At 49.7% G+C, this 59,169-nt stretch overlaps 3 protein-coding genes, 1 long non-coding RNA gene and 1 pseudogene across 8 annotated transcripts; all 5 read left to right on the forward strand.

The window, feature by feature from the left end:
- Nucleotides 1-280: 280 nt before the first annotated feature.
- Nucleotides 281-11,901, forward strand: CD22 (CD22 molecule). Of its 4 annotated transcripts, none has more exons than XM_082708710.1 (14): nt 281-592; nt 2,793-2,848; nt 2,997-3,389; nt 4,515-4,832; nt 5,954-6,220; nt 6,341-6,604; nt 7,611-7,868; nt 8,071-8,334; nt 8,416-8,679; nt 9,859-9,955; nt 10,109-10,184; nt 10,356-10,480; nt 10,614-10,773; nt 11,087-11,901. In XM_082708710.1, the coding sequence occupies exons 2-14, from the start codon at nt 2,815-2,817 to the stop codon at nt 11,216-11,218; spliced, it is 2,652 nt and encodes an 883-aa protein (XP_082564836.1). In that variant the 5' UTR covers nt 281-592; nt 2,793-2,814; the 3' UTR covers nt 11,219-11,901. The 4 variants fall into 4 exon arrangements, with proteins under 4 accessions (XP_082564836.1, XP_082564837.1, XP_082564838.1 ...); XM_082708711.1 differs by having other exon boundaries at nt 10,689-10,773; XM_082708712.1 differs by lacking the exons at nt 5,954-6,220; nt 6,341-6,604 and having other exon boundaries at nt 295-592.
- Nucleotides 11,902-14,899: 2,998 nt separating this feature from the next.
- FFAR1 (free fatty acid receptor 1) lies at nt 14,900-16,555 on the forward strand (the record flags this gene model as incomplete). Its single annotated transcript, XM_082708719.1, has 2 exons — nt 14,900-14,916; nt 15,337-16,555. Exon 2 carries the CDS (start codon nt 15,656-15,658, stop codon nt 16,553-16,555), a length of 900 nt encoding a protein of 299 aa, XP_082564845.1. The 5' UTR covers nt 14,900-14,916; nt 15,337-15,655.
- A 97-nt stretch (nt 16,556-16,652) lies between these two features.
- On the forward strand, nt 16,653-21,999 carry FFAR3 (free fatty acid receptor 3). The gene is given in 3 exon segments (XM_082708718.1): nt 16,653-16,756; nt 20,460-21,412; nt 21,415-21,999. Coding segments are annotated over 3 exon segments (1,125 nt in total). The 5' UTR covers nt 16,653-16,674; the 3' UTR covers nt 21,505-21,999.
- Nucleotides 22,000-25,464: 3,465 nt separating this feature from the next.
- On the forward strand, nt 25,465-31,097 carry LOC309853139. The gene is made up of 2 exons (XR_014305537.1): nt 25,465-25,597; nt 30,058-31,097. It is a non-coding gene; the product is annotated as an uncharacterized lncRNA (long non-coding RNA).
- An 11,806-nt stretch (nt 31,098-42,903) lies between these two features.
- LOC309853273 (free fatty acid receptor 2 pseudogene) lies at nt 42,904-43,893 on the forward strand (annotated as a pseudogene). The gene has a single exon. The product of its transcript is annotated as a free fatty acid receptor 2 pseudogene (transcript).
- Nucleotides 43,894-59,169: the final 15,276 nt, after the last annotated feature.

The following is a 59,169-nucleotide window of genomic DNA, read 5'->3' on the forward strand; positions in this document are numbered from 1 at the left end:
AGAAAGGTTCCAGTCTCATGACTTGCCCGTTCACTAACATTTCATGTAACTTCATGTAAGTTACCTTTCTTCTTCCTGATACCTGTGTGCTCTTCCCTCAACTCTTGGGAGCTGCTGAAGCATCCAGGTAAGTGACCAGATGCCCCACCATTCTTGCCTTTGGAGGAAAAGCATGGGAATGAGAATAACTGGATGGTAGCACTAAACTACAAATATTTTCAGATTGCCCTGTGCCTTTTAGGATCAGGCTGGCAGTTCTGACGGCCTGGCTTGAATTATCAGCGTTTCCTGAGAGCTGGATGGGGAGGAAGTGGTGGAGGAACTAGCCCTAACTTTCCAATGTAGAAACTCCATATACTGAAACTAAAAACTGACCGTGGGTACTCGAGTGTTCCCTCCAATCTGCCTCTGACCCACATGGCCCTTATTCCCTCTTTTCCCACCTCTCCACTTTGCCATGCCTCTTGGTTGCCCTGCGAGTCACAGAAGGGTAGGGGGTGTGGCCGAGGAGGGTGAAAATCCTTCACTCTGCTTCCCCTTTCACTCTCAGATGCGCCCAGGGTCGCCGAAGAAGGAAGACACGAGGAAACAGGTAAAAACCATTTTGCTGTCTTTTGCATTCGGCAAGTCAGTGTGGAGCAGCTTCTGTGTGCCAGGCCTGGGAGCACAGTGGCTAGTTGTCCTTCTTCTTGCCTGTGTTCTAACAGGACACAGACCCCTGTCTTTGAGCATGGCCGCTGATGGGCTTGATGGTCTTCTGAGAGTAAGATGGGTCACCAGATTCCCCGGGAGGGAAGAATGGCCTCGGGGAGGCTGGCTCTGAGATCCGGCAAGGCCCTCAACTGGCCTGTTTTGAGAGACCAGGGGTTTGGTAGTGTGACCTTATGCTGAGCCTTTGTGCCTAATACCTATCTCCGCCCCCCCCCCCCCCCCCCACCCAGCCTCCTGCCTAGTCTCAGCAGCCTTCCAGTTCCAGGTCTGTGGTCCCACTTCTTATGGCCCAGAGACGGCCTGGGGGTGAGCACACAGCCCTGCTCTGAGGCGTGTCCTCTCCCACTCGTCCTGGTATCCTCAAGCCATTCCCCCATGAGGGTGGCTGGTGGCAGATGGGGCGCCAGTGTCCAGCTACTAGAGGCTAGTCTTTGCCACAGAGAAGGGGCTCTAGCCCTTGCCACAGCTCTTGTGGAAACACAAAGGGACTTCCAGCGCATCCCTCAAAACACTGACCCTGCGACCTTGCCAAAATCAGTCCTGTGACTGAAAAGTAAAATCAGTCCCATGACTAAAGAAGTGGGGGGCAATGGACTGTACTCTGGCCCCCACGCTGGGAGACATATGATGTGCACCCAGCTGATGAAAGGGACCAAAAAGACACACGTTTGGGAATCGATTGACCTTTTTAACCCAAGTTTTCTCAAGTGGATGTGGCCTTGAAGACGTTTTTGTGTGTAGCGCCCGCACAGCTGGCATCTGTTCTGCCTGGAGAGTCTGCCCCCATTCACAGTCCTCACTCCTAACCTAGGCCCAGCCCAGGCTGGCACAGCCTCTACTCCTGGGGACAGGCCCCCTTCCTGCTGAGCAAGCGGCCTCGCTTTCCCCATGCTGGGTACTGGGCCCCCAACAGCAGCTGGCATGAGCCACGCAGCCTGAGAAGATGAACAGCCCGAGGGGGTGAGGGGCCCTTGGTGCGTGGGAAATGTTGGCTGCGCAGGTGGGATGGGTGCAGGTCTGTACTGAGACCGGAGACACACTCTGTCACACATCCTGCTAACTCCAGAGGGACCAGCACAGAGGGGCCCAGCCATGCAAATTGGCACTTAAATTTAACTCTCTGTAAATGTAACTCTATGTAAAAGTCTAGTAAGGTGGTGGAGAAGCTCACTAGTGTCTCACAGAGAGACAGACGGGTCGTGACTGCAAACTGGGGGCCCTTGACTGCCTCCGGCCCACAGATAGGTTGGGTTTGGCCAGCACCGTGTTTGTTTCTGAAAGCAGGACATTTCACATGAAAACCTGGCTTCTTACTTCTCTTAAAACTGGAAGGTCAGGCAGTACTGAGCTCCATGTTCCCAACTGGCAGCCACCAGGCTTCTCTGAGTGGGACCCTTGGACCACATTCTCCTAAGTTCTTTCAGTCCCCTCTATATGTTCTCCTGGAATCACACTTAATTATTAGTTTTAGAGAAATTTTGTTCTTGGTCTTTAAAATCAAGTTTTGAGCATGGTTCTGCCCTACATAAAACCCTCCACTACTTGCCTCAAGGTGAGCTTCAAGTTACCCAGGGCCTGGGATTCAAGGCGACCTAGTGGTCTGGTGCCACTCAAAGACTGAGAGCTGGGCAAGAAGTTTGTAAAATTATGAATGGATGGACAGGTGGATGAATGGAAGGAAGGATGGGATGGATGGATGGATGGATGGATGGATGGATGGATGGATGATGGATGGATGGATGGATGGATGGATGGAGGGATGGAGGGATGGAAAGAAGGAAGGAAGGAGGGAAGGAAGGATAGATAAGTAGATGGATGGTTGGTTGGTTGGATGGAAGGAAGGAAGGAAGGAAGCTAAGAAGGAAGACAGGCTCTCTGTACAGAGTTCTTGGGCTGACACAATAGACATGGCATGCCCACAAAGGGCCCCATGAACATCCAGAATTCAGTTCCTGCCATGTAACCAAATGTGGTCCTCCTGGGATCAGGGAAGAGGGGTTGGAGCTTGGTGGGTGAGCAAGAAAGTCATCTGAAAGAAATAAGTGACCAGACAGCTCAAAGACAAATTCTTCCCGGCCCAGGTTCCTGCTTAGACACAGCACCATGCATCTCCTCGGCCCCTCACTCCTGCTCCTTGGTAAGGACTATGGTCTAGGCTTGGGTTCTGGGATGTCTGTGGGAGCTAGAAAAGGAGGAGAGTTGGGGAGGGTGGGGACAGACAGGTAGTGTGTTTGTGTGTGTGTGTGTACACTTCTCTCTTTGTGTACCTTCCTCTCTCCCTCTAGCTAGTATTCTAGAATACTTGGCCTTCTCTGACTCATCTAAATGGAGGGTTGAGCACCCCCACACTCTCTACAGCTGGGAGGGGGCCTGCGTCTGGATTCCCTGTACCTACACAGTTTACTCTGGGAGGAAGGATGAGCTGGAAGAACTGATCGTGTACAGAAACTATAAATATGATGAAGCCACCAAGAGCTTCGAGGGGCTCATTCTGTATAACGACACAAAGCCTTGGAAGGGTCCTGATCCCCTGGAGAGGGTTCAGTTCCTGGGAGACCAAAGATCCAACTGCACCATACACATCAACCCTGTATTGGAAGAAGATGATGGCCGGCTGGGGCTGAGGATGATAACGAAGAATTCCAAATGGATGGAGACAATAGACCTCAATGTCTCTAGTAAGGCCCTGGGGGATGGGGGCCTCTGCCTCGGTTTCGGGCAAGGAGGGAGGTGGGAAACCCCCAATTCCTGGGACAGGGGATGCAAACCAGGCTGCCTGTGGAGGCCAGCCAGGAGCTGCCAGTGAGTGACCCGGGCAAGCCCGAGACAATGGAGCCTGAAGCCTGAGCACCTGTCTCTCCTCAAGCATTGAACCTGGCCCTCAGCTCCCACCCATGCTAGAATCTGGGTTCCAGTTTGCCTGATTTTTCTTTCTTTCTATTTTTAAGACTTTATTTATTTATTAGAGGGAGAGAGACAAGAGGACAAATGGGGCGGGGGTATGGTAGGCAGAGGGAGAAGGAGAAGCAGGCTTCCCACTGAGCAGAAAGCCTGATGCGGGGCTGGATCCCAGGACCTCGGGATCATAACCTGAGCCAAAGGGAGATATTTAAGCCAACTGAGCAACCCAGGTGCTCCTCCTTGCTTGATTTTTCAAGGGAGGATGGAAATCTGGTTTGAGTGAATTCTCCCAGTTCCTTAATATTGGCAATTCATTCTAATCAGGCCTCCATGTCTAGAAGAGACACAGGTCAGGGACGAATAAAACCTAGGCCTGGGACCTCCGCCCCACAGCCTATTTCTTCAAGTGCAGGGGCTGGAGGGTTCTAAACCGAGCAGCCCTACACTGCGATGAGAGATGTAGCTTCACACCGTCAGTCCTAGGAGTGGCCGAGCCGGGGGTTCCCTAAAGGAATGCCATGTTGGGCGCCTCCCAGCACTGAGGCCGTTACAAATGCAGGTCTGTCATCAGAGCCAGGAAAGGCATGGTGACCAAATCTGGTAAAATTGTCCCAGGGCAGGGGAGCGATCTTGAAAATGCTTAGAGAGCAAACATCAGGGAAGGATAACGAGGTTAAGCATATAATATAAAGCAGGATTCCTAAGGAGAAGCAGGGATCACGAGACCTTGAGCAAAAGCGATGCAAAGCAGAGAAAGGCAGGCCTGAAGAGAGAGATGGAAGGGACTGGCAAGGGGGCCTGAGGGCTTATTTGGGGGCAGGGCATCTATAGCCAGGGGTGAGAGGCCGACAGGAAGGCACCTGGTCTCCCAGGCCTCCAGCTTGGCCCCTACTCTCTTGCAGAGACCCCGCTTCCACTTCAAATTCAGCTCCCTCCAGAAATCCAGGAGTTCCGGGAAGCCACTCTGACCTGCTTGCTGAATTTCTCCTGCCCTGGGTACAATATCCAGCTGCAGTGGTCCCTGGAAGGGGATCCTGGAGGGTCCCTGAAGGAGCGTGCCATCACCTTGACCTCCCTGACTACCAAGACTATCTCCACCCAGAGCAAGCTCACCTTTCAGCCGCGGTGGACGCAACACGGCAAGAATCTGACGTGCCAGCTCTGGGACCGCAAAGCAGAGCAGATGCTCTCCAAGGCAACGGTGTTGCTAGATGTGAAGTGTGAGTGCCCCCCCCCCCAGGGCCCCAGGGGAAGGATGAGGGTCTTGTCTCTTCTCCACCTCAGAGTGTGCCAAGGGTAGCAGGTACCGACACGGAAGGACGCGTAATGGGTCTGGGGACATCCATGGCTGGGAAAGGTCCCACCAGGGCTATGTCCCTCCATCACCCCTGTTCTTAGGCCCAGTGTTTTGGGGGAACAGCTTCGTCTTAGCATCTGGTTTGGTCTAAGAGAATAACATAATATCCTTGAGGTATGGTGTGAATTTGAGATCATGTGGTTAGGTTTTTTGCTTCCCTTGGGTGGAGGAGGCGCGGGGTAAGAAATGTCTTCACATCATTGTTTATGCCTCATTCATTCATTCAGTAATATTTACTACGAGCCTCCTAGGTGCCAGGCCTCTTCTTGCCCACTGAGGAGCTAGCGCTGCAGCTGGGGAAGACAGACAATGACTAGATTAACAAAGAAATGCCGATCTTAAGGGTAGGCAGTGATAAGTGTATTAGAGGGAAGCAAAGCTGGGCTCGGACAGAGAGAGGGAGGGACAGAGGCCTCTCTGAGGACAGTGAGCTTGGGTGGAGGGAAAGATTGAGACAGGCAGCTATTTGACAGAAGATCCCAGGAAAAGAAAAGAGGAAGGACAAAGGCCTGGGGGCGGGAGCTTGGTGCACCTGGGTCAGAGTGAGGGGCCGGAGAGCCTCAGACCTGTGTCCAAGGGGCCAAGTGGTAGGAAAGGAGGGCCAACGCCAGACCTCGTGGGTGGCAGTGCAGTTTTGGATTTTATTCTGCATGGGGAATCCACTGAGCAGTTTCAAGCAGGGGAGGGGCCAAGTCTGACGGACAGGATCAGGAAGACAGCTGACTGCTGGTGGAGACCAGAACTCTGGGAACCGGTTATAGGGTGGCGCACAGAGCAGAGACTGGTTAGGAGTGTGGTGACAGTCACCAAGTGCTTGGACCAGCCCACCCTTGTTGACAAGGGGGACAGCAAGTTCCGCCCACCCTCACCCACTGTGTATAGGCCGCTGCTTTATCTGAATCAAAGCCCTGTAACATCCCACCCCACGTGGCCCCCTCTGAGAAGTCTCCGCCCCCCTCTCCCGCTGCCCCTCTGCTCCTCCAGATGTCCCAAAGTTGAAGATTGAGGGCAGTCCCAAAGAAGTCAATGTAACAGAGGGAGAGTCTGTGACCGTGACGTGCCAGGTCATTAGCAGCAACCCAGAGGTCCGGAACATAGCCTGGCTCAAAGACGGCACCCGGCTGAGGGAGCAGAAGACATCCACGCTAACTCTGGTCTCTGTGACCAAGAAGATGAGTGGAAAGTACCAGTGTGAGGCCTTCAATGACGTAGGCTCAGGACGGTCGGATGCAGTGGTCCTCCAAGTGTATTGTGAGCCTCCTGGGAGCTGGGAGCGGGGGGGGGGGGGGCAGGCAAGGAGTTAGCAGGGCGTGGAACTGAGGCCCTGGAGCAACAGGGGCCTCTGTTCACCTCCCTCTTCTGCCTCTGCAGATGCTCCGGAACCTTCCAGGGTTGAGATCTTCTCCTCGACAGCTAAGGAGGGGGATCAAGTAGTGATGACTTGTATGTCACTGGCCAATCCTCCTCCAACCAATTACACCTGGTATCACAACGGGGTGGCAGTGCCGGGAAGGACAAGCAAGATCTTCCAGATCCCAGCGGTTCTCCTCAGCCAAGCTGGGCAATACTCATGCATGGCAGAAAACAGACTTGGTTCTAGTCAAATTGGCCAGGAGACTGAGTTAGACGTCCAGTGTGAGTAGTCACAGAGCCTCTGGGTTCTAGCGGGAGAAGGAGGCAGGCCAATGGGGTGAAGGAGAGTCCTGGACCCCCCTGGCAAGCAGGGGGTCTCCCAACACGTACGCTCCTTGGGCAGGTGCCTCACTACTGTTCTGAGTTGTATACCCAGCGCCAGAACAGGGTCTGGCTCGTAACAGGTGCTCAGTAGATGTTTGCTGAATGAATGAACAGCAAGATGCCAGGGCCCGTGAGGGACGCGGAGAACTTGGTGTCACTTAGACAGTGCTGGAGCTCCAGAAGGGGGCCTGAAGTTTCGAGAACTGGAGCAAAATGTCTCATGCCTCTCATCAGAGGTCAGACCCTGTTTAGCATAGTCTCGTCCGTCAGTCAAGCCCGGGACCAAGAGAATCCCTAAGTTTGAGCCTTGGACCCCGAGATGTCCGAGTCTGAGTCAGATACTCACTCTGATGGGGATGCTCGAACCCTGAACATCTAGACAGTGGGTGTGTGAAGCAGCAGCAACAGCCACGTTTCCAGACTGTTTACTCCTCTCTGAGGGCTTCATCCCAGGTCCCCCTGGCAGGGACTCTACCAGGTCAGGTGTTCTTAGGACTCCATCTGATGGAGAGCACACTGAGTCCCACAGCCCACCATCACTCAGCTCTCAGCCCATCCGGCTCCAGGGCTGTGCTCTGCACCCCCCCCCCCCCTTAATGCCTGCACTACAGCAGACTAGCGCTGTGCCCCAGGTCCCCGAGGAGACCCACAGATGGGGCACTTCTACCTTGCATACCCCATGCATTCTCTGCTTGAGCTCTGCTCTAGTCACCACGCCTCAGACCACAGCCAGGGCTCTGGTCCTCGTACAGACCCAGGAGGGAAGCACAAGCCTTCCTTTGGTTGATTTAGGAATTGTGTGAATGCAGGGGATATGCTGGGACGGGGCGTGGTGGAGAAGGCCCTGGGAAAGGTAGCCTGGACAGCAGACTTTTACTCGCCCATCTGTCTGGTTTTCTCCCAGATGCTCCCAAAGAGGTAACCACGGTGATTGAAAACCCCATGCGGATTCAAGAAGGAGATACTGTGACCCTGTCCTGTAACTACAGCTCCAGCAATCCCGGAGTTACCCAATATGTATGGAACTTCCAAGGCTCTCAGATGAAACAACCACATGAGGTGCTGATAATTCAAAAAGTTGCCTGGAACACCAGGCCAATCACCTGTGCAGCCTGTAACCAGTGGTGTTCGTGGGCTCCCATTGTCAGCCTGGATGTCCAGTGTGAGTGACTGGGCAAGGGGACCCAAGAGGTAGCCCAGCTGTGATATGGGCTCTCAGGGCGAGGGGCCTAGGGCCTGGGCCGGAACCTTCGCAGAGAATTAAGGGCTGAGAATCTGGCCTCAGGGCCAAGGGGAGAGGAAATCATGGGGACGGGAAGAGGGAAAGGGACCCAAGAGGCCAGCCTGAGGCCCTTGCTCTCCAGATGCCCCCAAGGACGTCAGGGTCCAGCAGATCATCCCCTCTTCTGAGATTCGCTCTGGGAACCGAGTCCGCCTTGAATGTAACTTCTCAAGTAGCCGCCCCAGAGACGTCCGCTTCTTCTGGAAGAAAAATGGAATCTTTCTGAAGGAAGGAAAAGAACTGAGCTTTGACTCCGTCTCTCCAGAAGATGCTGGCAATTACAATTGCTTTGTCAACAATTCCATAGGTCAGACCATGTCTGAGGCCAGGACGCTCCAAGTGCTATGTGAGTGCGTGGCTGGGGCTAGAGACAGGCCGAAGAGCCCGTGGCCAGCTACCTGGATCCTGATTTTGCTTCTCCTTATAGATGCACCAAGGATGCTGCATGTGGCTATCAGCCCGAAGGACCAAGTGATGGAGGGGAAGAAGGCCATCCTGATGTGTGAGAGTGATGCCAACCCTCCTGTCCTCCAGTACACCTGGTTTGACTGGAAGAACCAAAACCTCCACCATTACGATCAGATGCTGAGATTGGATCCTGTGAAGATCCAGCACTCAGGCGCCTACCGGTGCGAGGCCACCAATCAGCTGGGCAGGGTCCAGTCGCCCCCCAGCACCCTCACTGTCTACTGTAAGTCTCCTCCTGGCCCCTCCTCCCCTGACCCCTCCCCCGCCATCCTGTGGGGTGGCCCAGTAGGTCACTTCCTGCTCCACACAGGCTCACCTGTCTGCCTCCTTCTCTCGAGACTTCTCCCGATTCTTTCTAGGAGGGTTCCCTCTAGGGCTGCCCCTACCTGCCAGACATCCTGGGCTCTGTCTTTCTCTGTCTCACCCCTGATAGGCTGCTCATCTTTATCTTGAGATTTCAGTATTTTTTTTTAAAGATAAGGTAAAATAAAATAGCATGAAAAAGTAAATAGTAGAAAGACACCTCTCCTTTCTTTCTCCCTGAGGACTCTACCCTCTCTCTGAAGGCCTTCAGCACTGGTGGCTGGTTGCATGCCCTTACAGAACTATTCTGTACACAATACCATATTCTGCACAATACCATATTCTGCACAATACCATAAGTAGGTCTATGTCTGAACACCCTCCATCACGTGCACACGTTGTCTTGGACGTTCTTTTCTTCCCACATAACAATACCACTCGGAGACTGTGCTATATCCATGTGTGGATATACATACATGGTGTATGAAGAGTCTGGAAACAATAGGGAAGATATTTAATTGACTTTTTCAGATTAAACGTGGAGCTATGGCTTTAGATTTAGAGGATCGTGGCCTGCAAAGCTGGATGCCTGAACTTTGGAAATGTGACATATTGTATAAACACCTGTGTCTGGGGTCTCCACTTTGCAGACACCCTGGAGACCTGCCTTTTCCCCTCAGGGCTGCATTGTCATTGTCTTCCTGTGCACAGAAGCGACAAACCCTATCCACCCTGAGCCTTCCCCAGACCCAGCTCTGGTCCCACTGAAAGACAGTTGCAGGAGAAGTTCTGATAAGTATGGCCAAGCAGCCGCTAAAGAAGTTGTAGCTTGTACTGTGTGTCCAGTGTGTACCTGTGTCTGTCACAGAACAGGTGCTTTCCTGAAAGTTAGCCCTTCCCCCACCCAGGCCCCAGTGGGCAGGGGTCAGCTTCTTCCTTTTTCTATATCTTGGCCCCTGCGTATGGAGAAGTTGCCCATGCAATGACAGTGGCCACGCAGAGAAGCTGAGGATGCCTCCTGGGCAAATGCTGCAAAGCATTGCTGGCCATGATCCGAGAAGCAGTATCCCCAATTCATGGTTACTCCTTCTCCCACCAGACAGCCCAGAAACCATCGGCAGGCGAGTGGCTGTGGGAGTGGGGTTCTGCCTGGCCACCCTCCTCCTGGCGTTCTGGGGAGTCAAGCTTCAGCGAAGGTAAGCTCCTCCCAAGGCCCACATCCTGAGCTCTCCCTGATACCTTTCCTGGAGTGACTCTGGTTGGCCATCCTGGAGCCCCCCCAGCATGCCCACTGCAAGGGGTCCTGTCCCCACTCCCCGATCCTCACAGAGTGGGGCTTTATTTATTAGCTGGAAGAGGATACGGAGCCAGCAGGGGCTCCAGGAAAGTTCCAGTGGCCAGAGCTTCTTTGTGAGGAAGCAAAAGGTAAGAAATGGAAAAAGATGACCAGGAGGGCAGACTCAGAAGTCAAGTGGAGACAGAGGGAAGGGGGGATGCAGAGCATAGTCGGAGGGGAGGTCAGGGGTCAGAGGCCAGGGGAGGGGGACTCGGGTGGAGAAAGGAGTGGGGAAAGCTGAGGCCTTGTCTCTCTCCCAGGTTAGAAGGGCCCCACTCTCCGAAGAGCCCAACTCCCTGGGGTGCTACAATCCTGTGATGGAAGATGCCGTCAGTTATGCTGCCTTGCGCTTTCCTGTCGGTGACAATGACACACCAAGAACTGGGTACTGAGTGAGGGTCCCGGGATGGGGACACGTGAACCCAGGGAGGGCTGTGGGAGGAACAGCTCGGCTCGTGTCCTGCCTGCCCTCTTTGCGGCAGGCCCATGAGCCAGGCTCCGCTCTGGGGTGCTCTCAGGGGCTCGGGGAGTTCGAAACAGGAAGAGTTCACGCAAAAGTCTTCATCTGCGGCCATCCACCCACCCTCCTTCAGAGATGCAAGGACCCTGGAGACAGAGGGACCTTCTCCAAACACGGATGACACCGTCACTTACTCTGTCTTGAAGAAGTGTCGAGTGGTAAGGGGACTGGGCTGGGGAAGGAGGGGGTGCAGGGGGACCTGGCCTCAGCTGGGAGCCCCAGATGGGAAGGACTTGGCGACCTCTGCGGTGGCAAGGGCTGGTGGGGGGCAGGGGGCTGCTCAGACACAGGTGTGGTGGGAGCCAGGGTGGATGGCCCAGTCTGAGATGCTGACTGCACCAGCATGGGAGCAAGAGGACTTCCGCTCGGGCTCCTGGACCCTCAGGAGGAGCCAGGGAGGGAGAAGGCCGGGGACGCAGACCGGGAGGCCGGCGGCCGTGAGGCCCACCTCACACTGTGTGGCTTTCTCAGGGCGACTATGAGAACGTGCTTCCAAACAGTCCAGAAGATGAGGGGGTACACTACTCGGAGCTGGTTCATCTTGGGGTGGGGGAGCGGCCTCAGGCCCAGGAAGCCGTGGAATACGTGACCCTCAAGCACTGAGGGGCCACACCCGCTGGAGCAGAGGCACCGAGGAAGAGACCAGAGGGACAGACCAGGGACGGAGGAGCCGGCCCCACCCCTGCTGCTCAGCTGCAAAGCCACACAACCTCCCTTCCACATCCAAGCACACGCACGCGCACACACACACCATCACTCGTGCCCTGGTCAGCGCCCAGAACTTTGTATGTGGCCCAGGGATGGGCTTCCTTCTCCACGCTGGTGACCCTGACTTTCCCAAAGACTTTCCTTGTCCGCTCTCCTTCCCACTGGGAAAGTCCTCTAAACCCCGATCCTGCACTGCACACATCCCCCTGCCCCTTCCTGGCCACCTGCCGCCTACCCCCATCCCCCACCCCCAAACCCCATCCCCAGCGGGCTGGCATCCCTGCTGGGGTCAGCTTGTGACTGTATTTTTTCCTTTCCCTCTCCATCCATTTGGACCTCTCACTCCTGCTCTGAAAGCCGCACTCACTGGTCCTGTGCCTAATTTCTGCCTCTGGGGCAAAGCACAGGGATAGAGCGGCTGTCCTGAGCTGCGTTCTCCACAGGTCAGCAAGGCATTCCATTACGCTGCTGCAGCCCCTCCCCATGGGGGTCTGGTGGGCTGAGACTTACACTGGTGTGGACAGACGTGTAACACACACAGAGCTGCATAATAAAGATGGCTCAGATACCACCTCAAAGAACCCATGAACGATTCCCATCTGTGGGGTCAGAGTGAGAATGGGGAGATGCAGGAGGGCCTCGTGGGACCTGGGGAGAAGGGAAAGTGGTCGAGGCAACCTCAAGGTCAAATCAGCAGCCTGGGGAGTCCGTTGTCGTGTTGCAAAGGGTGCACTGACCCTGCAGGCAGACCAGCACGAGTCTGAGTCCTGACGCTTCTGCTAACAAGCTCAGTGATCTTGGGCAAGCTCACCAGCCCACCTGAGCCTCAGTTTCTTCATCTGCAAAATGGAGATGCCCCCTACGTGGCAGGCAGCTCAAGACAGGAAGTGAGGACATATATTGGAGTCACTTATCAGAAACGTAACACAACAGCCTGACGTCCCTAAAAACCAGATTGCCATCTTGTTTGCCACTCTTGAAGAATGTAAGAAGGGGAACCCGATTCATCACTCGCAGCTCTTCTCAAAAGTCCCACTGCCAAGCTTGGTCACACCCCACAGTTGCCCAAGAACTTCTCGAAAGCCAGCTGCCTTGAGAAATCTCATCACTTGCCTCTTGACCCACCGTCACCTTTACCCGTTCCCTGTCACGTTCGCTAATTCGGACTTTCCAGTTCGGTCCTCCCAGTTTCCCCACCATGTTCAGGTTTGACCTTTCTCCACCTATTCTTAAAAGCAGAAACAAGGGGACGCAAGTTCCTGGCCCGTGGTGGGCGCTGCACAAATTCCACCTTCCTCCCCTGTGCTCCCTTCCCATCTGCTCGAGACCGAAATCTACTCTCTGAGCAGATGACGTTCTGGTCATTCTTGGAATTGTGCCAGAACAAGGCACTCATTTCCCCACCAATCCACTTTGTCCCCAGTGTGAGCCAGCACTTCTGGAGGAAAGGGGGACAGCCAGAACTGTCTCAGGCAGAAGGTAAGGGTTTAGGTTTTCTGTCTCTAGAATGAGGTCCAGGATCATTCGCCCATTCAACTGTGTATTCAGCAAACATTTACCGAACACCTGTCAACGCATCCAGTATAGAGCAGTTGTTGGGGGTACAAAAAAGAAAGGACATCAGCCTCATCTTGGGGACCTCTAGTCTAGGGTACCCATAAGGTTTTAGGGCATGATCCCCTCTAAGGAGCTGGAGGCAGCCCTGAACCTGATGAGGCCTGGCACGGGCTCCCTGGCAAGCAGCATGTGCCCTGCCTTCCTGTTTGAGCCCAGCTGCCGACATTAACCTACTTCGTGACCAACTGACCGAGAGATGTGGCTGTCAACAGGCCAACAGAATTCAGACAGCTCTGAAGCCAGGGCCTCCAGAATCCAGGCAGCAATCCACACGGCCCCAGATCACCCTGTCTTCTCAGGGCCCAGACAACCAGCCATTCATTCACTTACTGAGTCCTACTATGGACACAACAAGCAGAGGATAAAGCAGACAGAAATCTTGGGCCTCACTGACCAACATCCCAGCAGAGGAGCCAGCAAATCTGATATCACAGACTCATGAATGCTAGGAATAAACACAGCGTAAGATGAAGATAGACTGGAGTGGGGGAGGGACCCAACTGGAGAGGGTTTGAGGAAGGCCCTCAGGTGACACTGGGCAGAGACCTGAGCCGGCAGAGGCATGGTGCTGAGGCAGAGATCTTGAAGATTCAGGGTCTCCCCTCACAACCTGCTTTTGTCTTCTTCCAAATGCTTGTTACAGAAGGTGAAATGGCCCTTCTTTTGACTTTTCCTGGGTTCTGTCAGTTTCCGAAGATAAAATATTAAACACAGATGGCAAGTTCTTCTACAGTCCAGGGGAGGTGCTGGACCACCTATGTAGGACAGGGAAGGGAGGCAACCAAGACTCAAGTTGAGTGAATGAAGTAGAAAACGGGGGTCCAATCGTGTCTTTGGAGGCCGTGGTTGGTATGCTGAGAATCCTTTGCTGCCTCCACCAGAAGCCTGGTGGGGAGCACTTCGGGAAACCACTAGCGAATCTCGTTCTGGGTGACGTGGAATCTGGGAGAACGTGGCAGCCTGATGACTGACACACACACCTCCAAAAAAAAGTCCAGAGAGAGGCTGTCTTGTCCATTTGAGGGAAAGACAGACAGGCAGAGAGAGAGAGAGAGAGAGAGAGAGAGAGAGAGAGAGAGAGACAGGCATAGTCAGAGACAGAGACAGAATCATAGAGACAGGCTGTGGCCATTTTAAATCCCACTTGGGTCTTCCTAGAGAGGCAGGGTGACCCCAGTAGGGGGTAAACAGCTAAATTCTGAGAGGCTGAGAAGAAATCTAAGCAGGCAGCTAGAGTCTCGCACCATCTATGCTTTACTGAGAGCCGCTCAGTGTCCCTCCATGTGCCCCAGAGAGAAGCCTGGCACCTTCGTGCCACCAAAGGAGACCCATCCTTGGTCTGTCCTCCTCCCCATTCCTGTCAGCACCAGAAGGCAGGGTCAGAAACTACTGTCACTGAGCCAGAGGGCAGAGGAGAGGGAAAACCTTCTCCTCCCAAAACGCGCTCACAGCCTGTCGCAGAGGCAACGCCTTGGAATGATGACTTCATCATCCCCACATCAGTCACCAGATGGATATGGTGTGGGTCACCCAAGCTTGTTACCTATGAGTGAGTGCTGCCCACTAGCCAGGGCCTGCCCATGGGCTCATCTGGGAGGAGAGAAAACAGTGCCCAGAGCAGGTCTGAACGGGCTGGGGTGGGGTGGGGTGGGATTGAGCTGTGCTCTGGTCGTACCCTGACAACCCTGCTCCTTTAAGGGACTAGCTACACACTCCTCCTGCTGCCTAAGGGCAAAACCCTGGTTGCCACCCTGTCCCTTCCTGTGTTTGCATCATCTGTTTGGACCCTCACCTCCTTGCCTCAGCTCCTGCTGGAGATGCCCCATTAGCTGCTCACCCAGGCTGCTGATGCCTCGGGCTAATGGCCTGCCACCCCGCCCTCCTCTCCCTTCCGGCTCACTGCCCATCCCGGACACCCTCCCTCAGCCGGACCAGGGGGACTCCTGAGCCTCAGAGACATCTGGCAATGCCAAGAGGTGAGTCCGTCTTTCTGTGGCTCCTCTCTCCATGGCGATTATTCCCCCAGACTCCTCCATTTACCCACTTAGGGTGCCCCCGAAGTTGGCTAAGCTCATTCCCTTTGGCACTGATGGGACCTGGCTTCCCCTCGGGCTCTGCCCTGCCACCCCCCGTGCCTGCCCTTGGCCACAGCCTCTACCTTACCCAAATCCTGACATTCCCTCCACCCCCCACCCCAACTAGGAGTTGCCTGCAACCCTCAATGACTGCAATGCAGACTCTCAGCCATCCCTTTTGGGAGGAGGGGGGCAGCTGCTTCCCTTCCCGGGGAATCGGGGGCAGGGAGTGGACACAGGACTCTAACTTCCCGTCCTAGGAAAAACACACACCCCGTGGGGCCCAACTATGTACTAATTTTCTACCCTTTCTCTCCCCAGTCTCAGAAATTAGGAGGCTTTTCCTCTAATGGGACGTGCACGCTTTCCATTGTGTTTTAAGAGAGGACATGGTGGAAAGGAAGCAGAGGACTGAGGGCGAGCCGTCGTCACTTAGAATCCAGACTCACCGTTGTACTGGCACCAGCTCTCTCATGGGCCTCTCTGCTTGAGATAGTTGTCATCCCACTAGATGACTTCTAACACCCTGAGCAGTCTGTGACCCCAGGAGCCCCCAAGCACCACCCCTCACCTTACCCCAGGCCTATCCAAGGCTGGGGAGGAAGCAGAGCTCAGGAGCGTGGAGGCCAGCTCCGGCCCCATGGACCTGCCCCCGCAGCTCTCCTTTGCCCTCTATGCGGCCGCCTTTGCGTTGGGCTTCCCACTCAACGCCCTGGCCATTGGGGGTGCCGTGTCCCACGCCCGGCTCCGCCTCACTCCTAGCCTTGTCTATGCCCTCCATCTGGGCTGCTCTGACCTCTTGCTGTCAGCCTCTCTGCCCCTGAAGGCGGTGGAGGCCCTGGCCTTGGGTGCCTGGCCTCTTCCGGCCCCACTCTGTCCTGCCTTTGCTCTTGCCCACTTCGCTCCGCTCTATGCCGGTGGGGGCTTCCTGGCTGCCCTGAGCGTCGGCCGCTACCTAGGGGCTGCTTTCCCCCTGGGCTACCAAGCTGCCCGGAGACCGTGCTATTCCTGGGGGGTGTGTGCGGCCATATGGGCCCTTGTCCTCTGTCACCTGGGGCTGGTGTTTGGGTTGGAGGCTCCGGGAGGCTGGATGAACAATACCACCAGCTCCCTGGGCATCAACACACCAGTCAATGGCTCTCCAGTCTGCCTGGAGGCCTGGGACCCAGCCTCAGCGGGCCCCGCTCGCCTCAGCCTCTCTCTCCTGCTCTTCTTCCTGCCCCTGAGCATTACAGCCTTCTGTTACGTGGGTTGCCTTCGGGCACTGGTCCGCTCAGGCCTGAGCCACAGACGGAAGCTAAGGGCAGCCTGGGTGGCCGGGGGGGCCCTGCTCACACTGCTGCTCTGCTTAGGACCTTACAATGCCTCCAATGTGGCTGGCTTCCTGCGCCCCAACATGAAAGGCTGCTGGCGGAAACTGGGGCTCATCACAGGGGCTTGGAGTGTGGTGCTCAATCCGCTGGTGACTGGCTACTTGGGAGGGGCTACCAGGAGGGTGACAAGTGTGGCAAGAACAAAAGGAGGGACATCCCAGAAGTAGTAGCCCCTACTGGGGAGAAGGGGTATGGAAGAGAGCTGGTTGCTTGTCTGGGCCCCTGGAGCCCAGAGCAAAAGAAACTTGCAGGGCAGCATGGACTGGGAGCATCCTTGGACCTGCTTATGGAAAGAACTGAGCCTGGCAGAAGACTGCATCCCAGCTGGAGGGCAGAACAGAGGCTGGGAGCTAGGTCACAGCAAGAAGGTAAGCTTGTGTCTGTACACATCAGCATGACTCCCTACCTCTGCCTGTCCCTTTTCTCCTCATGCCCCACCTGCCAGTGCTATGGAAGTTTTCTTCCAATATAGAGGAAATGCCACTCTGATGATACACTTTGGGAGACGCTACTCCCAAAATATTTCCTTGGAAAGAACAGTTTAAATTTCCCAGTAAGAGAAGATGCAGGAGCAAGATACTGATGCTGTTATACCATCTGGAACTCACAAGAGGGCACCATTCGAACTGTGAATGGGAAGTTGGTAGGAAAAGCTGCCTCAGCAGCAGAAAAAATACTAGCAACACCAGAAATAGTCATGAACAAACACAGAGTCTCTGAACGTGACAGTTACCACATCGAGCACTTTAAAAGTGTCCCATTTCACACAATCCTTTGATATGGCCATGCAGCTGCTGTACACATGGGCAGGTGGTTCACTGCACAAGGGTGCCAGGCAGAGGGGCAAACATTGATCAAACTCTAACCTGAGATTTGCTCACGAGGCCATGTGCCTGGCATGGGGCTGTTTCCATCCGAAGGAAAGAATATGTTATTCTAATCTGAACAAAGTTGCTGCTTACTCCTCAAGCAGTGCACCCTGGTGGAGGGTGCTGCCACTTGGAGGGGGGGCGCCTTTTCCTCATTTGTACAGAGGCACTATGTAAGTTAGCTACAGTCCTGGAACAAGTCTTATCACCATCTTCATTTTGCAGGTTAAGAAATGTTCCCAAGGACAAACCATAAGAGACTCTTACTGTCACAAAACAAAATGAGGGTGACCAGGGGGAGGGGAGCAGGTGGAGCAGAGAGAGGTTATGGACATTGGGGAGGGTATGTGATATGGGGAGTGCTATGAAGTGTGTAAACCTGGTGATTTGCAGACCTGTACTCCTGGGGCTAATAATACATTATATGTTTATTTAAAAAATTAAAAAAAAAAAAAAAAGAAATGTTCCCAAGGCCCTACAGCAAGGTAAGGGTGGATGTGGGATGCGATACTTCAAGGCAGGACCTCCAAAGGGCAGGGGCATTTGAAAAACTGGGTATTAGGGTGAACGCCTGTCCTTGTGGTCCACTTTGCGAAGGTGAATGGCGGCACCCTCAACCTGTGAGAGAGTGGGTAGAGGAGAGTGGCCATGGAGGAGACAAACATCTGGGCATCTGCTCTGATGAGGCGAGGTGCAGGAAACAGACTTGTTCCTTTAAAGACGATAATGCCACGGACATATAAGACACAGGAAGTCAAGCTGCGTACCTGGCATGCACGAAGCAGTTTATACAAGCTATTTCTTTTTATGCATAAATGTTCATGAGGGCAAGGCATTTTATTTGCTGATATATTCCCAGCACCTAGAGGGGAGCTTGGCACATAGCAGGCTTTCATTCAATGTTTACTGCATGAATGAATGTTCACAATAGCCTTCCAAGGAAAACATTATTTCCTGTTGTATAACTAAAACAGACCAGAGAAGTTATGAAACTTGCCTGAGGCTCTGCAGAAGTGAGAAACAAGTTTATTCCCTGCACAGTGGTGAGACCAACGAATTTCAGTGTAAGCTGACCTCTAGCCCAAGTGGCCTTACTCCCCTCCTCCCAGGAAGCCAGGGACCGCTCTCTCTCCTACCGCTCGGGAGCACCTGCTGCTTCTGGACCACTTCTTCTGGAGAATTGTACCTGCTCCTTTTAAGGGTGGAATTTAGGGTCCCTGAAACCCCATGTGATCTGCCACAAGCACCCTCATGACCCTTGCCCCTTAAGCCCGAAGGCTCCTACATGTTCTCCCAGCAGGTCAGTCCGTGCACCTGTCATTCTGCTTGCCTTAAGTGCTTCCACCATGGCTCTCTGCCTTTGTGACGCTGAGGTTTTATTAACCTCTGACCACTCCATTCCCTGAGATCTCACTCCCATGAAACCCACGACAGCAAAAACTATTTTCAACAACTTATTTGGGATAAAATCGATACCTCATAAAATTCACCCCTTTTAAGTGTACAAGTCAATGCTTTTCAGCAAATTTACTAAGGTAGGCAACTCTCACTTTCATTCAGTTTAGAACATTTTCATCTGCTCAGTAAGACCCCGTCCTGGTCATTTACAGTAAATGCCCCTAAGTCCCCGGGGCAACGAGTAATCTATTTTCAATAGATACAAATTGGCCCATTCTGGACATTTCATATACATGGAAACAGACAGTGTATGGCCTTTTATGTCTCACTTGTTTCACTTGGCACGTTTTTGGCGTTCTAGTACTCATAGATATTTCATTCCATCTTACGGGCAAATAGTATCCCATCATAGGGATAGGCCACGATCCATCCTTTCAGCAGCTGATGGACCACCGGTCGGGGTGGGGGGTTCCTACTTTCTGGCTAGTATGAAAAATGCTATGTGAACACTGCTGAAGCAGTGGAGCTGGATCACACAGTAAACTGATATTAACTGTTTTAAGAAACTACTTTCCAAGGTCACTCTACCATTTCATATTCTTACCAGCAATGTATGAGAGGATTCCCACTCCTTAACCTCTTGCCAACCATCTGGCCTTGTCCGATTTTTTGCCTATAGCCATTCCAGCGGGCATAAAAGGGTTATCTCACTGTACTCCATAAATATTTGAATGAATAAACCCATAATCTCTGAAGTCAGACAGAACTGGGGTTTGAACCCCAGGGGTGATCCTTAACAAGCTGTGTTGCCTGGAGTGAGTCACTTCCCCACCGAGGAGCCCGAAGACAGAATGGCGATGCCCTCATGGGCAGAGTGTCTGCTACTGATTATGTGACCCCTAAATCATCATTACCGTCATTAGTCTTCTCATTATTACCATCACCCCGGAGACAAGCCCACACCAGTGACTGGGATGATGGCAGCCACCATCTGTTAGGTACCCACCACCACACGCCAGGTTCCCTTCTCAGCCCCTGACATACTAATGCTCTCATCTAACGACAACCCTATGAAATTGGTACTGGGATGGTCCCTCCTTTGCAGATGGAGAAGCGGAGACAGAGTTTAGGTCACTTGCCCAAAATCACAGAGTCAGTGACAGAGCTGACAGCACAGCCAGGCTACTGGCTCCAGATCCCCAGGCTCCCCATCACTGCCTTAGGCTGCCTGCCCTTATTAGGCAAATTAGATGGCTGCCATTCCAGAGAAGCAAATAAGAATCAGGTGGGGGATCCAGAGGGGAAGATGAGGTTGGCTCAGGGTTGTCTCAGGCATCCCCTCTGAGATAGCCTGAGAGCAAGGCACGTGGAGTAGTGGAATTTGCTCCTCGTTTTGCATACTGGCTTGGAGCTGATAAAGGAGCTAAACCCATCTTTTGTGCGATTGCTCAGTGGTGAATGATGTCACGGGTCTTTATCAGTTCTGCCAGATAATAGCTAACTTACACTGTTCTCCAGAAGCTGACAAAGAGCTGGGCGCAGAGCAGCTGAGTTCTCAAATAAGCAGGTAAGCATGGGGCCCTGAAGGGCTTGGGAGGGGGCCCCTTGGTGGAAAGGGACAGGGAATAGGGTACAACCAGGAAGACAGGCAGGCTTACCGTTTTGGAGAAAGCATCAGAGGGCATGAAGGGGCTGCGTGGAGGGGCGGGTGTTCCCTGCCAATGGTTGAGATGCTGCTGGCATGGGGCATGAAGTCCCCATACCCCTGAGCCTGTCCCCTCCATCTATCTGTCTCTTTCTCCAGTGGCCATCACCATGGGCACAAGTCCGAAATGGTCCTTCTTCCCCGGTGATCACTGGCTCTACTTCTCCGTGTACCTCTTCACCTTCATCGTGGGGCTCCCCCTCAACATGATGGCCCTGGTGATCTTCGTGGGCAAGCTGCGGCGGCGCCCGGTGGCCGTGGACGTGCTTTTGCTCAACCTGACCCTCTCCGACCTGCTCCTGCTGCTCTTCCTGCCATTCCGCATGGTGGAGGCCGCCAGTGCCATGCGCTGGCCCCTGCCCTTAGTCTTCTGCCCCCTCTCTGGATTCCTCTTCTTCACCACCATCTATCTGACCTCCCTCTTCCTGACAACTGTAAGCATTGAGCGCTTCCTGAGCGTGGCCTACCCAATATGGTACAAGGCCCGGCCCAGGCCTGGACAGGCCAGCCTGGTCAGTGGGGCCTGCTGGCTCCTGGCCAGTGCTCACTGCAGCGTGGTCTACGTCACTGAATTCTCAGGGAACTCCTCCTACAGCCAGACTACGAACAGCACCTGCTACCTGGAATTTGAGGAGGCCCAGCTGGCTGTCCTCCTCCCCGTCAGGCTGGAGATGGCTGTGGTCCTTTTTGGGGTGCCCCTGCTCATCACCAGCTACTGCTATGGCCGCCTGGTGTGGGTGCTCAGCAGGGGAACCAACCACCGAAGGAAGCGGCGCGTGGTTGGGCTTGTGGCAGCCACCCTGCTCAACTTCCTTGTCTGCTTCGGGCCCTACAACGTGTCTCATGTCGTGGGCTACATCAAGGGTGAAAGCCCCGCGTGGAGAAGTTATGTGCTGCTTCTTAGCACCCTGAATTCCTGCGTCGACCCCCTTGTCTACTACTTCTCATCATCCGGATTCCAGGCTGACTTTCACCAGCTGCTGAGAAGGCTGACGGGGGGCAGGGGCCCTTGGAAGCAGGAGGGCAGCGTGAAGCTAAAGAAGAGTGAGGAGGGGGGCAGCCATGGGAGCTGTCCAACGTAGGGAACAGGGAGCGGACTCTGGCAGTGGCCAGGCAGTTCCTAGCTGGAGTCCGGCAGGACTAGGGAGTGAGATGGGGGAGCCGGCGGTTGATGCAGCTGGGACGGCGCAGGCATCCAGCCTCCCCAAGGATGCTCACCCAAGCCTAGCTCTCGGCCTCACCCAACTGCCCTCCTTTTATATTCCCCCTTTGCCCCCCACCCCTGAAGCTATGGATTGAGCCCTGGGAGACAGTCGGGATGAGAGCATGCTCTGGAGAAAAATGACCGCCCATGGCAGCAGGGCGGCTCCCATGCTTTTTGGAAGGTAAAGGAGGAGTTGAGAGCAGTGACCAGGGACTGAGGGAGCTGCCTGGTGGCTTGGGACAGGAGGGGGAAGAAGCCACCCTCCAGAGCTGCTCCTACTCGCAGGTCAAGAGTGGGTACACAAAACCCCAGGCTTGAGGGAGCATCCTGCTCTCATGCGGATTTTTCCAGAAAGTTTCCATTGTTCAGTAAATTCAGATTTTTGGGGACATTTATGGAAAATAATAGAAGAAAAATTACCTAAATAAATCTGGTAGCAAGTAAAAGAGAATGGTCTTTCCTTATTATTATTATTATTATTATTATTATTATTTTGAGAGAGAGAGAGAGAACATGCATACACGTGCAAGTGGGGCTGGGGGGGGTACAGAAAGAGAGAGAGAGAATCTCAAGCAGGCTCTACACCCAGTGCAGAGCCTGACACAGGGCTTGATCTCACAACCCTGAGATCACGACATGAGCTGAAATCAAGAAATCAAGAGTTGGATGCTCAACCGCCACCCAAGGGCCCCTGTCTTTTTCTTATGGTATATCTAGGCCAAATGGGATTGGTGCATGGAAGCATAAAACACCTAGACTCCGAAGGAAAAGAGCTAAAATCCCTAGATGTCAGGAGAGGATCTGCCTCGGAGGAATAAAAGTAACAGCTAACTCTATGGGAAGGACTTGGCCTCACCCACTAGCTTCTTCCATCCTCTCACTAACCACAGAAGATACTATTATTATTCCCACTTTGCAGTTGAAGGGATGGGCCAAGAAGCTGAAATCTCCTACCTGAGATCCTACAGTCCGTAAGTGATTGCAGCAGGCCTGGAGGTCAGAATTAGCTGACCCCGACTCCCATGTCCCCCACCCACTCTCCTCTTTTGCCTCCAGCTGTGTCATCTGCAGAGAGGGGGCCAAGTCTGGCTTCCAGAGCCAGCGAGACAGTCTGCCCAGGACAGATGTTAACAGGCCATGAGGACAACTGGAACGACATGCAAAGCAGCTCGGCTGTTGCTAAGTCCTCTTCCCTTATTATTAGAAACCCACTAGAAAAAACAAAGCTTGTCAGTCAGCACAGTTGACTTCAAAGACAGATGTATGTTCTTAAGAGCTATTTTTATAAGATGGGACCATTTAGTAAGCTTTCCTTTCCTACTGAGGGGTGGTGCATGAGAAAGCGTGGGTTAGAGCCTCCTCTACCAGCAAGGCGACCAGAACAACACGGGCACCTGTTTGTACTCACTCTGCTCTAGTTCAAAAACATTTGTTGTGCACCTACTGTGTGCAGCTGGCTGGGCTGAGAACTGCAAGGGCTTTTAATATGAATGTCTTTAGCGTCTGCTTTTCTCCTGGGGTGAAGGTCACTGGAGAACCACAGCTGGCTGTGGGTGCAGGGCTGGGTTTCAGATGGAAGGGGAGAGACGCTATCTCAGTGCCGAGATGGAGGCATGCGCGGTCTCTCTGACTGTGACTCATCTTCTGTCCCAAGGCACTCAGCCCTGGTGACAGCTAAGAACTTAATAAAAACATGAGTCTACATGGTTCAGATAGGGAACAAAGGTTGACATGGAGTTCTATGACTCCAGCATTGGTAACAAGGACCCAACTCAGAACAAAAAGGAATTGGAAATCCTATGTTCTAGAGAGAGCCTCGAAGAACAGGAACCTGACTCCTCTCCCAGAGTTTACAATGAGGAAGAAGAGGCAGCTTTGAGGTCTTTGCTGCTTCCAACTATCCCCCAGCACTAATTCCTTCCCAGTCTGTATAAGCAAAAGGCTAGGGGTGGGGAGAGCGAAAAGTCATCAGAGGCTGGGTGGTTGTCTGGGCCATGGTGAGGGGACTGTGGTGGCATTTTCCATATCTTGCGGAAGCCAAGGGACAGGGGTGCTCAGGGAATGGCAGGGCAGGTGTCTTCTGCGGCTGTTGCCCTGTGCCTGTCCAGGCAGAGAAATGAGACCAGCAGACAGGTGGCATGGGAGCGTCTGTGTGCGTGACGAGCACCGTGCTCTCTCACCAGCCGGCCGAGCAAGCAGGTGAGAGCCCCCCCTGGGTGAAGTGGAAATTCTAGATGCTGGAAGAGGTCAAACCAGGTTGGCTCTCCCAAGACAGAGGTCAGAAGAACTCAATTCTAGCTACAACAGAAAGCCAGTAAGTGGGCTTCCAATGCACAGTGGACACCAGAGGCTACTTGGTATTTAGCTAAAGCACTGTTGCCCAAATTTTTTTTGTGTCTCCATGCCTTCAAGGAACTTTGTTGGGCATTTTTTCCTATTCATCACCTTCTTCTGCCCTGCCCGTGAAATTTTAATACAACAGACACTAGATACCTGTTTATGGGTATGGCCATTTGGAAGGCCACAAACCATTGCTCCCCTGCGGCTCATTTTCTCCTCTTTGGGGAAGAAAAGGAGAATGCACGAGCTAGAGAAGCGGTTTTACCTCACAGAGTGATAAGGCCCATCTCACACAACGGTAGCCCAACGAAGTGACGTTTACTAGGCTGCCGGAGCAAAGGAGAGCACATTCCAGAGGAAGCGTGGGTGCCTCACCAGAGAAGAGACAGGGGTATTTTAGGATTCGGGGTGAGAGGAATATTTGGGTGAACTTTCAGTGAAGCAGTGCTTGACAAGCTCAGAGCAAAGGCACCTGTTTGCAACGATGTCAATGTCAGGTCCCGGCTGAGAAGTGGACTCCGGGTCCTGTTCTTCTGGAAAATATGAAGAAAAGGTAAAGGCAGGATTCTGTGTCTGAAAACCCTTGTTCTGAAGCTCTGGGGGTTGAAAAGCTGGGCTGCTTCTCGGTGTCACACGCTCCCGCTCAGACTCTCGGAGCAGCAAGGGGAACGTTCAGTTCTTCACTGACCGGATTTCAAACAGCCAATTTTCTGACAGCGGGATTTTAGGAAGTAAGGGTTCTCAGCAATATAATTTTGTTAATTAAAAAAAAAAAACAAGTTCTTCAAGGTTTACAAAAGGAACTCATTGATGGCCATGATGGAGGAGGAGATTTTCTTTCCTAGTAGTAGGAAGGGTCCCCCTGCAGCACAACCCAGAAGGAGGAGAGGAAGGACAGACATGACCCATCCCTGCCACAGGTTCTCTGGGCCGCAGGTCAGGTCTCAGCATATAGGGAACAGAGAGGAGGCCAGAGGTTTTAAATTTCCAAGTGCACCAGAAACTGAGGGAGGCTATTCACAAAGTCATTAAGAAACTGGCAGAGAGGGGAGGCGGGGTGGCTCAGTCGGCTAAGTAATTGTCTTTGACTTGGGTCATGGTCTCAGGGTCCTGGGATCGATCCCCACATCAGGCTCCTTGCTCAGCAGGGAGTCTGCTTCTCCCTCTCCCTCTGCCTGCCACTCCCCCGGCTGTGCTCATGCTTTCTCTCTCCCCCTCTCAAATAACTAACGAACTAACTAATCTTTAAAGAAAAAAAGAGAGAGAGACGGGCAGAGACAATTCAGTACAGCTTGGCTGATGGCCGTGAGTGTTGCAGGGTTGTGCTACAAGTTCAAACTCTCTGTAGACCAGTGCCCATCTGAGGAGGGCAGGGGGCAGGCAGGAAAGCAGAGGGACAATGGTACCGCGAGGCAGGCTGACTCGCTGTCTTTTCCTAAGTTGAAGACATAACCTGTGACCAGAGCCTTTCACTGTTCTAGCAAGTGGCCTCTCAGCCAGTGAACGTGCCTGGCAGAGTAAAAGGAAGCTGTGATGCAGGGCCGAGAGGTCAGTCTGCCTCAGCAGGGTGCTGGTCAGGGTTGGGGGAGCAAGAAAGGAGGGGAAGGACAGACGGGGGTGAGCAAGAAGCTTGGGACTCTGAAAAACTGGTTGCAAAACTCATCCCAAAGCAGGAAGCAGAGCAGCAATAAAGGTAAGAGAATGTGGAAGACCTCGGGCCATGGATTCCGGGAGATGAGAAATAAGTGGGACAGAGTCTGCTGTGGAGGAAAAAAATAAAGTGAAGTAGTGTGAGAAAGTGTTCAACTTTTTACCTTCCTCTCTCTGATATGACCTCTCCGGTTTAAAAAAAAAAAAAGAACCCAAGGCAATATAGGTAGTTGCAGCCCTTAATACTGCAGAGTCTGAGAAGCCTGCTGACTTCCCTTTAAGGCCAGTTCTGAAAAACCATTTGAATGGAGGGAGATCAAGGCATCAATATGCCGGCCAGCAATCTGGGAAAAGGATGCTGGGATCACATTCCAGAAAAGAATAGGAGAGAAGAAATGAAGTCTGAGAAAGTGGGTGGGCATGGGATGGTGCACAGAGCTCACCGCCCCCCTCCCAACCATGGAAGCATGGAGCAAGGGGAGAGAAAATGCTGTAGAAGAGGAAATGGGGTCCAGAAATGTTTTTGGAAGGGAGGTGATTTCGCTGAATTTAGACTCATTTCACTGAATTTAGAGAAGCAGATCAACCAACCATCCCCTGGTGCAGAACCCCCAGTTCCAGCATTAAATTGCAATTGGCACTAATCACGATGATATCATTCCCCTTTACTGGCGACTGCTCTCAGAATGTACACACAGTGACCCAATTCTAGACGGCAAAAGGTAAGAAGTCTGCAGGAGAAGGAGGATGTCTGGGAAAGATTTTTCTCCATACTGAAAGAGATAGCTGTGTGAGGAGCTGCCCTCCCCCTTCCTGGTTTGGAAACTTCTACATAAAGATGTGATACTTGGAGCTGTGGCAGCTATTTGGGGGCCATTAGGCCACAAACTTGAGGAAGGAAGCTAACAAGCTAAGGGTGGCAAAGGAGAAGGATAAAAAGGCCTTGTTGAGCTGAGATCCCTACCTCCACACTCATTGTCAATAAACACTCCTATAGGGGCACCTGAGTGGCTCAGTGGGTTAAAGCCTCTGCCTTCGGCTCAGGTCATGATCCCAGGGTCCTGGGATCGAGTCCCGCATCGGGCTCTCTGCTCAACAGGGAGCCTGCTTCCCTTCCTCTCTCTCTACCTGCCTCTCTGCCTATTTGTGATCTCTCTCTGTCAAATAAATAAATAAAACCTTTAAAAAAAACCACTCCTATAGCTGACTCACTATTAGCTAGAGAGTCTCTCTAACTTGTAGCAGATGCTTCTTAACTGTAACAGATAAGCCTCTCTCTAAACAAGACTCTATCTAAACATCCTATGTCCTACTAGAGTCCACTTGGTGACATCTTCTCATCTTCTAACTTGTTTAGCGATCCTGGAATTTCTAAATTCTGACTATTTACTTTGGAGGAACTATGAAATCCTAGTGTTTTATCTTACTTATCAGAGCTGGACTCGAGGGAGATTTTTTATGGATCCCAACAAGTAGCTCTGGTACCACGATGTTGGGACTCCCCTCATTTGAAGGCTTATGAGAGTTGATTGGCTGGGTCTGTGAGGATACAGCATTACAAGACAAAAAACCCAAACTTACTGGATGGGACCTTTTTTGAGGCTGAATATCATCTGACTGATAGTCTGCATTGCAAGCACCTCTCCTTTTATTGATAAAAATTCCCATGCTTGTTATGGGACACAGATTGCCATGGAAACAAGAGAGGGTTGAATGGGGTGGAGGGATCATGAACGATATCCTCAGTGTTCTTAGAAACAGGAGAGCTACACAGTCTTCTTGCCTGCGGAGTCACTGTCACACACATAATGGCGACATGACGATGACAAGGTGTCTTCCTGGATGCCTAATTCACCACTTAACAATGTGTGTACATGGTCAGGAGTTTGTGGCTTACTTTGTCCCTGCCCCCACTTCTAATAATTGTTGCCTAGTGGTTCTCAGTGCTCAGAGCACATCTTTCTGACACCCTAGAAATCTCTTTTGGAATAACTCCTTGTTTGCTCATCCTCTGGAAAACCATCACATTATATGCTGTGACTCAAAAGGTCAGCTGGAGAACACATAAACGGGAAAGTTCACTGCAGAGTGGACTGAACAAACAGGCCAGCAAGCTTGGGCCCGGTTGAGGGTGCGGACAGTGTTCCTGCTGTTGCATGCCCTCCCACCATACCCCAGCCAGCCTGATAAGGCATCAGGCCAGGACCTGGGAGAAGAGAAGAGAAAAGCACAGGCTTTGGAGGCATTACTTGTGACCTCACAACGCAGCAATGTCCTCCCAGGTGTTACTCTGGAGGATGAGAGCAACTCTGTGCACACAGACGGTACACAAATATTCATATTGGCTTTAATCACCATAGCCCCAAATGGAAAATGGTGCAGGTGTCCATCAGGAGAGAATGAGTTTAAAAACTGTGAGGTAGCCATGCAACGGAATACCTCCAGGCAATAAAAGTAATGAACTGCTGACCTAGGTAACAGTATGTAGCCTCTGACTCTGATACTGCGATTTATAATAACAAATAGATTTGGTCTTCAGCCAAGGGTCTTGGATGCTCGGCGGCCCATTCCTGCCATAGAGCTCCTCAAACCCTTGGGATTTCCTAAGTGATAAGAGTGACAAAGGGGTCTTTTGTTATACTGAGGTGACTCTTGGACCCCCACTTAAGGATGGGGACTGGTTGCCAGCGGGACCAGCTGAGGGATGAGAGGGTTGGAGAAGGAACAGGGGTAGAGGCTGAATCAATCCCAGTGGCTAGTGATTTCATCAATCCTGCCTCTGTAATGAAGCCTCCATATTAACTCAAAAGGGTGGGTGCAGAACTGCAACTGGGGTGCTTCCAGTTGGTAAATACGTCGAGATTTGGGGAGAACAGCATGCTAGGAGAGGGCATGGAAGCTCTGCACCCCTTCCCCATCCCATCGCTTGTCCTGTGTATCTCTTCCATCCAGCTATTCCCGAGTTATAGCCTTCCACAATAGATGGGTGATCTAGCAAGTAAAATGTTTCTGTGAGTTCTGCAAGCCACTCTAGCAAATTAATCGGACCCTAGAAGGAGATGGTGGGAACCTCCAATCTTCAGCCATTGGGTCAGAAGCACAAGTGGACAAACTGGACCAGCAATTAGTGTCTCGAGTGATGGTGGGGCATGGGACAGGTGGGATGGTGGGGGAAGGACCAGCGGGGGAGGGTAGTCTTCTAGGACTAAGCCCCCTAACCTGTGGAATGTGACATTACCTGTAGGGAGACAGTGTCAGTATTAAGTCGAATCACAAGACACCCAGCTAGTGTCCAGAGAATTGCTTGGTGGTGTGGGGTGGGGGGCAGTCCCACTCCTGGTTAGAATTGGTACCAAAACCCTACACTGACAGAAAGCAGATGAATGGTTGCCAGGAACCAGGGATGGGAGGGAAGGGGAAGAGGACCGAGTGGCACTTGAGAGGGATGGAAGCATTCTATAACTTGATTGGGATGGGGGTGACACAGATTTCTACATTTGTCAAAACGAACCCAACTCTATGCTTAAAATGGATGCATTTTACTGTGTGTAAATTTAGCCTTTCTAAAAACAGTTACAAAAGTCACATCGCCCTGCATCTCTGGGTCACTTCATGTTATGTGTGTACATAGTGTCGGCCATATACCCTCCCCCGTTTTGACGAGCCACGCAGGTCTCTGCCTTTGTGGTGCCACTCTGCTGAAGTGACAGCTAGAGGGTGACCCAGATTGCAGGAAAAGGCCCGAAACCATGGTACAAACAGATGAGAAAATGGCAACCGGCTCTTATCTTGGTGCTGGAGACCCACGGGGTGTAGCAGGGACGAGGCTGACAAGGGAATGCACCACTCGTCACAACTCAACTCCAGTCTTGTTGCCAAGAAGGGCTGTACGTTTGGGGCTGCCATACTTTCCCATTCTTCTAGTTGAAAACCCAGAAGCTGCTGCTGGTTTTGAAATCTTATCTTTTTTGAAGCCGATACAATGTTAACGTTTGTGTTGTGTGTGGTGAACCTGAGACAAGCCTGAGGGTTGTGGTCTGGCGCCTGGGCTTGGATTCAGTCTGTGGCCTTGCAGCAGGGGAGGCTGAGGAGGGTTCGTCTACTGGGAATGGGTGGGGAAAGAAGTAGGAGGAAGTGTCATTTTGCCACAAGTGCAGCTTGGAGATAACTTTGTCCAGATCAGCTGGTAAACAGTTGCAGAGATCTGCTGACTTTCTAAAATCATTCTCAGTATTCCCAAGTACCCCCTCCGCCCCAGCAGCCTAGCAGCCTGGCTCTGAGAGCTGTACCTCCTACCCCTCTCCACTCCCCGCCCCCTACCCTCCCCTATCCCCCTTTCCCACGTTAGAGAGATGTCTCTGAAGAACACAGACAGCAGCAACATCATCTACCTATCTGCCCATGCCAGAAACCCAGGAATTGCTTTGGTTTTTTAAATTATTTTTAAAGGTTTCTTTTCTTACGTTTAAAATGATCATATAATAAAAAAAGGAACTTTTTCAGGGAGGACTCCACAGTTCTGTGAATTTGAACACTCATGGATTCCTGTAACCACCACTGCAAGCAAGATAAAGAACTGCTCTAGTCACATCCCCCCCCGGCTCCTGACCACTTAACAACCACAGACCTATCATAGTTCTATCTTTTCAAACATGCCACCTAAAGGGAATGAAACAGTCGCTAAGCTTTTGACATTGGCTTCTCTTACTGGACACAACGTCCTTGAAATTCACCTCGGTTGCTGTGAGCATCATGGTTTGTTCCATTATCTGGCTCTACCATGATGTGCCCATCTACACACCTGCCAAAGGACATCGACGTGCTTGCTGGTTAAGGCAGTGATGGATAGAGCTGCTTGAAACGTTCACATACGATGTCTGTGCGGACTCAAGTTTTCATTTCTTGAGGTCAGATATCCAGGAGACGGACGGCTGAGTCATCTGGTAATTGTATGTTTACCTTTTAAAGAGAACTTCAGCCTATGGGTTGGTGGCTGTGCCATTCTGCATTCCTTCCAGCAATACGAGAGATCCGGTTGCTGCACAACCTTGCAGCACATGTGGGGTGGTGTTTCTATTTTGGCCATTCAGACAGGTGTCTGGTGGGCAGGCAGCCATCCTTGACGCGTGCTCCTTTACAGCTCACAGACAATTTATCATCAAGTCCTACTGCTTCTATCTCCAGATCACGTCTTGCATGAATCCACTCCTCTTGCATGAATCTGCTCCTCGGCAGAACGCAGGGCAACCATTATCTGTCACCTGGACTACAGAAGCTTCCAACCTGGTTTTTCTTCTTGCCCTTAACCCCATTAAGTCCACACCACAGCCAGAGGGCCGGCTGAAGGACACTAATTGGATCAGGTCATTGTCAACTATTCATTCCTTTCCCCTCCCAGGCCCTGTGCATCTGGCCCCACCTCTCAGCATTTCTAAGCTCCTGGGGAGCCACCTTCACTGACATTGCTGTGCTGGCCTGGCCTCAATCAAAAACTAGCACAGAGTAAGCATTTGGTATTTGACAAATAAATGAATGAATAATAATAAGTATCTCTGATTTTCTACTATTATAAATAATGCTATAAGGAATATTCTTTTCCATAAATGCTAGTGCATCTATACATTTCCTAAGGGGTACTGCAATATTACATAGTATATATATTTGGTTTTTTATAAGTACTGACAAATTACCTTCCCCAGATGAATCAATTCTCTGTTCCTTAACCATCAGTAGGAGACTTCATAACCTTGCCATGAAGGGGAAATACCATTTTTCATTTTTTTAAGTTGACATTTAATTTTTTTTAATAGGCTCCATACCTAGGGTGGCGCCCAACACAGGGGCGCAAATTCATAATCCCAAGATCAAGACCTGCGCTGAGATCCAGAGTCAGACAGTTAACCAACTGAGCTACACAGGAGTCCCTTTAAGTTGACATTTAAGATGTAGTAACTCAGTGTATTAGGGCGATCCGGAGAAAGAACCAGTAGAATGTGTGTATACATAGAAAGAGATTTATTTCAGAAATTGGCTCATGTGATTATGGTGATTTGCGAGCCCAGAATCTGATGGAGGAGGCTGGCAGGCTGGAGGCTCAGGTCCAAAAGGTTGTAATTCAATTCAAGTCCAAAGGCAGTCTTTGCTGAGAGTCAGGAGTCAAGTTTACAACTGAAATCTGAAGGCAGTCTGCTGGAGAATTCCCTCTGACTCCGGGAAGGTCAGCTTTCTATTTAGGTCTTCAACTGATTGAATGAGACCCACCCACATTATGGAGAGAAATCTGCTTTACTCAAAAGTCTAAGAATTTAAATGTAAATCTCATCCAAAAACATCCTCAGAGAAACATCTGGAATAACAGTTGACCAAATATATGGGCACTGCGCCCCAGCCAAGCTGATGCACAAAATTAAACATCCATTCAGAACTAATTTAACTTTAATTTATTGGATAAAAATTAAGGTAGCCAATATTTGCATATTGAAAACATGCATGTATATTTCTTCATAGAGTTGCCTTTTTCTTATTTACTTTGTGGGATACTTGCATATCTTTGAGACTGCATACAAACCCTTTATCAGTTACATATGTAGAAAGTGTGTCTTTCAGTTTGTTCATACCTTTTTCCCATAGCTTTATATATTTTTTAAAGATTTATTTATTTATTTTAGAGAGAGATAGCATACACACACGGTGCAAACAGGGAGGGGGCAGAGGGAGCGAGAATCCTGACGCAGACTCCCTGCTGAGTGCAGAGGCTGATGTTGGGCTTGATCTCAGGACCCTAGGATCATGACCTGAGCAGAAATCAAGAGTAGGCCCCTCAACCAACTGAGCCACCGAGTTACCCCCAGAGCTTTATATTTTGATGGGCAAGTTTATCATTTCTTCTAAGACTTCTACATTTATGTCATGCTCGAAAAAAAGCCTTCTCACTTACGGGGCTTAAAAATGATCTCATATAATACCTTCTACACAACTTAATTAATACCTTAATATAACTTCTATAGTCTTTAAAGACATAACTGATCTTTAATACACCTGGATTTTACTTTTGTTTTCTAATTGTCACTCTTTCAAACTCTTCCAGCTGTCCCAGCATAATTAACTGAATAACTAGTCCCTTCCCACTGATTTGAAATGGGTTTGATCACTTAATTAGAAAGAAGCCTCAAAATACAATCAGTGCAATCCATTACATTGTAATCAACTGTAATACATTATATCAGAAAGATATCATCATTCTCACCTATCTCATTAGCAAAGAATATTAAAGATTCAAAACATCCAACATTGGAGAAGGTACACAGAAATGGGTACTTTTATACCTAGTTGGTAAGAATGTAAATTGCTGAACATTTTCAGGAAGGTAATACAGAAATACCTATCAAAAATTTTATTTTTATTATTTTTTAAAGATTTTATCTATTTTTTTGAGAGAGAGAGAGAGAGAGAGAGAGAGAGCATGAGCAGGGAGAGCAGGGGAGGGAGAAGCAGGCTCCTCACTGAGCAGGGAGCCTGATGAGGGGCTCCATGCCAGGACCCCGAAATCATGACCTGAGCCGAAGGCAGACGCGTCAGTGACTGAACCACTCAGGTGTCCCTCTATCAAAAATTTTAAAGAATATCTCTTTGACTCAGTAATGATATCAATTACATATCTAAAATCCACCTAACCCAGGGACGCCTGGGTGGCTCAGTTGGTTAAGCAGCTGCCTTGGGCTCAGGTCATGATCCCAGCGTCCTGGGATCGAGTCCCACATCAGGCTCCTTGCTCCACAGGGAGCCTGCTTCTCCCTCTGACTCTGCCTTGCACTCTGTCTGCCTGTGCTTGCTCTCTCTCTCTGATAAATAAATAAAATCCACCTAACCCAAATACTCTCACACATATTTACATAGATAGACAGATAAAAAGACAGACGGATGTACCCGTCTTTCATACCCGATATTCACTGCAGCCCTGTTTGTCATAACAAAAACACTGGAAACTATGATGACATGGAAGGTCACCAGGCATAGTAAGTAGTGAAAAATGAAGTTTCAGAGCAATATATATGGTATTACTCCATCTATGCACTTTTTAAAACTACACGTTCATATATGTACATATATGGGTATAAACCAATGAGAGATTGCTTCTGGAAAGGAAGAAGTGTCAGGAAGAAGGGAAGTAGCATTTCACATTTCACTTCTGTATTGTTGAATTCTCCTACAGTAAGGATATATTCTCACATTATCATGCCATTTTTTAAAAAAGATTTTATTTATTTGACAGACAGAGATCACAAGTAGGGAGAGAGGCAGAGAGAGGCAGAGGGGGAAGTAGGCTCCCCACCAAGCAGAGAGCCAGATGCGGGGCTCGATCCCAGGACCCTGAGATCATGACCTGAGCTGAAGGCAGAGGCTTAAGCCACTGAGCCACCCAGGCGCTCCTATTATGTCATTTTTTAAATTAAAAAAAATAATAATAATAATAGTGGAAGAACACTCACTACCTTGCTTGTGACCAAGTTAGAAGAGAGAATAGGGCACAGAAATTCCAGTTGCCTGAAGACTCACAAGGCCATTGTGAGGTTAGCTGGGATAACAGCGATAAATCATTTCACAGTCAGCCCTCCCTGTCCCCACCCTGGGAGCTGGGAGGGGTTTAATTTTCTCAAATCTCAGGCATTAAAAACAGGTAGAGGGTTTTCTCTAAGAAAACTGAAGTGTGTTATCCCTGAGAAATGCAGAAATGTGAGCAAGACTGGCCATTCAGAAATGACCCAGGAGACACCTGTGGGAGTCTCAATACCTGCCCTTCGTGGAGGGCAGCAAGTGCCCTTGGACACTACTACTTCTCCCACTGATAGGAGGTAGACAATGTGACCCCCCAAAGGGTGACTACCAGGATAATCACTCCCACAGAGAGCTCTGAGTGATCGTCGATGAACCTGTCACACAGAATCAGCAGCAGTGACTTTAACAAGCAATCAGATTGCTCTGTGTCTCCCTGGACTGATCTTCAGACCCCCCACCCCCACCCCCGCAAAAGCAGGCATGGGATTTTCCCCAAATTAGAGGGCTCCTGGGAGCTTGGGACATTCGGCAGCAAGCAGCCTCTGATGTACAAACAGTGTCACACCCTTTTGGGGAAAAACTCCTACCACAACAACCAGAGAGAGGAACTTAAAAATGGTAACTTAGGGGTGGGGGGATGGGCAAAATGGGTGAAGGGGAGCAAGAAGTACAGGCTTCTAGTTAGGGAATGAATAAGTCATGCGGATAAAAGGCACCGGAAAAGGAACACATGACATCATAACAGTGATGTGCAGTCAATGAGATCGTAACAGCGACATATGGACGCATCAGCACAGGATAGACAGCATCTACGTGTAAACCTGTGGAATCAGCATGCTGTATATCTGAAACTAGTGTCACATTGTGTATCAACTATATCCAAGCAAAGTAAAGAATAAAATAAAAATTAAAAGGGTAACTTAGAAAAAAGATCAACAGATACCAAGTGCCACCGCATCCTGACCTCATGGGAGGCATTAGGCCATCCCTCTAAAAACTGGTTTTATCAGCACTGGCTCAAGACCCACCTCTAGGCCAAATCTGAGGAGCTGCGAAGTGGAAGAAGAGACACTGAGGACTGTTCTGGACCACTGGGGCCTCAGTGGGAAGAAAACGGGAAGCTCTTCTTGCTCACAGATAATGTACAACAGAAGGACTTGAAGACAGCCACGAGCAGGCTGGACATGTCCCTGAAGTTTAGAGGACACAAGGCCTGGTGCCAGATGCTTGCTGGGAGAAATCAAAATAGGGCAGGTGTGGGCTGCTGTCCCACTAACAATGGTATTAATAAGGTCCTTGGCCCCCTTGGAGCAAAGCCTGCCTAGACAAGCCAGCCTAGAGTCCTTTCATGAATGATCCTACCCAAGAGTCAGCCTGGAGAAGCAGTGCGATCCCAAGCGGGGAGGCCCAGGGAAAGAGACTGGACTGGGTGACCAGGCCGAGGAGGCGCTCTGTGTCCTGAGGTTCCAGCTGGGGAAGACTAAGGACCCGCAAGAAGTCCCCTCGGGAGAATGAGTCAGCATTAGATATATCCCACTCGGAGGGCATCCAACCCCAGGTCATAACTATATCAGGCCAGCTAGACATTCCTGGCCCTTCACTCTTCCTCTCTGCCCACAGGGCAGGGCTGAAACCTGGGGCTAATGAGTGGGAGAGCACGGGAGATAAGGTAGAGCAAAGACAGAGAAATGGCACCATGCCACGTGCCCCCCTCTGCAGGCTGGGAGTCCAAGGCATTGCAGAGCTGGGAGGGAGAAGCGCTCCTTGGAACAGAATTGGGAATTCTGATATTACACTGGGCTGGAGCTATGTCATGACACCACCAGACTTTTAGGGTCTAAGCATACCCAAAGAGGCCATGGCCCTACCATAGGAAGAAGAAATGGGGTTCACTTGTATCTGCCAAATCCAGTTCACTCCGCAGCAGTTATAGTCCATCTTAGGTGGCCTCAGAGTGTAGTAAGTTACCTCCCTGGCATTCAGCCTCTGCACAAGGTCTAGGACTGTTCTTGGCTCTTGTATAAGCAGATTTATTTCTGTGCAGGCAGGGGCTGCTGCCCAGGGCAGATCCTGACTCAGAGCAAGGCAGCCCTAGGCCATCGGCTCACCCCAGTGCTGCCAGCAGGGCATCTGGCCCAGGCCTCACAGTTACTCTCAGGACATGATTCCCAGATAAGGTTAAACATATGGTCACAAAGGTGTGTGTGTATATGTGTGTGTATATATATAAAGATTTTATTTATCTATTTGACAGAGAAAGAGAGCACAAGCAGGGGGAGTGACAGGCAGAGGGAAAGGGAAGAGCAGGTTCTCCACTGAGAGCCTGATGCAGAATCCTGGGATCATGACCTATAAGCCAAAGGCAGATGCTCAACCAGCTGAGCCACCCAGGTGCCCCTCACACAGATACCCTGGCAGGACCTAAATTTCAACCCCATGGCTCATTTCTGGTTCTACATTTTAGTGAATTCTTCCAAAAAGTAAATAAATAACATCCTGAAACTATTTTGTGAGTGGTACAACTACACATCATATTTCATGTGAAGAAGCTCCCCTACCATTACAATCCCACTTGGGCATGTCATCCAGTTTTCTCTTCTTTTTTTTTTCACATACTGGGAACCTCAAAAAATGGAAGTGGTCTGGGCTGTCCTGACCCTGAGTGATCCTGGCGTAAGAACCTGGGCTGTCCTTATGCTTCCTAGCATCTGAACCCCTTCCCATGCTTGGGGAACTATCCACGTGGGAATCTTTAATCTCGGTGGGAAGCACAGACCGGCTCCCACCAGAGAACTTGTTTTCCCCCACATCCCTCTTATGTTTAGCTAATCAGGTTCACCTGCCCAAATTCAGAATCATGGGCTTCAAAGTGGTACAGAGAAGGACAGCAGGGAATGACTCTGGGTGGTGGCAGCAGTCACAGCAAACAGAAGAATATGGCTCTCGGGCCCAGAGTTGAGCATGTGTGGGTTTGGGAGGAGGGGCTCCCCTCACTGGACGGGGCCAGTGGCATGACTTTCAATGTGGTCCTGGTTGCATGGCTCCCTTTCTTCTCCAAGCCTGGTTCCCCAGGCTACCTGGGAGATCTCTGAGCTACCCAACATGTTATCATATGATCCCTAAATTATCGGAGTTGGCCTCTGGTGCTACAATTAAGAGCCATCACTGGGAGATTGTCCAGTACAGTGATTAGGGGCTGAGAAAGCCTGCCTTCTGGTGAGAGATGCGAAACCCATTAGTAATCCATAAAATGTGGCTGCATTAAAACAGCAAAGAGACACCGCTTGATATCCACTTGACTGGCAAAAACCCGGAAGCTGGATAACGGCCAAGCATGGGTGGGGATGTGGCTCAGAGATCTAATGCCTGTGAGACCTGTAGCTCTGTCCTTTTTCTTTCTATACCTACTTTGGTCCCATCCACTCCTGCAGCTGGGGCAGCCCCACAGAAGAGAAGGCTGGGGCCAGGTGGGGTGGGGCCGGGTGGGCTGTGCTCTGGACCCACCTCTGCTTAATCACGAGTGTTCACAGGATACACAGTCCAGCTTGTGATGAATGCTCAATGAATGTTAGCTGCAAATGTTTCTCTTGCTTTAAATTACTTTTTGAGTAAGATTACACACGCTCAGAAAAAGGATTTTTTTTTTTTTTAACAGCACAAAAGGATACCGTGGAGAAAAGTAAGTCTCCCTCCCACCAGAACACCCAGTTCTCCCACCTGGAGACAAACCACTGCTACCAGTCCACGGATGTCCTGTCCACAGTCCATTCCTCACCCAGCATCCAGAGGGGCCCTTTAGAAATGTGAAACATCATGCCTTTGCCCATCATACTCCAGATGTCATGCCACATCCTGACCACGGCCGAAACGTGGTTGGGGCGGGGTGGGGGGCTGCTGACCACCTGACCTCATTATCACAACTCCGCCCTCACGCGGCCCCCTTGCTGCCACTCTGGCCTCCCTGACCTCTTGCAACAACATACTGGCTCACCTTGGGGCTTGCTGCCCCTGTGTCTGGAGAACCACAACAGTCTCGCACCTCACTCTCTTTGTTCCTGCACGTCTCTGCTCAAACCTCACCTCCTGGGAGAGGCTTTCACAGACTGCCCTCGTGCTCTGCCCCTTACTCTGTTTTCCCAGTATCTGCCTTCCTCCTGAACCCCAGCCTAGCCCTGGGCATGCTGTTATGTCCATCTGCTGCTCGGCAGAAGGTCAGCTCCGTGAAGCAAGACACGTTTGCTGCTGATTCTTCCCCAGAGCTTGCAAGTGCTGGACTGTGGGGGCTGCTCAGGAAATCCTTACTGAGCGAGTGTGTGGGTATATGTTCCCTTTTCTTATACAATCTGCTATTCTTATAACATGCTTTTTTCTTTTGACAATACACCTCAGAGTCTGATCTATGCTGGCCTTTGGAGATCGGCCCTATTATTCATAACACGCATACTATTTCTATTGACTGGTTGCCCCATTTTTTTTTAACCAGATCCTTACTGGTTGTCCCCAGTCTTTTATTATCACAGAACAAACAAAAAACACAGTGAGGAATATACTTCTTCATGCACACAGCAAAGTATATCCATATAATAACACATCAATGTCAGCTCGTTGGACCAGATGGTATGGGATTTTGAATATTGAAAAATATAGTCAGAGGCGCCTGGGTGGCTCAGTGGGTTGAGCCTCTGCCTTCGGCTCAGGTCAGGATCTCAGGGTTCTGGGATCGAGCCTCATATCGGACTCTCTGCTCAGCGGGGAGCATGCTTCCCCCTCTCTCTCTGCCTGCCTCTCTGCCTACTAAATAAATAAAATCTTAAAAAGAAAAGAAAAGAAAAGAAAAATACAGTCAAATTGCACCCTCTAGAGAAGTGTCCCAAGTAGCAAGGAGAAAAAGAGGAATAGGGGTTGAGGTCAGAGAGTGACAGGGACAGGAAGCCAACACAGTAGAGCTTGTAGGCCACTGTAAGGACTGTGGCCTCGAAAAGAGATGGGAAGACCGAAGGGTTTTGTATAGAGGAGAGATGTGACCTATTTAGGTTTTAAAAGGACCACTCTGGCTGCTGTGTGGAGAGAACAGACTGAACAGGGCAACAAGAGAAGCAGTGCGACCAGACAGAACATTGCTCAGAAACACAGGCCAGGTGACGGGAATGACAGCTTGAACCTAGGGGGCGGCAGTGGACCTGTTGAGACATGTTGGTTGGGGATATATTTTGAAAATAGAGCAGAAGACATTTGGTGAAGGAATAAATGTCAGAGTAAGAGAAGAGTAAAGGATCTCTCTTGGGGTTTTGGTTTGAGCAGCTGGAAGGATGCGGTGGCAAAGTCTGTGTAACCTGGGTCCCACCCCTGAGATGTGGGGAGTCAGGGCTGCAGCAGCAGCAGCTGGTAGAGAGGAGGGGGTTGGAAAACCTTAATTTCCTAACAGGTGAGGGTTCTCAATCTAACACTGTGTGGTTTCAAGGGGGTACAGCGGAACTGCAGTGGGCTCAGCTGTATAGCAGTCTAGTTCAAGGACAAGTGGGATAGTGACTACCTTGAGCCCCACTCCCTGGATGAGCCCGTGTTCCATCTCTTGACTTCCTATGGTGCTGCATGCTGCTGCATGTGTGGCTGGGCACCTCTGTTCCCTAATCTCTTACAGTGTTTCCCAGTGATCCCATGTTTAGTGTCCTCCTGTCTGGCCTTTCCCTGATCAGTGATTGCCAGATGCTGAAAAGGACAGTGTTGTCAAGATGGCAGAAGGGCTCTGAACAGAAGGGGGCTGTCAGACTCTGCCTGGAACAGCAGCTTATCGAGACATGCCAAAGAGCAGGAGAGAGAGAGAGAAATCAACAGATGAGACAGCTGTCCTCCCAAGTCAAACTACTCCAGATGACAGTCAGCACTCACGAACTCACTCCTGTGTCCTCTCCTCTCTTGTGGCCCACAGGCTGAGCAGCCCGACCTGTCTCTTATGCCCAGCCACAACTGGCCTCCTTTCTGTTCCTCTGACATAGCAAGTCTGTTCCCACCGCAGGGCTCTGGTGTTTGCTGTCCCCTCAGCCTGCAGTGCCCTTCACACGGCTGCCACCTTGCATCAGTTCAAACATCCCTGTTCAGCCTGGGCCTCTCCTGACGGCTGTCTCCCAAAAAAGCCCCACGAGAAAAGAAGACCCTCCCCTGGCATTTTAGGATGAGAGAAGCTTTATGTGACAATCTTTACCTTGCCGGTAAATTTCTGTTACTCAATGAAAGGCAGACAGCAAAAATGGTACAAATGAACTTGGTGGAGAACAAAATGTTGCTTCTGTCCCATGTGTTTCAAGCATCAAAACCAATTCTCGTGTGCCTTTCACAGGACAGGACAGGTACTGTGTGGGTTAGGGAAGGCAGCCTACAGGGATATAGAGAGATCACCGGACTACTAACATGGGGAGAAATGAGTAGCAACGGATCTTCTCTGGAGGAGAAACTGGGCTAAGGGTCTCTTTTCTGGGGTCAAGGGGAAAGGATGAGGGTCTCTGTTGGCAGGGTCAGGTGGCCAGTGGCAAGACATACAACATACACATTCCCTGAAGAGAAACAAAGCATCCCCAGTGAGTGTCCAAGTCTTCCTGGGTCTATCTCAAGACACCCCTAGGGAGAAATGCAGACCAACACAGGTTGGTGAGAGATCAGTGAAAAGAAGTTTGGCCCAGAAGGGCACAGCCCACCGGAAGAGGGACTGAGCAGGGAGGAAGACTCAGAACCCTACGCGCCTGGAAGCAACATCGACTTGGGAAAGTCCAAGTCCAAGGAAAACCATTTATAAGAAGGGACTTGATGGGCCAGAGGAAGTCAGGCAATGCTTTAGACACTAATGAGTCTCAGAGGAGCCTCCTAGAAACAGGAAACTGATTAGGTCAGGGGCCTTGAGAGAAAAGATGGGGAAGGAACAGGTGTAGAAAGACCAGAAGGATCAGGAAGTGGGTGCATGTACAAAATTGTTTGGAATAATTCCCCATGGAAAAGAAAACAGAATGCATTATTTGAAATGCAGAAGAAGCAGGAAGCCCCAAAGAGCTGGTGTGATCTGGATTTTGAAAGGAATCAGTTGGTGGGGACAGAATTTGGTGGGCGATCCAGATGGTCACACTGCGTTGGGAAAAACTCACCTATTGACCTTCCTCTCTTTGACCATGTGACTCTTCCAGGCATAAAACCCTCACATTTGTGGAAGAGAAAAAGGTGATCCAGTTAGATAAGCTTCCCCTTGCTCCTGAGACCCAACAAACTTGAAAAGCTGCCTGTCTCCAGGAAAAGGCAAGACACCCAACTTCGCTGTGCTCAGGAAGAGGCCATTGGGAACACAAACCTAGGGAAGGAGTGAGTATAGACAAAGTTATGAAGGGGGACAGAGTATGGGCTTTACTCTCCAAGGAGATAAGGCAAGAGGTCACAGAGATGGGAAAGGAGCCAGAATAAGCCAATGGCGAGCTTGTTCTGGTGAGGGCCTGGTGCAGGCGAGAGGGGCAGGAAAACAATGGTGAGCTCAGCCCCGACTAGGTGGGAATCTCCCCGTTCACCGGGCCCTCTGAGATTCTCTAGTTTGGGAATGAGATTTATAGGTCGGGGACAATTAATACACTAACAGTAACAGGTTGAGGACTCAAGTTTTATTTCAAATGTCTATCTTTTAATGATAAATAAGAGATGAAAAGTTATTCTTCACCAGCATAAATCTCACACACATGTGCTTTCGTCAGACATCAAGAAAGGGAACATTAGCGGCAGCAGACTGGGAACTGTGGTGCTTTGGGAGAAATCATGATTATCTGTGCTATGGAGGAAAACACGCTGCTGCTGGGATCTTCCCAGAGTCACACAACTGAGCTGAGGCATGGGATCCTGGTGACTGGGCCCAGCTCAGGCTATTTCCATTACTACCAACCCCCTCCCCCACAAACCTACAGGTTTTCTTAGAATGGCTTAGTGTGGAATCAAGAAGCTGGGCATCTGGGAGTCACCTTGGGCTCAATATGACCATCCCTCAGGCTGAACCAAATTCCCATTTTTAGGGGTGAAGGTGAGAGTCTTGTGTTCAATCCCAATGACAAAAGAAAGAAAAAAGAGGCAAATGGAAGGAAGAAAGGAAAGAAGGAAGGAAGGGAGGGAGGGCAGGAGGAGGGGGAGGGGAGGGGAGGGGAGGAGGAAGAGAGGGGAGAAAAGGAAGGGAGGGAGGAAAGGAAGGAGGAAGCAGGGGACCACAAGCAGGCTAAATAAAATTTGGAAAAACTCAGACGCAGTCTCAGGCTTAGTCCCTCTTGGTGACGAAGCAGCTGTTTCTTTTCCCTCTGTTCCTACAGCCATTCATTTATCAGCAGATGGGAGCACCAACTATGCATCAGGCAGAGTTCTAGGTCCTAGGGACAGAGTGGTGAACAAGACAGAGGGTGTCACTGTCCTCACAAAGTGTCCTTTCTAGGGGGGACTTAGAGACCTCAAAACTTTTCCTGTGGGAGCTTCTAAGACATCAAGATGGTTAGGAGACCCACCCTTCCTTCCTTCCTTCCTTCCTTCCTTCCTTCCTTCCTTCCTCCTTCTTTCCTTCCTTCCTTCCTTCCAGAAACAATCTGGTTGGGAAGCAAGGAGGCTTCCTTTCTCCGTGACACAGAGAAAGCAGAAGAGTACTCAGTTTGAGGGGCCAGCCATCACCACTCAATAAGGCAGGGAAGGGAGATGCGATGAAGCCAAGAATGGATTCCCCTTGGTTTGGGGCTCGGAAACCCATGGTCAGAGAGGATTCTCACTTCATCTTTCGTCTCTTTAGGAAGGATGGCCCTAAATTTCCAAGAGATTGCTCTCCTCTCTGCCTACATAATATATTTCCTCGCCGGTCTCCCTGCCAACCTCCTGGCCCTGCGGGCCTTCACAGGGCGGGTCCGCCAGCCCCACCCTGCCCCCATCCACATCCTCCTGCTCAGCCTGACGCTGGGGGACCTCCTGCTGCTGCTGCTGCTGCCCTTCAAGATGATCGAGATCGTGAACAACTTCCGCTGGCCCCTGGGAGACACTCTCTGTGCCCTCACCGCCTACGGCTTCTACAGCAGCATCTACTACAGCACGTGGCTTCTGATGGGCATCAGCATCGAGCGCTACCGCAGTGTGGCTTTCCCTGTGCAGTACAAGCAGTCCCGTCGACCCATATATGGAGTGATCGCCTCTCTGGTCTCCTGCCTCTTGTCCTTTGGACACTGTAGCATTGTGATCATCGTCCACTACTTACCAGCCCAGAAGGAGGGGGTTGATGATGCCATAGTCCTCCCTGCCTGCTATGAGGACTTCTCCGAAGAGCAACTGAAAGTGTTGCTTCCTGTGCGGCTAGAGCTGTGTCTCTTCCTCTTCTTTGTCCCCATGGTGGTCACCATCTTCTGCTACTGGCGCTTCGTGTGGATCATGCTCTCTAGACCCCAAGTGGGAACACGGAAGCGCTGGAGAGCTGTGGGGTTGGCCGCCGTGACCCTCTTCAACTTCTTGGTCTGCTTTGGGCCTTATAATGTGTCTCATGTGGTGGGATTCTTCCAGAAAACGAGTGAACGGTGGCGGGTGTGCGCCGTGTTGCTCAGTGCTCTCAATGCTTGTGTCGACCCCTTGATTTTCTACTTCTCCTCCTCAGCTATGCGCAAAGCCTTTGATCAGAGGCTACGGGGTCTGCAGAGCTGGGGTGTCTTACTGTCAGGGTACTGTAGGAGGAGAACTGGGGAGCCGGCCGCAGAGAGAGATGGGAGTTTAGGTATGGCCAACGTCAACTTCACAGGAGACTGAATTGGCCAGCTTGCTGTTATATTTTTGTGGGAGGAGGGAGGGCTCAAAATGGGGAACAGTGAAACAGAACTGGGGTGACTTCTCCTGTGCCTAGCTTACAAGGCAAAGAAGAGCAGTGGACATCTCAAGTCCAACTCATCCATTGGGAGAGTGTTTTTGTTTTGTTTCCTGGGGGTTATGACATTTCCTTATTTGTGGTTGGCACTGCTTCATGGTAAGCCACAGCCCTTTGATCCTTGTAATTATTTCCCCATGCAGTATCTTTAAGATGGTAGCATTCCTCAACTACTGCAGAGCTGTCTTGCTCTGTCCTTGATTCAGAGGCAGGGGGAGAGGTTGCTCCATGCAGCAGGTCTGAAAATCTAGCAAAGGCAAGAGTCTACAGAGCAAAGGACACCTGGATGGCTTAGCCGGTTGAGAGCCTGACTCTTGAGTTCAGCTCAGGTCATGATCTCAGGGTTGTAAGATGGAGGCCTGCGTCAGGTTCCACAATGGGTGTGGAGCCTGCTTGGGATTCTCTCCCTTTCCTCTATCCCTCCCCCTATTCATGAGCTACTTTCTGTCTCTCGAATAAATAAATAAAATACTAAAAAAAAAGAGTCTGGAGAGCCAGACAGGATCCTGCCATGTGAGCCTGCACAACCAGTCCCCCAAACAAAGCCGTTGCTAGCTCAGGTCTATGCAACAGCAAGTCAGTGCTGGTGTGTAGAAACTAGTCAGGATACTTCTTGGTGGTTACGTCCTATTTTCAGTCCCCAATGCTGTGTATTTGTATCATTTTTTTCTGTCATCAGTCTTGTCAGAGGTCTGTTACTTGGTTTTCAAAAGCCAAAGGCCTTCTGTGGAAGTCACCCACAACTTCTATTTCTTTACTGTTGGTTTGTTTCCTTCCCTGTAGTTTTTTGAGTCTTTTCAGTTGCTCCTTTTCCAACTTTTTGAAGTTGATGCTCATCCATTTTTAGCCTTTGTTCTTTGTTACCTAAGCATGTGAGGTATCTCACTCCCTTAGTGAGGGAGTGAGATCTCCCTCCAAGGACAGTTTCAATGGGATGCTACCAGTTTGGATTTGCATAATTTTTCATTATTTTAAGTTCTAAATAGGCTCTAATTTCCATATGATTGTTTTCTTCTTCGACTCAAGTTTAGAAATATTCTTTATTTTTAAGGATACAGGTTTTTTTTTTTTTCCCTTGATCCTTTTGTCACTCTGTTCTAACTAAAGGCACTGCGACCAGAGAATATGGTGTGAATGGTTCCAGCTCTTTGAAATTTGTTTTGAACCGCTTTTTGACCTGGAATATAGTCGACCTACATACATTCTGCAACCATTGTGTCTCTGTACATGGGGTCTGTGAATGCCTTATATCAAACCTGTTAATCTGTGATGTTCAAATCTTTATAATCTTTATTTACGTTTTGTCTGTTTGATCTATGAGCTACATGGAGAGGTGTGTTACATGCTCCTCCTGTGACAGTGAACTTGGCTGTTTCTCCTCATAGTTCTGTCTTCCTGGTGAAATGAAATGGTCATTATTCTGTTTGCCTTAAAATTTATTTTGTCTGAGTTAATATAGCCAAGCCAACTTGCTTTGGGGGTTAGTATTTGCCCAGTGCATCTCAGTCCCTCCTTTTACTTTCCAGCTTTCTATATTCTTAGGTTTTAGATGCATTTTTTATATGCAGTGATATACAGTAGGTGGGGGTTTTATACTTTGATTGGACAATTCAACAGTATTTGTTTTCTACCTATACCATTTTATTTATTTATATTTATATAATAATAATTTCCAATATGCTTGGATTTATTTCTGTCATCTTATTTTTAAACACTTCCAGGAAGTACACCCACAGATTGAAATCTACACGCATACTGCAAATGGCCTAATAATGAATAGCCAGATGAATTATCTCAGTGAATACAAACATTTATGAAAAAAAAAAAATGAAACACCATCTTACTTTGTGCTATTTTCCTCACCTACTATTATTTGCTTTTTCTTTCTTCTTGCTTTCCTTTGGGATTAAACTGCTTTATTTCTTTTCATTTCTCATATTACTAAATTAGAAATCATCAGCTCTATTTTTACTATTTTAGTGGTTACTTTAGACATTTTATTATGTTAAGAGTTCCTTGGTTGGTTTCTCCCTCCCTTTCTTCCTTTTTCCTTTGGTGTTCCAGATGGCATTCAACTATGTGAGTCCTTAAGAGCACTTTTCTTTCTTTTCCTTTTTTAAAATTTTATTTGTTTGGTTTAGAGAGAGATAGAGAGCTCAGGTGGGGGGGCAGGGAAGAGGCAGAGGGAAAGAAAGAATCCCAAACGGACCCCATGCTGAGCACAGAGCCTGTTGTGGGGCTCAATCCCAGGACCCTAAGATCATGATCTGAGCAGAAATCAAGAGTTAGATACTTAGTGACTGAATCACCCAGGTGCCCCTAGAAAGTACTTTTCAAAGTGTGATCTGCAGACCCCTGGGGACCTGAAGACCATTTCTGGGATCTGAGGGGTCAAGACTATTTTCATAATGATATTAAGATACTAATTGCTTATTTCACTCACATGCTTCCACAAATGAATGCACAGTGGAATATTTCAGAAACTACCTGACATGTGATATTACAACACACTGAATGCAAAGCAGCTATGAGAATATAGTTGTCTTCTATTAAGCTAGAGGTCTAAAGAGGTCTGCAAAAATGTAATACCATGCCACTCTTCTTCCTAGGATTTTTTTAAAAAAGATTTTATTTATTTCTTTGAGAGAAAAAGACACAGAGAGAGAGAGAGTGTGTGCACAAGCAGTGGGAAGGGGCAGAGGGAGAAGGAGAAGCAGACACCCTGCTAAGCAGGGAGCCCAATAAGGGGCTCAATTCCAGGACCCTGGGATCATAACCGGAGCCAAAGGTAGATGCTTAACTGACTGAGCCACCCAGAAGCCCCCTCCCTAGGATCTTTGAAAACATAGTTATCTTCTGAAAATATCTTCTATTAACTCATAATGGCTTTCTGATTCCCTTTGAATACATACATATTTAACTTTTCTTGTTTTAATTTCCAATATGGTATGTGTCAGCAGCTATAACATAAAAATTTAAGAAGCTCTTTGGGGTCCTAAGTAATATTTAAGTGCACACGGGTCCTGTGTTTAACAGAACTGTATGTATCTAAAATCCCATGCTTCCTGGTGCATCAGCATTTAATGACTCAAAATTTCATAGTTTAATGCCATTTAAGCTTTTCAAGATGTGAGTTTAAAGTCTGCCAGGTCAAATGCGGAGCTTTTTGATGTTTGAAAAGGGAGAGGTAAAAACAAGAACTACCATGTCATGAGATAAGGAGGAGCAGACGGATCTAGAGGGTAAGACAGAGTTGCTTTGCACAGGACTGAGGGTTCATCACTTGATGCAAGTCAAGAATCTGGTTCCAAGGGGCGCCTGGGTGGCTCAGTGGGGTAAGCTGCTGCCTTTAGCTCAGGTCATGATCCCAGAGTCCTGGGATTGAGTCCCAAATCGGGCTCTCTGCTTCAGCGGGGAGCCTGCTTCCCCCCTCCTCTCTCTGCCTGCCTTTCTGTCTACTAATGCTCTCTGTTTGTCAAATAAATTTTTAAAATCTTAAAAAAAAAAAAAAGAATCTGGTTCCAAGACATTTCTGCAAAGAAGACATCCAGATGGCCAACGGATACATGAAAAAGTGCTCCACATCATTCGACATCAGGGAAATACAAATCAAAACAACAATGAGATACCACCTCATGCCAGTCAGAATGGCTAAAATTAACAAGTTAGGAAGTGGCAGATGCTGGTGAGGATGCAGAGAAAGGGGAACCCTCCTACACTGTTGGTGGGAATGCAAGCTGGTGCAGCCACTCTGGAAAACAGCAGAGAGGTTTCTCAAAAAGTTGAAATAGAGATACCTTACGACCCAGCAATTGCACTACTGCTATTTACCCTAAAGATACAAATGTAGTGATCTGAAGGGGCACGTGTACCCGAATGTTTATAGCAGCAATGTCCACAATAGTCAAACTATGGAAAGAACCTTGATGTCCATTAATAGATGAATGGATAAAGAAGAGGTGGTGTATATACATACAATGGAATACTATGCAGCCATCAAAATAAATGAAATCTTGCCATTTGCAACGGTGTGGATGGAACTAGAGGGTATTATGCTGAGTGAAATAAGTCAATCAGAGAAAGACAATTATCATATATCTCCCTGATACGAGGAATTTGAGAGGCAACATGGGGGGGGTTTGGGGGATAGGGAAGGAAAAAATGAAACAGGATGGGATTGGGAGGGAGACAAACCATAAGAGACTCTTAATCTCACAAAACATACAGAGGGTTGTGCGGGGGAGGGGGGGAGGGAGGTAGGGATAGGGTGGTTGGGTTATGGACATTGGGGAAGGTATGTGCTATGGTGAGTGCTGTGAACTGTGCAAACCCGGCGATTCACAGACCTGTATCCCTAGGGCTAATAATACATTATATGTTAATAAAAAATTAAAAATTAAAAAAAAAGAATCTGGTTCCAAAGATTCTCTCAACTGGAGTTTTCCTTTTTGTTTCACAGAGGAGGATTCCTTCATCTACATCTGTGTGGTGGTGTGTTGATCCCAAATATAGGTAGGACTTGGGATCTAGGAAGTTGTATGAACCAGAAGCCTCAATGCTAATTATATTTACCCTATGGCATCCTGGGGGTGGGAGGGAACAGCACATTTGATTCTTGTCCGCAAAGAGAAAAGAAAGCTAGTCAGGACAAAAGTTATGAGTATGCTTAGTGTGCTTTATTTTGGAATGAGGGGAGGCTTCAGAAAGCCCTAGTAAAAGCCCCAGTTTTGTGGCTAGAGTACTTGATCACCTCTAGTTCATATATTCTAGCTCAACACAACTCCTGTTGCCCCTCCTGGGAAATACATGGTTCCTGGAGCACGGTGTTAAGAAGGGAGAAGAAAGGTCTGAAGATACCATTAGCAAAGTCTCCTCAGCCCTCTCTGGTTTTCAGGTTCATGGTGGCGAAGGTGAGCTTCCACTGGAAAGGGACTAGATGTGAAGTCAGGTCCCTTGGTTTATGTAAACTTCAGTGAGAGTGTTCTCTTTAAGCTGGGCTCAAGAAACTGCACCCCCAGTGAGCACTTCACAAATCTTTGAAGATATGACTTTTTGATAATAACAATAAATTGCTCATTATATTTTATGTTACATTAGAGAAGTTATTATTTGGCAGAGAGAAAATTTTATCAAACATGCACTGTCAGGGGCACCTGGGTGGCTCAGTGGGTTAAGCTCTGCCTTCAGCTCAGGTCATGATCTCAGGGTCCTGGGATCAAGCCCCACATTGGGCTCTCTGCTCAGCAGGGAGCCTGCTTCCCCCCACCTCTCTCTCTGCCTGCCTCTCTGCATACTTGTGATCTTTCTCTCTGTGTCAAATAAATAAATAAAATCTTTAAAAAAATGTACTTTCAATCCTTCTACTCCATCCTGCCTACAAAACACCTGAGATGCGACCGCTCTCTTGGCAGAGGCTAGGCCCCCACCCCAACTTGCCTCACTCTGCCATTTACAGCATCACTCCCATGAGGAAGCCCCACTAATGGGGCAGGGTGCAGGGTGGTGAGAGGTGGGCAGGGGAAAGCAAATCGCTTGGTGGACTTAAAGACTACAGCGATCTGAGGCAGGCACTTGTTGCTTTGGCCTCTTCGGCAGTCCCCCTTCACTGGTGAGAGCACCTCACTCCCACCCTTCAACTGTGACGTCCAGCAGAGCTAACATCACTCTTGACTTCATGTTGCGGGGCAGAGGTATGACCCAGGATGAGAGCCATCAGCCTAGATCCCCTCTGGCGGCAGTGATGCTTCACATCTGAGCATGTGACTCAACCTAGACCAAGCAAAGCCAGCCCAGTCCTTCTCTTTTAACCATTTAGGAGAAAGAATCCCTCTTCTAACTGGACTGACTCTGGACGTGAGTTTAAATTCTGGGGACCACTTTGAGGAGAGACACTGAAGTCAACTTGAAGCCACGCAGAACATCAAGAAACCAAGTCCATGTCTCTGAAATCCCAAAGGAAACATATTCTGGAGCCAAAATATTCTCCCTTTTTAGCTTAAGCCAGTTGGAATTGGGCTTTCAGTCACTTGCAACCATAAGATGTATTATTTCTCAAGTGCTCACAGTGACAGCCAGTCTCTGCAATTATTTTAAAAATTATAGTCAAAAGTTTAAGTATAGAGAATTAAAACCCAACAAATATGCATACACCCCTCTTGCAGAGGGACTGCTCGTCAATGGTCATATTTCTTTGGATGTTTTTAACTTTTATTTTTAAGTGATCTCTATACCCAACTTGGGGCTCAAACCCACAACCCCAATCTCAAGAGTCACGTGCTCCACTGACTGAGTCAATTAGGTGCTCCAATATTTGTATAGATTTTTTAAGTTGATGTCCCCATTAATAATGTTTCTCCCTCACTGAATTTCCTCGCTTCTTCGCCAGAAGCAACATTATTTTGGAAATTCAGTGTATCTTTCTGGTCCATGAAATGTACTTTGTAGCTGAATCTACAAGCATGGTTTAGTATTCTCTTGGTTTAGTTTCTTTTTTTAAAGATTTTATTTATTTATTTGACAGAGAGATCACAAGGAGGCAGAGAGAGAGAGAGGAGGAAGCAGGCTCCCTGCCGAGCAGAGAGCCCGATGCGGTACTTGATCCCAGGACTCTGGGATCATGACCTGAGCTGAGGGCAGAGGCTTAACCCACTGAGCCACCCAGGCACCCAGTTTTGTTTTGTTTTGTTTTGTTTAATGCCCATAAACACCACACAGTACAAGTAATCCTGGAACTCGCTGTTTTCCATCCAAATCATGTCTTTGATGTCCATGCCTTTGACATTCATTACTAAAGGTAATGGCTCTCATTCATTTCTTTTGTCTGATGAGTAATATGATCAGTAATAAAAGCTGTCTTATACTTTCCATCCTACTAGTTATAACCATTTAGATCATCTCCTATGTTTCAATGGCATAACAATGCGGCTTTGGACATCCTGCACATGTCTCTTTGTACACATGTGGGAAGGTTGCTTGAAGGAGAGATCTACTAGGTGGCACGGAAGGTGCCTTTTCCATTCCAGCAGAAGCTGCCAAGTTACTCTCCAAAGCGATAGTGTAAATTCAACTTTCCCCGAAAAACAGCTTGCAATATAGGAGCTCCTGAGTCTAGTCCTCCAGTGGACCCAGGGTGACAAATGGGAGGGAACAGGCCAGGCATGCACTACCTGCCAACAGGAAAAGGGGTTCAATTGATACCAGAGACCCAAAAACTAACCCAGTGGACATATGCATGGGCCATGTTGGGGCACCAGGGGGCAGACAGCCTCTCCAAGGACTCTAGGGGTAAGGAGTGACCCATCTCCCCCATTCTTCACCTTTCTTTACCAAATCCAGTCTATCATGAGCATTCAACAAAAGTATGAAGGTAAAAATGATATAATGAAATGCAGCTGAGAAGGGTTTCTGCCCCCCACCATGTAGTTTGTATAAAAAGTGCATGTGGGCCAAGGAGAAATGATGCCTAGAAGCTAGAAAACCTTGGACCCGGAAGTGAGCACCAATTGACAAAGTAGTGAAAGGAGAATAAGATGCTGGGGTCCTACGGATGACAATGTGGCCTCTGTTGGCCCTGGGCCATGTAACAGGGGCCAATACCAGACACAGTTCCTGCAGAGAGGCAAAGCTTAATCTGTCATGTGTTCATGTGTCTGTGTCAAATGGCTTCCAAGGCAACTGGGACCACCTTGGATCTATATGGTTGAAGCAGAGAAGAGATAAGAAGGCAAAGGGTATGCAGAGGCAGAGATACTGGAGCAGAGGAGCTGCCTGCAGACGTGATGGGCAGTATGAGGCCCCACTTTCTTCTGGATCTCCACTCGGGAAAATGGACCAAACAAGGTGCGTGGCCAGGGGCGGGGATGGGAGTATGTGGGACAACTGGCCACGGGCAAGCCTATCTGTACTAATCAGGGACAGACATAAAATGGGATTCCTGAATTATGAAAGCAGAACAAAATCAGAAAGAATGACCACAGCTTAATTAGATTAATTAGATTTGTGTGAACAGAATTTTGGGGGAAAACAGAGAGGGCTGAGTGGCCTGACAGAGAGTTCCACTCTTGACCTTCCTCTTCCTGACCCACAGCAAGTTCAAGTTCAAATGCTCTTGGCTCCTTGGAGACCCCAAGAACGCAGAGGTACCTGCCTCTGCACCTTATCCCACAAATTGGTAAAAGTTCGTCTTCAGCTGATCTCCAAGAGCAGTCTGCGTGGGAATGGGGCTGAGGTTAGTTACCCATAATACTGAGCAAGTCCTGGGAGAGGGCACCCTGAAGTCTGACCCAGAAAAGGAAGGGCAGGACAGGCCTAAGTGACCACACAGTCATAGCTGGGGAACAAGATAAAGAGTTCATTTCCAGTGCAGGGGCAAAGCCAGAATGGTAGGAGATCAAGAAAACTGAATGGAGACTCAAGAGGTAAAGCTGTGGAGGGATTATACACATTGGCATGGGAGGTACCAAGCAGAACTGGTCTCCCTCTTCAGACTAGCAAAATGCCCATATTCACCTGGCCTGGGATGTAAGAGACCTCACCTCACCTCTGTGCTGGCCCCATTTCTTGGGTGGCGACCTGGGGACTTGCCTGCCAGCATCCATTCATCCTCCTCCTGGTAACAACATCCCAATCCAATTCTCCACTAGTCAGCCACTCCTCCACCACTGTTAGTCCATGTGGCATCGTGTAAGGGGCAAAAGGTTAGCCCCAACCCAGCTGCAGGGGTGGACATGTTATCCAGACTTGGCTCCAGGTCCAAATCAGTCCATCCAGAGTCACCATTTCTAGACTCTTCTAGAATGATTTGGAGAGAAGCATACTCTTTTCATGGGATGGTTAGGCTGGTAAAATGTAATCCTGGAGCTTGTGGGAGCCATTTTTGCTACCACTTGGAGAGGGCCTGCCTAAGAAGGAAGCTGGCATAAGAAAACAGAGCTGAGACATAGAGATAAAAGGACCGACAGCTTCACTGAAGCACTTGATCTGACCACTCACAAAGCCACTTTACCCTTTAACTACAAGACTCTTTAATTACATAACAAATAAGTTCCCTTCTTTGCTTAATCAGCTGGGACAACTTTCTATCACCTAGAATCAAGATATTAGTATAAACAGTTGTTAAATAACTTGTCATTCCTAATAAATAATCAATGTTTCTGAATTCTTTTACAATATTTAAAAAAAATAGAACAGATTTGAGTGACCTGTATAATAATTTCACCAATTCATCTGCATTCTGATATGCAAGGGTTAGAGTCATTGCCCCTGGGCTGGGAATGGCACGCTCTGGGCATGCCAGGGACCGCCTTTCCTGCTCTCATAAATCAGATGCCTAGTTAATGATAATAACTTCTATCAAAGAAGGCTGTTCTGCAGTTTTAACAGTATTTCCACACATATCACCACACTTGAATCATAAAACAATCCTAGGACGTTGGTTTCTTATCCTTCTTCAGAAGGAGGGACTCTGAGAGAGCCCAGAGAGGCTAAATGCCTTCCTCAGATACACAGCCAGGAAGCGGCCACACCTCGACCAGAATCTAGGTTCGTCTTCTGGGGCCAGTGCTCCTTCTCTCCCACCAGCTTCCTCAAAAGTCAGTGTCCAGTGTGTGGGACTCAGAGACAATGGTTCCGAAGGAAGTCCAGGCTCACTGGGTGAGGCACTCACAAGGGATTTGAGGGAACAGAGAACAGAAATAGCACGGCTGAGGCTGGAAAGACTCTGGCTGCCTGGGAGATTCCAAGAGCTACAGCATATCCTTTCAAAGGAAAATTCCTGGGGCACCTGGGTGGCTCAGTTGGTTAAGCATTTGCCTTTAGCTCAGGTCGTGATTTCAGGGTCTTGAACTCCCTGCTCAGAAGGGAGCCTGTTTCTCCTTCTGCCCTTCCCCCATGCTTGTATTTTCTCTCTCTCTAATAAATAAAATTTTTTTTTAAAAAATCCTTTCTGTTTAAACTAGAGAGAGAGGTCCACTGTCTGCCCCAAGAAGGCTGACTGTTCTCTTCATCTTATCCATGCCATGTGTCCCTCTGGCACTGTCCTGGCCGTAGGTGACCTCACGGGAAGACTGGAGCCCGGTCCTGCTCCACGCATGACTTCCTGCAGTGGCAACCGACACTACCCAAAACAGTCAGGCTGTGGCCAGTGGCCTGCGCCATTGATGGTTCTGGCTTCTCCTGTGGTGCATGGCTACTGCCTTGGAATCTGATGCAGGAACGGGGCTTTCACCGAGGGAGAGGAGATGCTCTGCTCACCCACATCTTGCCTCTACCACCAGGCAGCACTGTGGTCCTAGATCCTCGACAAATGGATCCGACAGCCCCCATTTCTCTGTGAGAACTGTGTCCAACAGCAGCTGGGTGTGGTGCAGGGAACACTGCAGTGCTAATGGCCAGGATCCTGGGAGGAGAGCTGAATCTGTGGGTGCATCCACCTGTGTCCCTTGGGAACAGGAAGCATTACAGAGTACTTCCTGCTCTAAATGCTTCCTACGCTCTAACCCACTACTCTAACTCTCCCAAAAGGCTCTCACTGCAGGGCTTCCAGTAGTCTTGCCAGTGACACAGACATGTGCCCGCACCCTTTGTCCTTCATTCCTTCATTCAACTATGCTTGTGAGGTAGCTGCTCCATGTCAGGCCTTGCTCAAGCGGTGGAAAATGCGGTGGTGAGCAAGACAGAGGCGCTCCCAGCTCTCACGAAGGGCAGCTTCCGGAAGGCACTCAGGTTGAGGGCCTAGTATTCAGGCTCCCCAGAAACAAGACGGTACTTTCAATGATCACTTGTGACCCAGCTAATAAAAGACCTGAGACAGTTACCAATATTGTTTTGATGAGTTAAGTGGGGCTTCCTCCTCCCTGTTTCTGGGCCAAGCTGTGGTGAGAGGTAGCCCAAAAAAAAAAAATATATATATATATATATATATATTTTTTTATATGTGTGTGTGTGTGTGTGTGTGTACACACACACGTATATGTGTATATATATAATTAATAAAAAATTTTAAAAATAACTGTTTGAAAATCTGCCTAATTATCAGGCACAACAAGAAGTTTTTACTGGAACAATGTAAAATCAAGCCTGTGACCTGAGTGGCACCTCCCGGTCACCAAGAACTGGTGATAAACAAAAGGTAAATAAACATTTTCCAGTTTTGGTAAAGTATAGCTATAGCGAAGGCAACAGAACAGCACTGTGATGAGGAGGAGAGGGGCCTTCTGTAGGCGGGGTTGCCAAGGTAGGGCTCTCGGGGGCAGAAAGACGTGGTTAGCCACCGACTCTCTGCTGATGACATGGCCCATCTTGATGAAAGCGGACGGAGGAGCAGAACCAGACAAGGCAGGGGCAGCTCTGGTCCTGCCTCTTCATTAAGGAGCCTGAAGACTTCCTTTTGGAGGCTGCCAGTCCCTTGCCCGATAAATAATCAGAATAAGGCAAGGTCCCCAGGTGGCTGCACGTGCTCTGGGAAAAGATGTTGGTGTCATGGAGCAGAAGCAATCAGGGCAGTACCACACTGTTAGGGGACAAGACAAGCGCTTCACTTCCAGGGGACAGACATAAGTAGGGAAGGGAAAGCTCACAGAGAGAGAGAGAGAGAGAGAGAGAGAGCAGGGGTGGAGAGAGAGCAATGCAGAGACTGTGCCACACTGAACTGGGCTAGAGTGGGGGTGGAGGGGACAGAGCAGATCAGGTCATAGCCACAAGGCAGGGACATGTCTCTTCTGCCCACTGGAACTTCTGACTCAGATGCTGCTGACGTGAGAGAGAGAGAGAGAGAGAGAGAGCACTCGAGAGCGAGAGCAGGAGAGAGGTGGGAGAAGTCATAGCTGGAATGCTTTGGGAGTCTGCTCAGCATGTTAGCAGAATCAGTCCCAGGCGTGATCCCTGGAAGAAAGCAGAGAATTGCTCCTGTGGGGAGTTTAGTTGTCTGGTGACAACTGACAGCAGAGAGGTATCTGCAGTTTTGCAAAATGATTTCACCTAAGTTACCTCATTTATTCCCTAAGCCATCCTGCTCTATTCCCAGAGGGCTGCAACCTACAGTGAAGCCCAGAGAGGTTACATGACCTCCCCAAACCACATAGCTGATCAGGACACCAAACTTGTGGGAATGCAGGCTGTCTTCTCAACTGCCCAGCCAACCTCCCTGAGCTCTGCCTTTGGGAGTTTTGGGAGGGAGCCAGGCCAGAAGACATTCAGAGTGGCCAGCTGTCTCCCCTTCTGTCGCTGGCCCCTGTCTGCACAACTGAGCCTTAAAGTTTCATGTGAGCACCAGCTCTCCAGAACAGGACTGTGAAACTGAGCAACCCCCAAACAGCCACTGGACCCACTCTTCCTGTGGGATGGCAGCTCTCAAACCCTGGCATGCACCAAAGCCTCCTGATGGACTGGTCAGAATGCAGATCACGGGGCCCCATCCCCAGAGCCTCTGATTCAGCAGGTCCAGGCAAGGCGGGCAAGCTCGTGCATTTCTAACAAGCTCCCAAGTGATGCTGATGTTGCCGGCCTGGGGCCACATTTTGAGGACCATGGAGTGGGAATGTGAAAGGCATCTTCCCCTCCTGGAGGGGAGAGCGGTTATGGGACTCTGGAGTCCGCATGGGGTGATTCTTCCTCAGGTGGAGAAGTAGAATGATGAGAGGGTCAGGTGGACGATTCAACAGAGATCTAGGGAGCTGGTCGGCCGTGAGGCATAGGATAGAAAACTCAGTGAATAGAGCAAATAACAAATTAGATCAGAGGAAGTCAGGAGGAGCCTGTAAGATACAGAGCAGAGGACAGAACGCCGGGAACCAGGTTAGCATTCACTGAAATTATCGAAGAGCTCTACTGCAACATCCACACTGGCCACAGACCACCTGTGGTAGGATTTACTTACGGGTTTTCTACAAATCAACATGGTTCTCACATATTTAGCCTTATCCTAAAAAAAGTAAAATAATAATAGTAACAGCAGCCAACACACGTGCTTGCGAGGTACCAGATGTGCATGTACATACATGCAGTATGTTTACACACAGATGCACGCACGCACACATACTTAAGTGCATACATGCGCACGGTCCTTTCAATCCTCATGGCAAGACTCCGAGGTCAGCCCTGTATCATTAGCCCCGTCCTACAAGTAAAGAAACGGATGTCTGGGAAAGCAACCCTACCCAAGGTTACACACACAACAAGCACGTGGCTGGGTCCAGAGTCCATGCTCTTAGCCCCCGAAATTAGGGCTTTAGTGGCCTAACTGTGGGTTAGGTAGTTCACCAAAGAACACAGAGCTAGCAACAGGACGGGAACAAGATGTGAGTGTGAATACGACTTAAACACCACAGTGTTAACCGCTGACACATCCCCACATGGGCTGTGGCTGGCGATGGTAATGAGGGGGTGCTGGGCTGGGCTGGCATCGTGGACCTTGGCCAGAATAAATCCTAGAGACGGCTCCCTCCTTTGAGTTGGGCTTGAGAGGCCCACCCGTCTCCTCAGTACCTCTCAACCTTTAGTAGAAATAGCCCCAAAGCTGACTTTCACTCGTCTGTAGCATGAATCAACTTTTTCAATTTTGTTTTTCAAACCTGGAAGTATACACGATATGTTTTTTCAAAGTACTTAATCCAGTATTTAATCCAGCCCAACCCACACTCTCTCTCCCCAAACACCCGCCCCCCAAAACCTATGCTCTTCTAAGTCTAAGGGGGAAGTTCAGCCTCCCACACAGTGTCAGATGGACAGCTGGAACAGGCAGAAGGGAGACCAGCTGGGGGAAAGCAGGGCGTACTCAGCTTTGCCCCATTTGGTTCCTTCCAGACCAGAAACTCTCCCTCCTCTTCCGGCTTAACAAGACTTAACAAGACTTAACACCTCCCCATCCCCAGCAACCCTGGGGCAGCAAAGAGGTCTCAGAAGGGGGGTCTGAGGCTCATGGGAATCCTGTGGCTTGACATTTGTTCCAGAATGGAGATTCCTCAGTGACACTCAGAGGCTGCTGCCTCTGCTGTGGGGGCCAGGGCTGGCAGGAATGAAGGTGAGACAAGACTCAGGAGAAAAAAGCGGGGCTCTCCCTTCCCAATGCTTCCGAGGAGTTTGTGTCATTCACTCAAATCCAGAACATCATGAATATCTATGTAAAATGATGCAAAGGACGCTGGGCAAGAGACAACCGCAAGTGGTCTTGTCCCTTCTGCTCCTGCTAGTCTGGAAAGTGGGCTGTTATGGGAGAACAGCAAAGCCTGGACAGAGAGAATGGAGGGTTAAGAGGCAGATGCTAGGTCCCTGCAGAGACTCCTGAATCAAGAGACCTCCCTCACCTCTCCAAAAACCTGGGGAAGAAGGAAGCTCTGCTAGACAGAAACAAGACTCCCTTGTCCTCCAATAGGTAACCAGAGGGGTCCTCACATACCATAAATCAGATTTCACTTCTCTGTCCAAAACCCTTCCACAGTGTCCTATTACTTTGAACATAAAATCTGAATCTGCCCTTTGGGCTGCAGAGCCCTACATCAGGAGCTTTCCCTACTCAGTCAGCTCTCTGACCTCATTTCCCATCACTCTCCCTCACACTCATTCTACCCCAGCCACACTGGCCTCCTTTTAGTTCTACCACCACACCATGCTCTGTGCAGCCCCTGGGCCTTTGCACAAACTGCCTTGCCTGCCCAAGTGCTCTTCCCCCAGCTCTTCACAGGGAGAGCTCCTTCAGGGCTCTGCTCCATGTCACCCCTCCAGGGAACCCTTCCCTGCCACTCAGAGTACCTCCCTCACACCCCAGGTGACTGTTACAGCATCCTATTTTGTTTCCTTAAAGGAATGTGCTATGACAATAAATTATCTTCCATATTCATGTAGATACTGTTCTATTCTCCTAGCATGTAAATTCCATGAAGGCAAAAGCCCTGTCTGTCTTGTTTGATGCTCTGTCCCCATTCACTCACAGAGAGATGAAATGCATGATCTGGTTGTCACCCTGCCCTCAGCTGCCTCATCCAAGAGACTTCCAGGAGTACCCGAGGAGCCTACAGCTGTCCTGGGCCTGGAGAGCTCAGAGAGAGGTCACTGGAGAGGAGAGAGAAGGTTGCAGAGAACTCGGGGAAGAGAGATGTGTGGGAGCAACAGTGGAGCCTGATTCCTCAAATGGCCATGGACTTGTGAGGCCACGTAGCCTCAGACAC

This window comes from Mustela nivalis, assembly GCF_964662115.1.
Source record: "Mustela nivalis genome assembly, chromosome: 18".
Taxonomy (NCBI): domain Eukaryota; kingdom Metazoa; phylum Chordata; class Mammalia; order Carnivora; family Mustelidae; genus Mustela; species Mustela nivalis.

Excerpts from the sequence above, each read along its gene's own strand:
- CD22 (XM_082708710.1), top strand. The coding sequence starts at position 2,815 with ATGCATCTCCTCGGCCCCTCACTCCTGCTCCTTG. Across the intron at positions 2,849-2,996 it reads CCCCTCACTCCTGCTCCTTG|CTAGTATTCTAGAATACTTG; the intron begins GTAAGGACTATG and ends CTCTCCCTCTAG. Across the intron at positions 8,680-9,858 it reads CAGCACCCTCACTGTCTACT|ACAGCCCAGAAACCATCGGC; the intron begins GTAAGTCTCCTC and ends TTCTCCCACCAG.